General features: G+C 45.6%; 1 protein-coding gene across 1 annotated transcript; it reads left to right on the top strand.

The window, feature by feature from the left end:
- The first annotated feature begins 31,144 nt into the window (after positions 1-31,144).
- On the top strand, positions 31,145-37,672 carry LOC146188377 (uncharacterized). Its single transcript, XM_084605035.1, has 3 exons — positions 31,145-32,113; positions 32,932-33,112; positions 37,614-37,672. Exons 1-3 carry the CDS (start codon positions 31,271-31,273, stop codon positions 37,670-37,672), a joined length of 1,083 nt encoding a protein of 360 aa, XP_084461161.1. The 5' UTR covers positions 31,145-31,270.
- Positions 37,673-72,089: the final 34,417 nt, after the last annotated feature.

Here is a 72,089-nt window from a genome sequence, read left to right on the forward strand (position 1 = left end):
AGATTGCATTTCTGAAGTGATGTCTACACAGTCTGCCTGCCAAGGGATCTCCCCCTGGTGAGCTTCCATTCTACCTCAGGATTTACCACTGGAACTTTCCAACGCTCCGTAGTTCGAAGCATATCTGTAGCTGTGGTGCATAAGGATGGTGGCATCAAAATGACCAACCCTGGGACTGGTCGGGCTGCTCTTCAGGTAGCCTGTTTTCTGTATAAAACGATTACACAGGTAAGGCAGTTTCGACCGGCAGGATCAAGTGCCGATCACTCGACCATGATTGCTTTAAGCATCTCCGTAAATGTCTTCATTTAGGTCTCTTCAGGTGACCAGCTTTATCCCTTCTCATCATGATGTTTCGAAGAGAATGGTCCGAGGAGCAGACTCTTCTTTACTTCCGACTTAAACTCTGGAACTTCTCTCTTCGGCTGGTGTTGCAGTGTATAGCTTCAGCCGGGAGGTAAGCAATGCGCGGATGCTAACAGAGTCAGGGATTGCCAGATTTGCGGAAACTTCACCCCCATCAAAGGCAAAAGCATGGCATTTGATCTTTCGTGTTGCTCTTCCATCTAAGCCACTTCAGTGTACCAATTGCTGTCTACATGGTTAGAGTGCTCGTGGTTAAAATCTTACTTGCGTTGCAAATGCGGCGATGATCATGCTCGTCATTATGTCCGGAACAAAATGAGAAATGCAGGCTATGCGGGGAAGCCTATAGTGCGAATTTTTAGAATTGTTCATCTAGAATTAACGAATTACAAATTCTGGAAAAGATAGACAGGAAATGTTGTTCGCATCGTGAGGCTATAGCAAAAGTTAGAGAGATTACATGGCAACGCAGGTGTGTTAGCCCTAGCAGGTGTGCCACTAGACGTATCTATCTCAAAGGTAATATTGACTGGTGTAGAAACCTCTACGGCTAAATATTGGGCAGAATAGTTACTACTATCTCAAAGTGGTTTAATAACTATCTTTCTGTCCAGCTTACAGAAGTTTTCCTAACAGCAACTGCCCCTGCCTTGTTAAAATGCCTTCTGAAATGTCTCAGCCTCAGGAAAGACTACTGTTGCTTCTCGTTCTACCACGACTACTTCTCCAGATGAAGGTGGAATGATTAATGATGCAGGGATGAGGGAGTCAGATAACTGAATCTCAAAAAAGGAGGGGTCTCCTATGCCTAACCCTTCTTAGTGATTACAGACAAAATGAAATAAGCATCAACCTTGCTCTAAGCCCAAGAATAATATTTTGGGGCAGGCAGTTGCGGCTGCCCGTATATCGCACTCATAGGGTTGCTAAAAGATATCCAGTGGAAGTGTCAATCAGTCTATCAGCTTCAGCAGATTTAGTTTACGTTACTTCCCAGCATAATAAAGACATAATTACTTTGAAAGAAATTTAGCTAATCATTATTGAGCATTTTCATTTACAAATTATCGCTATTTTCGATTAGATTACCAATAAAAAGAAGATATAATTATTTTTATATCTTCTAAATTTTGTTAAAGGGCAAACATTCATTTGCAGATATCGTACCGAGATTATGCGTTTTCAGTTCTGTTGGCTGGTGACTTTAAATCACATCACGTGTTGTGGAGCTACGAGACAGATATCTGTGGCAATCTTATTTGGAATTGGGTAACATATATTAACCTTTCTTGTGGAAATTAAGGTTCGACCACTTTCATACGAACGCATTCTCACTCTGTGTTAGATCTAATGTTTACCACTGCCAGCCTTCCTGTGAAAAATAGGTCGACAACTGACTGTGGGAGTTGCAGTAGCCGCATGCCACTAGTTTTTTGTCAATATCCGATTAACGCCTGCGAATTCTCAGTTGAAGTCGCTTATTATCTGCAACAATTTTCAGCTAACTTTGCGCTCTACTCTTGAGTCAGTGATTAACATGGCAGAAGAACAAAAGTCAAAACGTTTATGCTCGTTGATTGAGTATTGCCATAGAAGCCTGAGTTCTTAGTGCAGAGTTCAAAAGGGAATAGAAGAGCTGTTTTTTGGAATGCTGATTGTTTTCTGAATAACAGATGAGAAAGGCAGCATGAAAGAAGCTCCTCCACAACCAGTTCTCGAAAAACTGGAGTGGAAATATATTCATTGCAGCTACTTTTACATGTGCAATGGCAAAAGCAAAGGACGAGTATGACGTCAAACATTTTAATTTAGTTTTTATATCTGGCAACCGAAGTGCTCTTTTCGGGTTCTATGGTTGCGGAAAAAGATATAGGCTTCACAAAATCTACCCTCTATTGTATTCGACTCCTCATGAAGCAATAAACACAATTGAAACAATTTCCAAAGGTCTGGAGAAGCGTTCCTTGTCTGAAATTCCTTCTTTATCAATGTCTGTAGTGTCGATAGATCCAGTCACCTATGACCCTCGAATATCCTTTCTGAGCTTTGTCCTGTAGTATTGAGACTGCCAGCTGCTGCTCCAGCTCCCACAGCGTAATTCGAAAATGATAAAGAATATTTTTGTAGACTCTCCTGGCCCATTATTAAAAGCACTAAATAATTCCCTCAAACACGTTTGCAGTTCTTCTGTATGAAAACTTGCCAAAGTGAATCCTTATTTTTAAGAACAATGGCGGTGAATATTCTGTAGATAATGTAGATCAATTGTATTACCATTAAATATTGTAAAATTATTTGAAAGGGTCATACTTATACGTACTTCAGACTTCGTGAGCCAAGAAAATATCCCGAGACCTCGGCAAGTGAGTGTATATCAAAAATGGTTCATCTGGAATACGTATGCCGACCTCGAGAGTCGAGATCTCCTTGCACGGCAGCAAAAATGCACTCTGCCTTGTTAACTTTAGATATACCCAAAGCTCATTTAAAGTGTAGTACACAGCCTTTTATTGCAAAAATTACATACTCTTCAGTTTCCACATTACTTACATGCGTGCGTACCTGCAGCACTGCAAAAATCAATTTTTCCTCTGTAATAAATGCAGCCTATTCTTGCAGATACAAGAAACCCAGAGAAGTTTCCCAAGGGGTAGTCCTCACATCTGCGTTTTTGATGTACTTCTAAGCTCAATTTCAAATACTCATGAAGTCCGCATTTGCGTATATTCAGATAATATTGCGTTTTTTGGAGCTACATCAGACATTACCTGAAGTTGCCTGAACCCTATCGTGATATTTTTATTGGCAACTTTATTGCGATGACAAGAAATATGCGCGAACACTGTTTGGACCGATAGCTATAAAAGCAAGTGGCCGGTTCAATACAAAAATTACTTGTAGTTCAGCCGCAGAGCGCCAAAGGCAGAAAAGGTCTGTCATAATGTGCACACTAGGACACGTTTACAAGGTACGCACTACAAAACCAAGAAGAATGTCGAAGACTAAGAATAAAACGAATGCATAATACTGTTAAGGTTTATTTACAAAGTGGTTCTGCACCTTAGGCTGATATGCTAACCAACAGGTGGTGAGCTTCCTTCTCCCCGCCGTTCTTCTCCGCCACCGGAAAACTAGCGCGTGCGGCCGATGGAGCTGCGGTCGCCAGGTCATCGGTTTTGTCAATTCCTCTATCGGTCGTTATGCTGAAGAACAGCTTGGTAGTGTTAGTGGATGGCGTTTGTGCTATGGCCTTAGTGGATACGGGTGTTACAGTTTTCGTGATGAGCTTAGATTTTAAGAACCGTCTCGGCCGCAAAATTGTTTGGTTGGATAGAACTGTCATATTTCGAGGTGTAGGTGGAGAATCGTTGGTTCCGCTTGTTATGTAAATGTAGCGATGGCTGGACACGAGTTTAGAACTGAATTTACGGTGCTCCCTCGCTCTACGCACGACGTTATTCTAGGAGTTGACTTTTTACAGTAGTGCGGGGCAACTCTACTTCAACAGTGGCGAGATATCAATAAGCCCCAGCCTTTGATCGGCCCTCATAGAAGAATCGCCGCGGGCTGTCCAAGTGTTTTCTGTCTTCGAGGATACCGTCGTTCAGGCGATGTCCGCCATCTTCGTCCTAGTTGTGTCTTCGGGCGTGGTTCCCAATACCTCCGACGCTCTGGTAAAACCCGGTTCCCTTTCTCGTGCTAAAAAGAGTGTGTTGGTGCCCCGCAGCGTTGTTCGAGTGAACGAGGGCCATGCCACGCTTTGGAGTGTCAACCATACCAATGAACCTGCCGTATTGCCGCGTGGTTTGAAACTTGCCTACTTTGAAGAACGCCGTTCTGTGCACATCGCCGCGTTCAGTGACGGCATCCCTCGTTCAGCTACACGTCCCGATCAAGCTGATTCCCAGTTTCAGTCCATGGTAAATGAATCGCTACGAACCAACGACTGCTGAATATTGATGGAGGTTCTTATGAAACATGCGGACGTGTTCGACTTTGCTCGAGATCAGCCACCACCGATTCCGCCTTCCCGCACCCATCACATGATCGACACTGGATCTTGTTGCTTTTTTCTGTTTTCTTGGCGGCTAGGGTTAACCTTGTGTGGCTCACTGCCCTATGTTACGCCATATTTGTTTATAGTCAGGGTATGGAGCTGGAATAGCCGGGACTTGTTTTCTAAGCTCCTGTTGTCCCCTTTTTGGGCTTCGGAGGGGGAGAGGGGAGGGGAGGGCTGCCATCCTGGCTAAATTAGCCACACAATCCCTATGGCTTGTTCCACAAATTCAACTAATCATCCGCCTTTGAAACAGGGAGCACTGAGGTAACTGGGAAGTTCTTTATCAAGACTAAAAATACCTTTCCGAAATACCACGGGATGCATACTGAACATGTCGAAAAACAATCAAGGCAAGCCTCACCGTTCATTGTCTCAAAGACTTTAACTGACACCGTAGGTTAAGGAGTACAGATATTGGCCTGTAACTACCTGGTTGGTTTGGATCTCCTTCTTTATATTTAGCTACTACTTTAGCAAGTTTAAGTATATCTGGGTAACAATTATCTTCTATGGAATGGTTGAACAAGGGACGTAAGTAAGGACCAAGGATATCAATGTTTTCTTTAATTACCCGTGTCTGTATGCTATCAAAACCAACTGCTTTATATAATGCCCTTTTACTGACAACAGACCTTATATCGTCAGTAGAAATATCCTGAATATAGAAGTTGTTACACACAGTTATAGGTACAAACGAAGCAAATGACTGAAATTGAAACTGCCCAGTAAGATTAGAACCAATGTTGATGAAGTAATCGTTAAAATCATTAGCAATACGTGGGGAGATATTGGTGGGGCTGATATTTTGTCGTTCAGCCCCATTTACATTTCTGACTCTTTTCGATAGTTGTTTTATGTCCTGCTTGTTTTCCGTAACTAGTTTTGCATAATGCAGTTTTTTATTCATTTTATAATCATTGCTACTGACTCATCCTGTAATACTTAAATTGCTCGCGGTAATGCTCATTTGTTTTATTTTTCTTAATATTTGATAGTATGCATCCTTACCCTTGAGAACAGCAAGTATGTCCCGAGTTATCCATGGGCAAATGGGGTCGTCATAGTTATGCTAAGGATATACACGCGTAGATAGGGTGATTGCATTTCTAATATAATCAACAAAATTTTTAAATTCAATATTTACGTTGTCATCAATCATGTTTTCAAAGTTAATACACTGAAGTATGTTTCTAACCCTCAGATGAACAATACGGGAATATAGCTTTGGGCGACTTCGACTAGGCTGTAACACGCAGGCTCTAGGCAGGAAAATAAACGTAGGGCAATGATCGGCAACAACAACATCGCACACATCAACTCGCAAATTCATGTCAAGGTTACACAAGATACGGTCTATGAAAGTTGCTGATTAACGCATTATCCGAGTCGGAGGGTTAATAACTTTTTTAGATTACATGATTGGAGCAGAAGGACATAGTCAATGCACTCGCCTGATTACAGATCAATTTTGAAATCGCCGCAGATTACAATGGGATTATTCCTAGTCGCATACGGCACCAGAATTGCTTCCATTTAAGAAATGAATTTCTGCACATTAGAGCTTGGAGATCGGTAAATCGCAGCAATAATCACCCAACAGTGAAGCCTAAATAAAAGGGCTTCAGTTTTATGACTGCTTTGTATTTCTTTACCATAGAGCTGCAGTAGCCACGTCCACTTTTACAAAAAAAAGCAACGCCACCACCACGTTTAAAACTGCTCCCAGGCAGCGATAGCATTTTGTATCCCTGTATAAAAACCAATTCGCCTTCTTTCAACCACGTTTCTGAGACAGCGATGAAGTCATATCGAGAAAAAAAATTGTGACAGGTCAGTTACAAGAACATCAGAAGTCTTGCGGATGTTTCGTACGTTACAATGCAGAATAGATAAGTCGTCAAAAGCAAGTTGGCTTGCTATATCACAGATATGGTATGCCATCAGATAAAAAACTCTGCTTAGGTCTTCTAAGCATGTTACGTGAAGTGCATTTCGTTTTTCTGCTTTCCGTATTAAAATTTTACCATCGGTCTCCCAGGTAAATTTGCAGCCTTTTTCTCGTTTTGCTGCCAAGGCCTTACCTAGAAGCAATTTATTCGCCGGACAAAGGTGCTCAATAATGAAAATAGGATCCTCTTTCTCCACGCCCAGTATAGATGTGTTTAGCTGGCTTTTCTCAGCTGTTTTCAAGACCTGATCTTGAACATTCAGGGAAGCAAATTTCACAATGATGTTTGATTTGCTCTTGTCTCTTGTTGGGGCACGGTGTATAGCTTTTATGTCTGCTTTTTTAACATCTAATTTAACATCCAACTAATTGTGTACTTTGCGACTCACGGTAATTGTGAACACGAATGTCGTAATTGTTTGGACCCTTTCAGCTCCAGTTTTTTAATTTTATTTTCAGATATTTCTCAATTCATTTTATTCTTGTTTAGGACATGAAGAGCATGTCCAAAAATTTTAACTTCATAACGTCAGTAGTTACAGAGTTACAAGTATGGTGTCAGGACCGTACACCAGGGCTCACTGGTTGCAAAGTGAAAGATGTAGCAGAGTTATTCAGAAGTACATAGGCCAATTCAAAATGGTCAAAGTTTTCAAAGGGATATCTTATACACGCACATGGAAAGCCCTGAAGCAATTTCGACTTTGTAAGGCACAAGTTAACCTTGCATTTCTCGCACATTATGCGAGTTCTTGCTGTGCAGCCTTCCATTTGCCCCTTCTTTCTCTGGTGTCATCGTGAAGTGGGAAATGTCCCAGTTGATCAAACCTTACATCCTGGGCAGGTCTGTTTTTTGCCATTCTTGGGAGTTTCGAAGCCTGCAATGGTGAAATTGAAGGTAATTAGCATTATTAATGATCGGTAAGTAACAAATATATAATTATAAATAATACCATGCATATAATAACAGGTAATAAATGAGGTAATTAGCATACTGCGTCACCATTCATTACAATATCGCGCCTCTAAAATGGGCGCCACAATCGACTCGGGCACCGCCATTTGCAACCATTGAGCCCTGCTAATGTCAAAATCGTATATGACAAAAGCATGCCGGTGCGAAAAAGCTGCATGCGCAAACAAAATCTGAACGCCTTTTCACTAATGTACTGCTAAGGCACAACATACAAAAAATTGGGCACATAATTCAAAGGAATCGCGTAGCTACAATAGCAGAAAATAATAACTCACCTGGCTCCTCGTTCACCATGATGTCTCCGCTGCTTCTTCTTCGTCGTGAATTCAGCGTTCGAGAAAATGCGACAACACTTATGTCCATAGCGGTAGGCAGGCCCCGACCTCACTTTGGGCGAAACATTGCCATTTCCAATAGCACATCCAGATATCAATTTGCAGAACCTCCTTCTTTTTCTGCGCTGAGCTGGTTGCTGTACAAAAGGCTCTTCGCTTTCTTTTCATTCCGACCTTCTACCTAAAGCCAAAATTGCCATCCGCACCGACGTCCTACAAGAAATACGTCTGCCCCGACGCGTCAGTCGCAGTCCAGAAATCTGCGAATATACATCGTCTGGCGGCTCGCATCTCGCAAACCATTCGAATTGAGTGGGTCACACGAGACCTACTCAGTTCGCAAACCTGTGCAGATTCTGCAACCCGCCAGGCGACTCTACCTTCATCAATGACACGCTTCCTCAAGAATGATGATGCCACTCTGCTTCTCACACGAAAGGAGCACCTCCGGCGCCGCACACGCGCTCTTGCCCCGCCGTGTTGCGGTAACCCTCCCCAGCGGTCTTACCCGCGCTGAGGAGTTTGCGCTACGGAGGATCCGGGTGTGGGTTGCCCTCACACCTGCTGTGACACGAACAAGGCCTCAATATCGATATTTATATCAACGTCCAGGATGTCCTGTCTGCAAGTCAGAAGATCGCGAAGCAGATATTCACCACTTGTGGGTTTGCCTGGCACTGAACCCGACGAGAATTGGGCACCTGACGGCAGTGGGCTCTCCGCCAAACAACTCATCTAGATACATTGCATTGACTCAAGGGCCTTATCATCGCTCTCTCTTGAACTATATTAAAAAGCCAACCTTTTTTCATTTATCTAATACCCCCTTTAATTTTTTTTGCTTTCATTATGCCCTGAGGCAATAAACAACGTTATGAAAAAAGAATTGCCAGTTCTTACTTCGTTGTCTTTGCGTAGCGGTAACATTTCTCGTGCGGTGTCAATTGACACCGCCAAGGCCGAAAGGGTAAATACAAAATGATACCATTAGTCTGTTTCTATTGTATCAGCAGCCTCTTTAGATAGGTATTTAAAATATCTAGGTGCCAATAATGACGATAATCTTACATTGAAGCTGCACATTAAGCATATTGCCACAAATGAAACTCGTATCGTGGGCCTGTTGCGCCGAAGGTTTCCTCGGTCTGGAATGCGAAGAGATGCACCATAATGCCTTATTTATTGTACGTTCGCGCAATTTTAGTTTACGTCAGTGTTGCTTTCTGGTTCGCTAGGTTGTAAAATTCTCCCGCTTCTTTGTTGGAGCAGGAAGCTATTGTTTTGTCTCTTAGCTTTCCTACATTTGTGGCCAACAATGTGTTTTACCTCGAATTGCGAGTGTCACTTTGCTATATAGATTATAATTTCTAACTGTGTCAACCTGCCTAAAGATGAATCTGAATTTCACCGATCCTGTTTTTTTCTGAAACCGACCTTTTCTGTTGCCCATTGGCTTCATTTCACACCCCGCATGTCATTCTAAACCAGAATTCGCTAGGTCTTTTAAATGTTTCCCTTCCTACCATTCTTCCAGATTCAACTAGCGGATAATCTGTCCAAATTATTTTCAAAAATAGTTTCCCTAACAAGCTAAATATTTACCATCATTTATTCCACAAGGAATATCAGAAGACCATTTTAAGAAGCCTTCCTACTAGTTTATTAAGAGCAACCGACGCATGTCCGTGTAATGAAAAGGCAAGGTGTGGGTATACATTGTCCGCATTTAGATAGTCTTTTTCTGTGCGTCTTCCGGACATCACCCCAATTTTTCAAGCGTAGTTTCTGGTGGTGGCACTTGCTTTACGGAAACTAGACTCTCCTTTGTCTGCAGTGGCTGCATTATTGACTCTATCCTTATGCTCGCTCCTCTTTTCGTCAGTGCTGCAATCCTCAAAACTTCCTCTCTCTGATGCTTCAACATGTAAGACTTGTACACATGGTATGGGTGCCAGGTTGCAGCAATGTGACTTTAAATGAATTTGGTGATGTTTTGGCGATAGGTTCTCTCAATGGTACTGTGCTATCGACAGCGTACATCACCGTAGAGGTTTCGGAGAAGCATTTCATTCAAGATGCAAACAGGACATTTTTTTAAGTTTTGATGATTACCTGCACCCGAAATAATCTTGGAGTAGAAAATTATGCCACTCACGGCAACTTGATATTTTTCTAAGAAGGCTGAGCTGCGGTATACCGCCTCAAATTTATATTATCACAGACCTAGTTTGGCATTTACTCAAGCCTTGCGCATGTTTCGGTGAACAGGAATCATTAGTACAGTTTTTATTACTTTGCCGCCGCTTGACTACGTTGAGATGACGGTTGATGTAAAAGCCATGCTAACAGCTTGGCCTCAGTTTAAGCAGCATGATTTTATTGCCATTTCCATCCAAAATGAAGTACAACCAACTCTACTTCCTACTGCTGTATTATTTTAGTGCCACCATCCATCAAATCCTTTGCGTTGCCAAATGTTTCTAACATGAATCTTTCTACGAATTCCAGTATTATACTTTTGTGTGCGTTATGACCTTTCATTTTAGAACGCAGCTTTTTGGCGCCCGTTACCGAGTTTCGCGTCGTCGTCGCAGTTGGCTTCGCAACTTGGTGACGTCAATGACCGTGATGTGATGACTAGATATGATGTCATCATGATGTCAAATCCGATCATGTCTAATCACACATCACATTCCGCCATGACATCATGACTGGTGATGACGTCACCAGGATATTTACGCATATACGAAGCGGACCCTGCTGGGCGTTCCATTCAGGCGTCCGTGCGGCGCCTATCATTTGGCGCTTCATCGAACGTCGCACCATGACTGAGTGAGTGAAAAACTTTATTAAGTATATTTAAGGGAGGGGGATGTGTAGGTGGGGTCCCTAGTCAGGGACTCCAGCGGCTGCCGCTGCTACCCGCGCACGTGTCACGAGGGCCCGTTGGGTCTCTAGTCCACAGACCATATAGAAATAGGCGCAGTACAGCGGGCGTCAGCGGCGTTTGAATATTGTTGACATCAAAGAAGAGGCACCGTATCTGTCGCAATACCGCGTGGACACCTAACCGAGGTGTAAAGAAAAGGCGAAAGGTGGCAGTGAAAAAAGAGAGAAAGAGGTGCCGAAATAGAAAGCTTCGGACGACCACAAAGCTTCCTTCATGACAGTCAATAACTTTTAGCGGAGGGTTTCTTGAAATAAACAAACGTTGTCTGTAATTATACATACATGTCTTACTCGACGTTTTTGGCTCAACCTATCGAAAAGGTGTTACAGCTCATGATTGGGGCTCAAAGTTTGCATTAGGAAGTAACGTAATTGTCGTCAAATTTTTATTTTATTTCTTTAATCTCTTCGTTGCTTTTTCTCGACCCTTTCATTCTATTTTCGACAAGTATACATCAATAACTTTCTCTGCTGCCCAACTATTAGCCAAACTCCCTTTGTGGCTATCTGTCATACGGCATTTTATAAACAACCAGTACGCGGGATAACGAGACACGGGTGGTGTAGTGGTAGAGGCGGAGGCTCGCGGAGGTTCGAAACGCCTCGGCTAGGAGCGCTCCTTTGGTCTCATGTTCTACATATCACAACACCATACACTTCCTGCTGTTCGTCGTATGCCCAGTATTCGGGGGGCTCGACGGCTACCCGGAAGTAGAGAGCTCGGGCTAGCTCATCGACAAATATAAATTTGGACGTAGGCTGGTACCCCCGTCAGGCGTTAGCCTAAATAATAAAGAAGCTGTCGCGTGGAGGCGGCTACAGAATAATACGATCATGAACCCTGTCTGGGTGCTTAAGGCACTACGGCGGGCGCGAGGGCGTGTTCTATGTCGATGCTGCGGGTCCTGAACAGGGAATGGCGGCCGTTGCGGTAGTACACCAAGATAAAACAGTGGATGGACTAATATTACACAGCCATGACACACTGGCTGCGGAGGAAGTGGCAATTGCCCTAGCTGCGACACACACTACCTCAGAATACATTCTTACAGATTCACAGACAGCATATCGCAATTACCTCAGGGGCAGGATTGCACCGCTAGCAGCTAAAATCCTGCAAGATAGTTACACCCGTGGCTACCAACCCATGGATAAACACTTAGTATGGGTACCAGGTCACCAGGGCATCCCAGGGAACGAGAGCGCACACGCCTCAGCCCGAGCATTTCTCCCCCGGGCACCCAATACGGATCTCGTGGAACCTCCTATCCCATTGCTAACTTACTCCGAAATACTTCAGCACTTAAGATTATCTCGCCGGGTCTACCCTCCACCGGCAAAGACACTAGACAAAGGGGAGGAGATACACCTCCGCAAGCTACAGACCAACACTTTTAACAATCCACGCAGACTACACGCAATAGATCCAGAGTCATTTGACTCACAATGCAAATTCTGCGGGGAGAAGGCGGACCTATACCATATGGTGTGGGCATGCCAGCGAAATCAGACTGTCACTATTAATAACCAGCCAACGCAGGAGGGGTGGGAGGCAGCTCTGACCAGCTCGGACGCAAGGGTTCAAAAAGAACTCATCGGAAGAGCGCGGACAGCAGCCTACGCCAATGGGGTTCCGGACTGAGGACTCCAACCGCCGCTACAACCTCCTAATCATTTTCATTAAAATATTTTTACCACCACGCGCTACCAGACCTTAGAGACAATGATCTATGCAAACACTGTGAGGCGAGAAGGACCCTCCTCACATAATTTGGGAGTGCCCACAATCTCCAGGGATAGGACAAAACATTACAAGTAGAGACGCCTGGGATACTTTGCTGCCAAGCGCGGACCCTGCCATCCAGCACCGCACCGTCCATCTGGCGGAAGAGGCCGCAACAAGCCAAGGGCTACCTGCCAGCCTCTAATCCGCGGGCGCACGGCTCCCCGTCTTCTCCAGCACGCGTGCCGGGGGCGGGGAAGAGAACGCCCATATCTGGTGGAAATAAAAGTTGTGCAATCAACCAACTTCCTGCTGTTCCAGAGCCTGTCCCGGTGGTCCAGTTACCAACGCGGTAATCACCTGCCACCTACATCTACCAGAGTGTCCCCCTCAAAACCACCGTTAACTCAACATCGAGTCTGCTAGCGCTCGACCGTGAAGTCTTCCGAAACCACCAGAGAGGACATCCTTTCGACCGTCGAACGCCATGATAATGCCGACGCAACGGCCTTCACCTAAGCACCGAGTGCAAAGCTTTGACTGTAAACATTGAACGCTTGCTACTCAAGCGAACACCTTCAATGGCTCATGCTAGATTTCACAATCGTGTCTGTCCGTTCTTCCGTAACGCTTTTAGTTTAATGACGTAATCAGCGGGGTAATATGTCGCTCCTTGAAATAAATGATTTCGTCATCAGTGGTGCAGTACGTCATGTCTTGAAATTAATGATGATGTTATCAAAGGTGCAATGTGGCATACATTCAAATTGATGAATGCGCCATCAGTGGTGTATTGGCTGCCTTAAAATAATAATGACGTCATAATTAGTTGACTATGTCGTACCTTTAAATAAACAATGATCTCATCAGTTTTGTTGTATGTCGTGCCTTGAAATTAATGATGACGTCATCAGTGGCTTAGTAAGTCGCACTTTGAAATTGATCATGACGTCATCACTAGTGTAGTATGTAATGCACTGAAATCAATGTTGACACCAGTAGTGTAGTATGTTGTACCTTGAAATGAATGATAACGTAATCAGTGGTTTAGTATAACCTTTCAGGCGCCGTGCCCCTGTATGGGTTACGAACTTTTTGCGGCCTGCTGTGGAAAATGTCAATAAGAAACACCAAATGTTTCAAAACGCGCGTTGAGTCACTTTATTGGGCAACTGACACCATTTTACTACAAGAGAAATCGTGGCTGTAAAGGGCGCCAGTAATGGACATGACAATATTCTACGGACCTAACAGTAATTTCTTCTTGTTTTTGTCATATTGGACGTTTAAGAACCTGCGCTAACAAAAATATTAGCATTTTTATAGGAGGAAGAGACGGTGACTACTAAATAATGACTATTAATTATCTTTGCTACGAGTGTACTCAGCCTTGCATGCACTTCAGGATGTCAGCGTCCGTTTTCGGGGGCAGGGCGCCTCAAAGCCACCTCTGCTGGCACACTCTATTTCTGAGTGTTTGGCGTCATTTGTTTACTTTATGCGCAGTGCGGTACAAAAAAGGCAATGAAAGCGACTTTTTGGATGTTTCAAAATACGGCAACTCACCAAATTCGACTTCGTTATTTCACTGTACCCTCTTAGGTCAGATAAACAGAAATTTACCGGTGAGATTAATTTCTGTCATTCTTGTGCGCTCTTCAAATGCTTGATAGAGAGTACATGTTAGACGCAAGTGCTCAGAAGCTTGCAAAATTTTTTTTTTGACATGACAGCCTTCCAAACTGACGTCGCGAACAGCCAAATCGCGTGCAGCATAACACCTCAAAATATCGCGGTCGGCCAAGTTGTGAGTACCCAGAGCCTGCACCGATGAAAGCTAGGCCATATTTTCTACTGAGAGCTACCATCAGGTACGACAGCTACAACCCGTGGCCGGAGCATGACACCCGCATACTGAACTCAATGTGCTGCCGCTATGAAGCGACACAGTGAACTGTCGGATTTGCTGCCGAAAGTGCCATATCTGTTTTCTTGCGAAAGCAATACTGCTCGTAGTTTGAGCCGTTAGCGTGGCCCGGCGGTGACCACCATTGACATTTGACCTTAAGAGGACCCCCGTAGACTACCCAAAGCTGGCAGGAGCTGCCAACTTGGGTCTCTCGTTTCAAATGGGACGGTTGTGTCAGAATCAGCCTGCCAGGACCCTGGTATTCACGTTGCTCCTAGAGCCCAATAAGCACGTTCATAAGGCTTGATTAAAGAGGGGTTTTATATGTGGGCTGGCAGAAGCTGCCAACTTGGGTCTCTCATTTCACATGGGACGCTTATGTTAGAATGTCGCCTGCCAGGACCTTGGCATTTCGTTACCCCTCTAGAACACGAAGGCACATTCATACGGCTTGGTTAAAGCGGGGCTTTATGTGTGGGCTGGGGAAGGAGAAGAAAAATTAGAACAATGCTCGGTCAACCGCAACTATTGCTTTCGCTAAATATTTGGTTCAGCAGCGTTCAACTCATCTAATTTTTTTTTTATACCTGCTTAGGCTAAGCAACTGCTTTTATCTTTCGAAGTAAAAACCTTCACTACGCTAGTCAATATCGCGCTTCGCGTTAGCCTGCGTATGTCGGAGCACGAGTGACGTCACGCATGACGCAGGTGGCCGCCACCGACGCGTAATTCCGTCGTCTCAACGGTAGGGTCCCGCAACTTCTTTCTCGTCACTAGTTGCCTCTGAGCGGGTTAAACGGCAATTGTTACTTAGAGGCGTGTCTGAACGCCTCTAAGTAACATGCGTAACGCGTGTCTGAAGGTAACATGCACTCATTAAAGGCAGGAAATTATTATGTTTAAATTATTAAATAGTGTAGCATTGTCATTCTGTTGTCTCGCGGCTGTGTTCACGGCAGGTTTTATGGCTATTAAGAATTAAAAACATCACATATGATGCAACCTAAAGGGGAACACCCCTCCAGAAAGATATTAGTAGCTTATTTTAATGTTGTAATTTAAAAAACAAATTTGGAAAAAAATTACGAACGCAGGATTTGAACATGCATTTTATTCGCTAAGTGCTCAGGTAAGTAATGTTAATCCATTGCGCCACTGAGGCATCGAGTACGGCCGGCTTTAAATGTGCACTTATTCATTTTTACAATATTTCCGCTACCTGTCGCTAGGTGACGCTGCTCAGACAACCCTACCGTTGAGAGAACGGAATCACGCGCCACCTACCTTGTCGCCTCACCTTTCGCCGCTGCCGCGCGTAACGTCGCTCGCGGTGCAGGTGGACGCTGCCGCGCGCTATGCGTCATCGTTTTGCGGTCCCCGCAAGCGGGTGTTTATCGCGGAGGTCTACTATGTAACCAATTGCTAGAGAGGCGTGCGCAGTAAACATGGAAGGAGAAGAGCGATGCTACCAATACAGAAGTGCTGCCACAGGAGTTGGCTGAAAAGGAGCGAAGAAATGAAATGCTGAAAGTTCAACGAGCGTCTGCGCCTTCGAACGACGAGAAGAACGTCTCGCTAAACGACGCAGTAAAGCCGCGTCTGAAACCGCCTAAAGCATAACCATTAGCTAGACCGTAAGGATATTCAAAAAGTAAACCATAAGCATATCCATAAGTTAAACCGTAAGCATATCTATAGCCGAAATCGTAAAGCACAACCATGAGCTAAACCGTAAGGATATCCATAGGCTAAATCATAAAGCAAACCATAGGATAAACCATAGGTATCACCAAAGCTTTTTGTTTCAAGATATCCAGGCTTAACCTTAGCTAAGCCACAGCCAAATTTTATCACTTTAATTATACTCCTGGCTTATTATTTACCTAATAAATCAAGCAATGATCAGTTAACCATATTTTCTGCCGGATGTCTTGCTAAGAACACGCGTAATTTCAGCTAGTATCATGCATTAGTTTTTCTGTATTTAGGCTTCCTATCCTCAAATGAGGACCTTGTAGAAGACAACGAAAAAATACATTTTTTCATTAATTTCCTCAGGAGAAGTTATCTGAGGCGTGCAGCACCAAAAAAGGCCCTCAATAAGGGAAGGGAAGAATAGGATAGTACACGTGCTGAGAAAAAGGAGCTGTGGATTGCTAGAAGTAACGTTGACCACCTTGGGATCTTTAACATACATTGACTTCTCAGAGCACTCGCACACCTTTGAAAACTTATTACGTTTCTTTTTGCAATCAATGAGGCGGAAAAAGACATAGCAATACATTTACCTGTAAAATAAAATACAATATAGTATTGCTGTGTGAAGCGAACGACACAGAACCAATGCAGTTTTTCTCGCCTCGGAAATATTATTTTCTTGGAATCAGATTGGCTTCGGTAAATCACTCACACCTACTGGGAGATATGGGAAAGAGCGAAGCAAGGGCATAAATTTTTTTCTCGCGTGAAGCTCAATATGCAGAGGTCAGAACATTTGATTAGCGCAGTGACATACGAACAATGCACGAGCGCTTATCGTATTTATCTGTTGGAAAAATTGAGAGCTTTGCTACACAGGTACTGCCCATTACATCAAAATCACCGTAAATGCATAAAAACATAATTGAGTGTTGTCATTCAGCTTGAAAAGTTTATATCACAGAAAGAAAGAAACGTTGAGCGTGATACCGTGCACTGCAGACAACGTTCTGCGCTAAAAGTTTCAGCCGCCTGTCACGGATCTAAGCAGAACGCTCCAGGCAAAAGACTGGACCGAGACGCGATCTGTACCCACAGAGAGGCTAATTTATATATACTACACCACAGACACTTGTTGCTTTTGTGACTGTAAGAAGAAGGAAAAGAAATAGCATAGGCCTGCTACTGGCTTTGTAGCTTTTGTTGCTGTTTTGTGGCTGTAGGAAGAAGCAAAGAAAATGCACGGGCGTGCTACTGGCTCTATAGCTGGGCCACCTCCGCTCCCTCGTGCTGAGAGAAGAGAATATAGAGAAGAAAGATAAGAGAGAGGCGGAGAAAGACGCGCGCCGGAACAACGGCCTACAACAGATAAAAATTTGGCGGCAGCGAGCCAGTACCAGGCCCGTGCATTTTCGTTTCCTTCTTCATTCACTTGTGAAGGGTGGCTGATCCTGGCCTTGATGGGACTGGGACAGGCAGGTCGCCTCCGCTTGCAGCGGGGGCTAGCCTGCCACCGATTTCTATCGGTTGTAGGCCGTCATTGCACCCCCACTGCTTCGATGGTGGACGACGGCTGTCGTTGCGGCGCACGGCTTTCTCTTCCTCTTGTTTTTCTTTCTTCTCTATTTTCTCTTCTGTCCACACGAGGCAGCGGAGATGGCTCAGCTACAGAGCCAATAGCAGGCCCGTGCATTTTCTTTTCCTTCCTCCTACAGCCACAACAGCAACAGGCATCTGGGTGTGCTTCTGTTTTCTGTGTGGTGCGGCGCTCGAGGAAGCGGCAAATTAAAGGTGCTCACGGACCCCGGTATCGGACGCATGGCGGGGTCAACTTCGTATATGCATGTGTGTGTGTGCGTGTGAGGAACTTTTATTTCCACCAGAATGGGAGGCCTCCTACTCCCCGCACCCGGCACGCAGGCCTAGGGGACATGGGATGGTGCCTCCGTAATTAGAGGCAGGCAAAGTGGTCTTGGTGTCTTGCGGCCTCTTCCGCCAGGCGGATAGCTTCCTCGCCCCACAGAAGGGTTTCCCAGGCTTCTCTACTGAGTAATTTTGTCTTAGCCCCTAGAGCTAGCGCATTCCCAAATTACGCGGTTAAGGGTCCCTCTCTCCTCACATTATCGTCGTGTCTTTCTCCTTTATGGATGTGATAGGCCCAGACCCGGCGGATGTAATTTCCTGCCTGTAGATGCCGCCATGCGGTCGCCTCTTTGTTGCTCAGAGGCTTATTTGATGGTGGCCCCAGCTTTCTGTTTTGACTATAATTTTAAACTATTTCTATGTAAATTAATAGGCGTTCGTCCGTATTCTGGCAGTCCGGCGGCTCCATGGTTACCCGGAAGTAGACAGCTCGGACTAACGCATGTGCCGCCTCGTTATAAGGCATAGTTCAGCGAACATTGTAGCGTTAAGACAGGACTAGACAGAAGAGGACAGGACAGAGCTACAAGTAGCTCTTTCCGGTCCTCGGTTCTCTAGTCCTATCTTAACGCTACGTTTTTTGCTGAACTATGTCTGATCAACTGGCCTCACAGTATACTCTGTTAACTTTGGCTACCGGGAACAGACGCGTGCGCTGGAGTCCATAATAAGCTGACTTTTCCATTCAGCTGTTTTCCGGTCAGGATTCTGACTTCTGGTACGATCCGGCCATTTGCGTAATTGTGATGGCTGTTTTGTTGTCACTAATTTTGAATTTTGCTTCCGGTCTTACGCAAGCGAGCGCTATCGCAACTTCTTCAGCTGTTTCGCAGTTGCGGCTGCCGATACTGGGACGCCTCGGACGTCGACTACCGAGGCTACTGCCGCACCCGACTTTCCACTCGCCTCATCAACGTATGCAACTTTCTGGATAAACCAGAGAAGTGATGCGAGCATAGAGAGACGACTGCAGGCAGCGGCAGACACAGTAGTGGACTACGAGGATAGTAGGGGGCTATCGTGCTCACCGCAGAAATTAGAACTACTAGTCTACAACCCGAAATCGTTGAGGTGCAAACAAATCGAAGAATTCGCTATCAAAATTGAAGGAATGTCCATACCAAAGATTCACCAAACACGAATCCTAGGGCTATATATTCAAGAGAACGAATACAACGATGGAATAATAAGAAACTGGAAGGCTACGTCACAAAAGGACTATGCATACGCAGGAGGATAACATTGAAGGGCCGAGGCTTAATAGAAAGGAGCTTGATCAGACTTATGCAAGCATATGTCATAAGCCGCATAAGCTACTCTACGCAATATTTAAACCTTAGACCAAAGGAAAAAAGAAAATTAAAAAAAACTCAGACGATGCATAGACGGCCCTAGACCTACCAATAAGTGCTTCCAACGAGAGGGTGCTCGCGTGGGAAGAAATATCAGAGGCAGTCAGAGTGTCCCAACTCGAAAGACTAAGCCAGACAATTACAGGAAGAGCCATTTTAAATATGATAGGCCTACAGACAGACAGAGGGATGCAACAAACATCGAGCGTCCCACAAATAAAATATAAGCTAACCAGTGTTGCAGCGCGCGTCTTTCTCCTCGTCTTCATTTTCTTCTTCATTATCTCTGCTGTCTGCACGAGGCAGCGGAGGTGGCTCAGCTACAGATCCAGTAGCAGGCCCGCGCGTTTTCATTTCTTTTTTCCTACAGCCACAGCAACAACAGCAACGCCCCTTTTCCGCCACACATGCACCCCATATACAACGCGGAAAAGAGGCAAAAGAGAGCAAAAGCTTTCAAAAAGCACTTTGAGCGACTCGTATATGCATGAATAGCTTTGAGACGTCATGACCTGTCACGACGGTACATCACGTGCCCATTGTCGAACCCAATCTGCATTTCATAGAACGCATCGAAGTTAACCGGCGTTCTATAATTCGTTTACAAAAAAGGAGAGGCGCCGTATATGTCGCTCGCAACCATCCCGCTATCATCCTCAATATAGACAAGCGGAATTATGAAGTGGGTTTCACTGTCTGGGGCGTGGCGCACGTGCTACAGCCAGGTAATCAAGAAAAAAAACAGGGCCTGGAGCAGCGGTAAAGCGCTCGGATGGGGATCCAAGAGATGGAGGTTCAATTCCCGGTGCAGATAAGGTTTATTAAATTGTTTTTTATCTCTTGCTCATGTTCTTGGTCTTGCGCGATTCGACGGCCCTCTTGTTCGTTGCCGGCTCCTTGTCTGCGTCGGCCGCAGTTTCTTCGGCCTTGTTGTTGCCGCTCGGGCTGGATCTTTGCTGTTCGACGTTGCGGAGGGCGTTGCGGATCTACGCGATTTCCTTGGTGAGGTTGTTGATGATGGCTTGCAGGGTCGCCTTCTCCTTTTTTAGGGCCTCGTTGATCTCTCGTTCCTTGGTTGAAGCGTTGTCTTCTGTCATGGCGTTGTCGCTCGGATTGGTCTTCATGATACCTCGTGCGGCGTTGCCCCAACCGACTCTCTCGCGCGACGGTGATCCTTGGGTTGTCGTTTTTCGCGCGTCTCTGCTCTGGCTCCTGCAGCTGCTATTTCTCGACTGCGCGCGGTCTCTCGATGACGTTCTTGACTTACGGGCAGCTGCCTTGTCAAGTGGCGGGAAATCGCTCTCCAAAGGCAGCTGATGGTTGACCTTTCGGCGCTCCCACTGACGCTTGCGAACGGCGTAGGGAACCTTGTGTCTGGCTTTAAATTCTCTGTCGGTGGTCGGGTGAGCGCCGCCGCTAAGTTTGCATTTGGGTGTACATTTGCGGTCTTCTTTGGGGTTCGCTTGGCCACAGCACCTGCAGATTCGGTTGGTTGGCGTCGGGCACACGTCCTTGCGATGCCCGACCCGACCACACTGGTGGCAGACGTCAACTTGCTTTCTGTACAGGTGGCACGGTATGAGCGTGACACCATATCGGACAGAGTTCGGTCGATTCTTTTGGCGCCTACGGCCAGTGGGTTTCTGTCGTTTACAATGTTGCTGTCGAGATCTTCCGCTTTCTCGTCGACAGGGATGACTCGGATAATGCCCTTCACGGTGTCGTACGGCGCCGTGCGGTACGCGCTGACTTGTCTTGTCTTGACTGTATACAGCTTGAATTTTTGCGTAGCGGACAGCGTTTTCTTCCTTGGGCGTGCTGATTACCATTATATTTTGTTGCGCGTTCGGGCAGATCGTGTCCGATGCGTTCTCTTCGTTCGTGATCTTGGCCGCGGCGAGAATGGCCGCAGCGACGGTCGTAGTGCCGATCTAAGTGATGAGTCCCCCTCGCTGTCTGATTACGATCTTGTTTTCCTCCAGCGGCATGGCTGGCATTCTCGCTGCCTTGATGGCCGAGGCTCTAACGTTCTTATTTCTTTTCGCTTTCTTGCTTATTTGGTTCTCGGTGCCGGCGACCTTCGCGTCGAGGTCTCGTTGACGGAGTCTTGACATGCGTTCCCCCGCGAGCGTCCATCCATGGCCGCGGTGGAATTCCTCGGGTGAAATTTCTTCGCCTTGAACTTGAACGGTCATTGGAGGGTCGGAGATCGTTGCCAGAACGGACGTTTCCTCCATCTCAGGGCTGAGTGGCTGCCACCGAGACGGCGAGCCGCGGCAGCCGCGACAGCGACGAGGCCTATCGCTCGTGGAACACACCTAGCGGAACGCCCCCCGCACGGCGGTGATCAAAACTGTCCGGTAAATCGAAGAAAAGGCGTACTTTGGGAACTTTCAATATCCGCCGGTGCTTTTCGACTTCACGAACACATCGAGGTAGAGAAAACTTTGGTTCGCGCAAATTAGCACTGCGAAATTAATCATAAATGACGTAGCCGACGTGAACGCGTCCGTTCGCTTCAGCGATCGCAGCGCCCTGCAGCACCGACAGCAGCAACAACAACGTCGAGGCCAAACTCAACAGCCTCGAGGATATGATCAAATTGATGAAGCAAGCCATCGAAGCCTTCCAAACGGAGAACGTCAATAGACTCAACAATCTGGAAAGAAGCGTGCAAACTAATACTAAGCAACCCAGCGTTCGCGCCAGTACAGCATCAAGTCAACCAAGCGCAGCAACACGGAGAATTTCGAATAGGACAATCATGGCCTCCAACTCCACAGGCATAACAGTGTGGCAGTGAAACTGCCGCGGATTAGTCAAGAAGAGGGCAGTCGTCCAGCAGTACATCGAGCACGCGGCTCGCAAGCCCGACGTGCTCCCCCTCCAAGAAACACTAAAGGACAAGCCGTCCCTCCCCGGCTACAGGGTACACGCGGGCCTGCCCGACGGCAGAGGCCTATGCACCCTGGTCAGGAAGGGACTCACCTTCATCGAACACCGGCTAAGCAATGTCAGGATTGAGCACACGCTCACCGAACTCATACCGATCAAGGAAAGAAAAAACAGCATCGTCATTTTGAACATCTACAGTAACCCATCGCGGACACTCCAGAGGTTCAAAGCCATTCTTAACAAGGCAAGCACGACGGCCGGCCAGAGCGCGCTGATGGCATGCGGCGACTTTAATGCGATGGATCCGGCGTGGGGCTACGTCAAGAGCAATGCGAAAGGCAGAAACCTATCCCAAGACGCGGCGGAACTCGACTATACCCTCATAACCGACCCGGCTTACCCAACGAGAATTGGCAACTCCGTGTCCCGAGATACCAGCCCCGACCTCACGTTCGTCAAGAACAACGAACCGATCACGATCACGTGGAGGAACACGTGGATGGACCTCGGTAGCGACCACATGATATTGGAAATCGTCATACCGGAGCAGAGCAGTACCAACGTCAGGAAACATACGCGGATCGATTGGTCCGCTTTCAGAGATAACAGAAAACAGGAAGCGGAAGAGACCGAATTCGATCCGCCAAGGTGTTCGAAACTCAACCATGGACATAGTGACATACCTCGAAACGAACAGAATGAATAGCCGGCGGGCCCACCTTATCGAGGCCAAGCAGTCCATTCTCAACAGATGGAAACAACAACGCCTTAATCGTAGGCTACGAAAGAAAGTCGCAGAACTCAACAGAGCAATCGAGGACCACTGTCGCACGCTATGTGCGCCACAGTGGAACGAGATATGCAACGCTGCCGGCGACCAGATGCACAACGGGAAAACACGGAACTTGCTGAAGCATCTGCTCGACGAAACCAAGACTAAATCACACCAAAGGGACCGACTGGCGAAACTCATCCATCTAGAAGTCACTAAACACGGCGCCGATAAGGTGACGAAACGCATCAGCGACAGATACCTGCCGACTACGCCCACGGAGTGCCATGGGCCGTACGGGGGACTGCCCAACGCCCGTCTCGACAGAGATATAGACGTAGAAGAAGTTCGCACGGCACTGCAGGACCTCTACAGCAGGTCGGCGGCCGGGCTGGACCGCATCACCAACAACGCGCTTAGGAACTTCGACGACAAATCCATAGAAAGCCTCACAAGCAATTAGAACAAATGCTAGAAAACGGGAACGCTGCCGACACATTGGAAGAAGGCCAAGATCATACTGATCCCCAAGCCGGGCAAGCCATCCGGCACGGATAACCTCCGACCCATATCGCTCACATCTTGCGTGGGCAAGGTGTTGGAGCACGTCCTGCTCAACAGGTGGCAAGATCACCTCGAGAAAGAAGATCTCTACCCGGAAACGATCATTGGCTTCAGGGAGCAGCTAAGTACCCAAGACGCCATGATACAACTCAAGCACCAGATCATCGACGGCAACACTGGCGACAACAAAGCAGTACTGGGACTCGACCTGCAGAGCGCCTTCGACAAGGTGAAGCACTCAGCGATCCTATCCCAAGTCTCGAAACTCAACATGGGAGAGAGATGATACAATTACATCAAAGACTTCCTCACGGACAGAACGGCCGAGCTCAGAGCGGGGGACTTCCAAGCACAGGAGAAGAAGCTGGGAAGCACAGGCACACCTCAGGGATCGGTCATCTCGCCGGTGTTTTTCAATCTCGTGATGATAGGAGTGGCTGAAAGGATCAGGAACATCAAGGAAGTCCGACATACGATATATGCGGACGACATAACGCTGTGGGTGGAAGGGGGCAGCGATGCCCACATCGAATCCACCCTACAGGCGGCCGTTGGTGCGATCGACGACCAACTCGACAGAACGGGGCTCAGATGCTTGCCGAGCAGGTCGGAGCTCCTCGTCTACCCGCCCGTCAAGCACCGCAAACCCAACAGCAGCCCGAGAGAGTACGAGGCAATCAAAGTCAAGACCAGAGAGGGAAACGCGATCGCAAGAGTCAACAAGACCAGAGTGTTGGGGATGACGATCGAGACGCACGGCAGAAACGGCGAGACCGTCACCAGGCTCATTGCGAAAGCGGCGAACGCCACGAACTACTCAAACGAGTCACGAACAAGAAAAGTGGAATGAGAGAAGAGAGCCTGATCAGACTGATACACTCGTTCGTCATATGTCACGTAGCGTACGTGGCGGCCTACCACAAGTGGAAGAAGAGCGAGAGAAACAAGATAGATATACTCATCCGCAGAGCCTACAAGACGGCAGTGGGACTGTTCGAAACAACGAGCACCAAACGCCTCCTGCAGCTAGGGGTGCACTCAACGTGCCGCACAGCTCGAAAGACTGTCTACGACCAAGGCCGGCCGGAAAATCCTGGACAACCTGGGAATTGGATATCAAGGCAGCGAGCAGACACAGTTCCCCATCCCCGATGAGATCAGGCGCAACATCAGAGTGGACTCGGTACCGAGGAACATGCACCAGGAGTATACCAAAGAAGGAGAACAGCGAGAGGCAAGGCGCTTATAGACCAGCACGCGGCCGACACACACGCGCGCTACTTTGAAGCGGCTGAGTACACCAAGATACACGGGTTCACGACGGTCGTCGTCGACGCGACCGGCACCGTTCACACGACCGCCAGCACGAGATGCACCAAGGCAGAGCAGGTGGAGGAGGTGGCCATCGCCCTAGCCATCGCCGACCGAGACTGCCACACAGTGCTATGCGACCCGTGGCAGGCGGTGAGAAATTACGCCAAACGCAGGATTGCGAAAGAAGCTGTGCGCATACTGCAGGCAACCAAGAACGACGATGGCAGCAGACAAGTGAGAATAAAGTGGTTCCCGGCGCACGCGGGCGAGGCGTCAGACCGCAACGCCAACCACAACGAGACGGCGCACGCCGAGGCGCGCGCGCTAACGGACAGCTCCTCGGTCGACTGGCCGCTGTGGTTCATCACCGAAGACCGAATGACCGACTACAACGAAATAACCAAGGTGTTCCGTCTAGCTCGCATAACTCTTCCACCCCCTTGCTCGGGGCTCAGTCGAGAGCAAGCCGTTTTATTCAGACAGCTACAGACGGGCTCACTCCTCAGCCCGTCGCTGCATAGAATGTATCCCGAGACGCACCCGATAGACAAATGCAGAGTCTACCGAACGGCGACGGCCGGCTTCGCACACATGCTGCGGAATTGTAGCAAGTACCAGGAAGAACCTAAGTCTGGGAGGATCCCGCCACGACTGGAAGCAGCCGCAGGGAGCTACAATCAAGAGGAACAACTCTGGGCCGTCCAGCAGGTCATCAAGGCGCTGGCCCGGCAGGGAACCAGCGAGCCGGCCATGGCGAGCGGGGACCCAGGCCGCGCGGCCGGTGCCCAGAGGACGACGTAGGCCCCGTGCGGAGCGCGCCTTCTACTGCAGGCCCCGAATAAACGTTTTACCATTCCAATAGCTTCGCTCTTAAAAGCGTGACACCTCTGCTGACTACATTCTGCTGACAGCCTTATGTCGAGTCGACAATCTGCTGTCGACAACGATGACACATTATAGGCTTTCGCCTTGAAACTAAAGTGCAAGCTCTAACACCCAGCAGCTGCGTTTCGATGGAGGCGAAACCTTTCCATTAATTTCCTTAAATAAAGAGAGTCGACAAGCGCGATTATTCAAGAAAATATTTTGCGCCAAATGATGTCTGGTAGAAGCGTTATCGGCAGCCCATACATTAAGACTCAGATTATATCCTGCGCTCCGCAAAGCTACCGTAACTGAAAAGGAATGCTGTTACAAGTGTTTTCGAGTATAGCAAAGCTACATGCTGCCACAATAGCCAGAAAAAGACGTTATAACCACTGTGGGAAAATTCAAAAACACACCAAGAAAAGGCATCCAGATTACCAAGTGGTCGTGGTGAATCTGCAGATATACCCATTGGGTAATATGGATATTTAGTTTCTACCATTCTCTTCACCAGTTGGATGAATCCAGTCAATGTTATTAGCTTGCTGTCAGGGGTTGGTCTAGAATCTTCCCAAATTCGAAACTTGTGACCATTAAGAAAGCTCATAAAAAAGGGCTACGTGCAACCATCTAGCTTAACCATCTCTGTTCAACTCGGCCCTTTTAGTTTGCCCCAGCTGGATACCATCCCATCGCAAACACACTAGCTGCTGTGTTCGACAACTTAATTAGGCCAGTTTTATTCAATGTCTGTGCGACTGTAACGAACACGGCAGTACACCGCAAGAAGCCCGCCTTCAATGGCTGCACAGGAAAGTAATTCGCGGTAAAAATAAAGAAAATATGAAAATGTAATGTCAAAGGTCATGAATCTGATTGTTTGTTAATGATGTCCGATTCATCATCAAATGTTTATGTCTTTCCGCCAAGCTCTAGCTTCGGTGCAATAAACCCGCCCTTTTGCTTGCAGAGAATGAGACTGTCTCGAACTGGCTTCAGTACCATCCATACATGAAGCAAAAAAAAAAAAAACTCGTTGAAAACATCACAAAATCTCGTACCTCTTCGACGACAATTCATGCTTATCCGGGCATACCAGCTTCAACTGCTAAGTGAGGCTTCGCACGCTACATGAGACCTTCTTGGACAAGTACCAAGTCTATCACTCCTTTGGCGCATTTTTAGTTTGCTAAATGGCAGGGCACGTGGGACCCGACATCTCGCCGAGCTCCTTTTCAATGGTAAGCCGGCAGAAACTTTTAGCACTAGGTTTTTTAGAAACTTCAAAGAAACTAAGTGTTTTAAGGACGTTAGATTGAGTGCCATCTGAAGGTATTCTAATTGGCTCATTGAAATCGGCGCATGAAGCATTTGGCACAAAATGGGGAACTTTTCACAATATTGCAGGAGTGTTAGTGATGTCACAATACTCACTGACGCGCCAGATATCATAGGCTAATCGGCTAAAGTGCAACGCAGCGGTATGTTCTGAGTCAGCTCTTATTCTTGCTATACATTTATGACTTCCCTTCTAAAGTTTTTTCAATTTTTTTTTGCTACTGACTGTCTATTATTCCAGTATCCAATTACTTTAGCACAACGTTAAGAATATTAGCGAAGGGCGCAGTAAATGGTGCATGCTGGTAAACATTAGAAAATAAACATTAATGAGGGTATTTCGCACTAAATTACAGTTCACACATATATGCCTAAAAACACCTCGATAAAGCTTGTATTACTGACGTTTTACCATGGTAGTCAAAAGTCAATGGCATCATTTCCAAAGCTAATCGTACATTTGGATACATTCGTCGTAAAGTTTCGCTTGCACCATCTTTACTGAAATGTATTATGTATACCGCCTACACCAGTTAGAAACTCGAATACACATCATGTGTCTGCTATCCTTGTGAATTTAACCTCATACAGTCTCTTAAAGCAGCAAACAGTCGCTCAGCGCGATTGATTGTGAACAACTACCATTTGACAACCGGTGTAACCAAATGAAATCATACATCTCTCGCTTCTATCGACTAGAAGACGTTAACCCGTTACTATTGCTATTTCATAAAATATTCACAAAAATTTATCATTGAACTTCATATAGATTCAACAAACATCGTATATCTAACATCGCCGTATCCACATTAAACAGGTACATTTCCATACTCAAACACATATACCTACCCCTTCCTGATACCTGATGAATAAAATTGTAAATCGGTGTAACAAAACGTTTTTCTGGATAGAGTTGCTCAATTTCTTGCATGTTTCTTTTTATGTTTATTACGTACTATGTTCTTTTTTAAATTTAGTGTTTTGATTAATATTTTCAGCACAATTGCTGTCTTCTTTAAAAGCAAACAATTTTCACTTTTCTGGTTTCGTATTGTATTGCACGACAATATCCACACTGTTCTAAAACTGTGGCTCTTCCTGCCCCGTCAACTCGATTACAAATAAATTAAAACAGCATTTTTACTTATGTTAGATTCCACAGCTGAGTCCACAGCAAGACAGAGGCCACTTATTTATCCCTCTCAAATTGAATCTTCCACTTTTCTACTAGTGAGGTGTGCACTTTTGCAATACTTTAATGCTTCTTTCGTTATAATATTTCGACTTCCCAAGCTGGAAAAACTGCGAGAAGATACTTTCTTGCACTACGAAAGCTTCTTGACGCTAGTTTTCTTTCCTCGCTCCGGTAATATATGGAGATGAATTACCTTATTGTGAAGCACGTCAACACATGTGCGCAAGGAATATCTGACGAGACATGCTGGTGGTGTTAGCGTTTTTCTGCGTGAGAGTATTGTGATATGTATGTATCACAGTTTTACCTACCTTTATAACAGCGAGCATGCTACATCTTTTACAGTAAAGGTATTTTTATTTCCAAGTGGTGCAGTGTTACTCTTCTAAGGGAAGCTCCAGTGTTGCCAGCTTCCCCGTAGATTATGTTGGCACTTCTTTAGTACATCAGAAGTCATATTATCCAATGCGTATTCGTCAAAACATACGGACGCTTGTCATCTGCACCCGGTAAGTGCTCTTGTTTTGTAGTACTCCTTTAACAGATAACACCGGAACCTATGAAATTTTGACTGAGTCAGTTTATTTTTTTTAGTCGCCTGATCCCACTTTGAGCCAAAGCGCTCGCGGCACACAGCGTCTGTTTTTTCTTTAACCGATACTATTGAACTCTAGAGTGACGGCTATTAGAGTTTATTAAACATGCTCTGGATCGAAATTTGACGGCATCATGTTTTTGTGCAATATTTCCTTGCAAGTAACGAAGTTAGCAGATCGTATATTTTGCTTTAGCGACTTCAAGGCAAAATATATGCAATTTCAGCCGTCTATACAATAATATTGCGGGAATAAACTTTACAACATCTCGGTCAAAGGCAAATCAACGACGCCTTTAAGTAAATATTCTGTGAAGACAGTGGTCAAGAGGAAGCACAGTTAAGTCTACTGAAACCCGTTTAGTGGGCAATATAGATCTTAGAAAGGCTCCCTAGTGGTTCTTTAGTGTTGCACAGAGATGTATAAATTATGAATGTAGATGCATTGGTGTGGAGCACAGTTCATATTGAGGATGAATTTTTCTCTTTGTAAAATATAGTGTTTCTGGTATTTGAGACATTTAAAATAATACACGAGGTAGGGGTGATCGAAAACTCACAGCAAATCACTTTTAAATGCCCAGGATATTTGTATACGGCCCAGTTATGGTATTTCAAGTTTTAACGGAACCTATTAAAAATACCCGTCTTAGACTGAACTGTTAAGGGTAAATGTACTATCAGTAGTTAGTAAAGAAATTAAAGTAGCTTGGCTGAAATCTCAGCATTCGCTACTGATACAAGTTTAAATAGAAGTTTCTCTATAGGCTGAAACTCAGTAGTCCTGGTCAAGAAGAAGGACGGCACTCCCCGATTTTGCGTCGACTATCCGAAATTGAATAATGTGACAAAGAAAGATGTGTACCCGTTTCCGTGCGTCGATGACTTATTGAACAGATTGCGACGTGCTAAGTATTTTTCATCTATTGATTTGAAAAGCGGCATTTAGAAACTATATGTAGACGAAAGAGACTGAGACAAACCGCATTTGTCACTCCAGATGGGCTATATGCATTCAAACTACTCTCATTTGGATTGTGCTCTGCCCCAGCTACATTAAAATGGATAATGGACACCGTCCTCACGGGCCTCAAGTAGCAGATCTGTCTTTTGTACTTGGACGAGGTAGTGATTTTTCCGAAACATTTGACCAACACCTCGAACTGATCTCGAGCCGGGCATCCTGAAGAGTGAAGTTGAATGGGCTTTAGCCAGCTTTCCTAAGAACAAAGCTAGCGGAATTGATGGCATTCCAGCTGAGTTGCTTCAACACCTCAACCATGACGACACTGTTAATGTTCTGTATACATTATGTCAGCAAATTTGGACAACCCTGCAGTGGGCACAGGATTGAAGGTCAGTTTACATCCCCATTCCAAAAAAAGGCAGTGCCAAAGACTCTTCCAACTACCGCACGATCGCGATTATTTCGCATGCTAGCAAGGTGATGTTGAAACTCCTCTAAGGTAGGCTGCAGCAGTATGTGGATCGGAAGCTTCCGGACGTGCAAGCTGGATTTCGCAAGGGCACAGGAACTAGAGACCAGATTGCCAACCTTCGCTGGATCATGCAAAAAGCAAGAGAGTTCCAGAAACCCATCTACTTATGCGTTATTGGTTATGCGAAAGCGTTTACTGCGTAGATCACAGCCGATTTGGGCAAGCTCTCCAAGAAATGGGAGTTTCAATTCACCGCAGCTGTCTCCTCAGGAACCTGTATGAAGAGCAAGAGGCCACAGTCAGAACTTGGCATGGTCTTACTGATTGGTTTCCTATTGAGAAAGGAGTGAGACAAGGCAGAAAAGGTTGCGTACTGTCGCCCTGCCTGTTTAACCTATAAGTTGAGTGCATCATGAGGAAGGCCGTCTGTACTAGTCTTCAGCTGGAGGGAAGATTGCTGGGAAATGTATCACCAACCTTAGATATGCGGATGATACCACATTAATGGCAGAAAGTGAAGTGGAACTCAAGAGACTTATGATGGGCATACAAGACGAGAGTGAAAAGTTTGGGCTTAAACTGAATATTAAAAAGACAAAGATCATGGCGTCTTGCCCTATCAAGTCCTGGAGCATCAAGGGATAAGAAATGGAAGCTGTGGCAGATTTTCTATTCTTAGGCTCCAAGATTACCCCGGAAGGAGACTGCAGCCATGAAATTATATCGGCGCAACGCTTATCAAGCTTGCTGCTGTCTTGCTACTGTGTGCCGCTTGGTTACTGTGTGCCGCTATCTGATGTACGCAGTCATGGTTCGCGTGTGCGACCGTAGCGCTAGCCAATAGCATGCCTCGGTTGCACCCAGGCTTCCTTTATAAACCGAAGCCACTGAATCCTTGTTGCTTGTATGTTGGTGTTGCTGTCCGAATAAAGTCTTGCCTTCTCGGCGTCTCGGAATAACATGGCGACGAGAATGGGATCGTTCAGGAAGAGGCAGTGACCAAGCCTCCTGAAGAAACGACGACGACGCCACGGCAAGCGGGAACATCAGTGATGAACACCACTCTGGGATCGTTGGGCGAGTTTTGCCCGGACTCTGGCAATTTCGACATCTACGAGGAAAGGTTTGACCTGTACGCAACAGCCAACGGAATAGACACAAGTAAGAAGCTGCAAGTCTTCTTAACTGTCCTTGGTGAAAAAGCTTACGTGACTCTGCGTAGCCTTCTGCTGCCGAAGAAGCCCACGGAAGTCAAGTACGAAGAAGCTACAGATGTTCTCCGACAGCACTATTCACCAAAGCGGTCAGTGGTTACCGAACGGTATCACTTCTACCAGCGAAAGCAAGAGTGGCACGAAAGCCTGGCACAGTTCATTGTCGAGCTGAAGAGACTGGCTGCCACGTGCTCGTTTGGAAGTTTTCTGGAAAAAGCGCTCCGGGATCGACTGATTTCTGGAATGCGAGCGGATTCTATCCGATGCCGTCTTCTTGCCCTGTCTGATGATGAAGTCACCTGGGAGCGAGTTTGCAAAATTGCTACCGCCTTGGAGACTGCTCAGAAAGACACCAGAGAAATGCTACCTGAGGGGTCAACCACCAGTCCGGCGGACATCTGCTGGCATCGGGATTCCACCCCGCAAGGCCAGCGACACGCGACAAAGGAGGAGGCCCCTAGCAACGAGCAGCGTGCCCCGCAAAACGGCCCAAGGAAGCAACGTGGGAAAGGCACTGTTCGCGTCTGTCATAGACGCGGCGGACTGCATACGCCTGTGAGTTGTCCTTTCCTCAAAAGTATGTGTTTCAAATGCTCGAAGCCGGGTCATGTAGCAAAAATGTGCAAAGCAAAGGTGGTGCACAAAGTTGAGGAGCCCTTGGCGGAAACTGACTTGCTTACAGTGTGTACGACGAACGAAGTTCACGGCTCACTGCCTATTGTGCTTAAAGTAAAAGTAAATGGCAAGAAGATACCGATGGAACTAGACACGGGAGCCGCTGTGACAATAATGTCTGAAAGAGACTTTGATGAAAATTTTCCAAACTGTCCATGTTCGAAAGACGACATACGTCTAGGCGTGTATAACGGTACTTCACTCAAAGTGAAAGGCGTAGCAAACGTCAAGGTGTCTTATCAGAACCGAAGCTACGATCTGCCTCTGATAATAGCAAAGCAAGAAAATGGAGCTCGCATGCCGACGCTTTTAGGTCGCGGCACTAAACGGCACTAAATATTGACTTGCACAATGCTGTTCAGCAGTTGCAACGTGACGTTGATAACGTGCAGGATGGCAGGCAGATGGTAGCAGCGGAAGCCGAGAACAAGTTAAAACGGCTGTACAGTGATGTGTCTGAGCCAGGTTATGGTTCTATTCAGGAATTCACTGGTAGCATCAAAATGAAAAACGATGCGCAGCCAGTTTTTTGTAAGGCGAGACCAGTACCATATGCATTGCGCGAACAGGTGTAGAATGAATTGCTTGAACTTGAGAAGGCTGGTGTGGTGTACAGAGTGAGGCACAGTGCGTGGGCTACACCGTTAGTGATCGTCCCAAAGAAAGCAGAAAAGCAGATTAGGATATGTGGGGATTACAGAGTGACTGTAAATCGGGGTATTGAACTCGACCACTATCCACTGCCTCTGCCAGATGACATATTCGCATCATTGGTTGGAGGGACCGTGTTCAGTTTACTGCATTTGTCTAAGGCTTACCTGCAGCTTAAGCTGGATGAGCAGGCACAAGAATTGCTGACGGTGAACACGCACATGGGACTGTTCAGGTTCCGGCGACTGCCATACGGAGTGGCAAGCGCCCCTGCAATGTTTCGGGCCGTGATGGACCAGGTGTTACGAAACATACCTGGAACTGCCTGTTACCTGGACGATGTGTTAATAGCAGGTAAAGACCTGACGGAGTGCTATCACCGTTCCGAGCAAGTGTTACAAACGCTCAGTAAACATGGCATCCGGGTAAACCCAGGGAAATGCAAATTTTTCCAAGAAAATGTTTGTCGCTTGGGACATGAGCTAGACAAGCATGGCGTACACCCAACACCAGAAAAATTAAAGGCGATTCGAGAAGCGCCTCAACCAACTAACGTGACTCAACTAAAGGCATTTTTGGGTCTAGTAAACTACTACGCCAAATTTTTGCCTGACCTAGCAAACTTGCTAGAACCTCTTCATCAACTGCTGCGCAAAGGCAGCACATGGAAGTGGTCGAGCCAGTGTGACGCATGTTTCAGACGGTGTAAAAACTTGATCAGTGAAGACATGGTTTTGGAACTGTATGATGTAAAGAAAGCAATACAACTGACATGTGACGCTTCTGCTTACGGCTTAGGCGCGGTGCTGTCGCACGTGGTTGAGGGCGTAGAGCGACCGATTGCGTTCGCATCTCGATCAATGACTCCTGCCGAGCGTAATTACGCGCAGGTGGAAAAAGAAGCTCTTGCTGTTGTTTTTGCAGTAAAGAAGTTTCATAAATATCTGTATGGGCGTAAGTTCAACGTGATCACCGATCACCAGTCGCTCACCGGTATTTTTGAGGCGAAGCACCACACAAATGCAGTCGCTGCAGCTCGCGTGCATCGCTGGGGAATTTTCCTTGCAAACTACAACTTTCGCATGTTGCACAGAGCAGGAACAAAGTTAGCCAATGCAGATGGCTTATCACGCCTTCCACTGCCTGAAGCCGGTGACGAGGCAGAAGAAATATTTTACTTTTCGCCCGTTAGTAAACTCCCCTTAACTGGGAAAGATATCGAGCGGGAAACTGAAAGATCCAGTTCTTAGTACTGTTCGTGAAATGGTATGGCACGGATGGCCGCGTGCTGTGGACACACTTTATCAGCCTTTCTTCGTTAGGCGGTTTGAGCTTTCAGTCGATTGCGGCTGTTTGGTGTGGAACAACAGAGTCGTTGTACCACAGTCGCTTCAAAGTGAAGTTATGTGCTTGTTATATGAACAACACATCGGTATCACAAAGATGAAAGCACTTGCGAGGTCAATGGTTTGATGGCCACAGATAGACAACTGCCTCGAACGAGCAGTGAAGCAGTGTGAAATTTGTCAAAGCACCGAATCCGTGGGGCCACTAGCGCCGCTTTCAGCTTGGAAGTGGTGCACAAGCAGTTGGGAGAGGGTACATCTAGACTTTGCTGAAAAGGAAAAAAAGATGTTTCTTCTAGCTGTAGATTCCTATTCCAAATGGTTGGAAATAAAAATCATGACGTCAACGACGGCGCAAAGCACGATCGAAACTGTGCGCTCGTTGTTGCAAGTCATGGCCTGCCGATAGAGGTAGTCACAGATAACGGGCCGCAGTTTCGTGTAAAAGAATTCGAGGAGTTTCTTTTGACAAACGGGGTCAAGCACACGCTTACTCCGCCATATCATCCTCAGTCGAACGGCTCGGCAGAACGTGCGGTCCAAACAGTAAAACAGTCGCTGTTGAAGCAATTGCTGGAAGACCAGAAGAACAAAAGTTCCAGATCACTGCAGCACAGGATAGATAACTTTCTGTTCGCTTACAGAACAACGCCGCACACATTCACCGGCCAATCGCCAGATGAACTGTTCTTGAGGAGGAAGTTGCGCACAAGGTTATCTTTGTTGAAACCGAATCTGCAAGATGCAATAAATGCCAGATCTGAGAGGAATGTTCGCAGTGCAAACAAACGAAGGAGTTCCCCTAGATCATTTGTTGTTGGTGACAGTGTGTTTGTGCGTTCAGTGCGTGGGGAACAGGTGAAGTGGCGTCCAGGCAGGGTCGTGGATGTGAAATCGGCAATGACATACCTTGTGGCGTTAGACGGACAGACGCGATTTGTGCATGCTGATCATTTGCGACGTTCTTTTGTGAAGCCAGCTGTTGTGAACGAAAGTGATACAGATTTGCCCCTTGCAAGTGACTTGCTCGAAGGTGAACGGTCTCCTACATCTGCCTCGAGCCAGCCAGTGTTGGATCAGAGTGATTGTGTTCCACTCGCAAGTCACGCCCAAAGTGCACCAACGTCGGAAAAAACTGATGCTGGGTTACGTATGCTACCAAGGTGCAGCGCTCGTGACAAGCGGAAGCCAGATTGTCTGACGTATGATAGATTCCGATTTTGTTGGAGGGGAAGTGTTATATCGGCGCGACGCTTATCAAGCTTGCTGCTGTCTTGCTACTGTGTGCCGCTTGGTTACTGTGTGCCGCTATCTGATGTACGCAGTCATGGTTCGCGTGTGCGACCGTAGCGCTAGCCAATAGCATGCCTCGGTTGCACCCAGGCTTCCTTTATAAACCGAAGCCACTGAATCCTTGTTGCTTGTATGTTGGTGTTGCTGTCCGAATAAAGTCTTGCCTTCTCGGCGTCTCGGAATAACAGGAGACGCCTGCTTCTGGGAGAGAGAGCCATGGCTAGCCTTGACCGCCTAGTAAAGAGCAGAGACATTACACTGCCAACCAAGATCGTATAACTCGTGCTATGGTTTTTCCAGTTGTGATGTATGGATGCCAGAGTTGGACTGTGAAGAAGGCCGACAGCTGAAGAATTGACGAGTTTGAGTTGTGGTGCAGGCGGGGAATCTTGAGAGTTCCTTGGATGGCCAGAAGATCAAATCAGCCGATATTATTGACCATAAAACCTGCTGCTCATTGGAGGGTCAAATTCTAAAGTTGAAGCTCAGCTACTTTGGTCATCTGATGAGGAGAAGAGTCGCTGGAGAAAGATTTGATGTTGGGAAAGGTTGAGGCTCACTGGAGAAGGGGTAGGCAGCAAACGCGACGGTTAGATGGCATCCTCGAGGCGCTGCAGATGAAGTTATGTGATCTTAGGAAGATAGTGAGAGACCGGAAAGCGTGGCGTGATATGGTCCATAGGGTCGCAAAGAGTTGGACACGACTGAACGACTGAACTGAACTGAACTGAAATAACGCCCTCGAGTTGTCCTGGAAGCCCTGCGTTCTTCTGATCTCAAACTGAAGCCCCAGAAATGCCACTTCGGGGATACAGAACTCACGTTCCTTGGCCGTGTTGTAAGCGCTGATGGGGTGCGCTCGGATCCCGATAAGACTGCTGCCGTCGCACGGTTTCCCGTTCCAGCTAATAAGAGAGCTGTTCACCGCTTTCTCGGCCTGTGCGCATATTATCGGCGGTTCATGGCGGACTTTTCTCAGATCGCGTAACCTCTGACGCACCTCACAAGGAAGGACACCTCCTTTGTGTGGAACTCTGAGCAGCAGACAGCGTTCTCTTTGCTTCGCGAGCGCCTTGAAGCTTCCCCTGTTCTGGCGCACTTCCATTAGGCGGCTGACACTGATGTGCACACTGACGCCAGTAGTATCGGTCTTGGCGCGTTCCTTGTCCAGCATCAAGAAGGGATTGGTCGAGTAATAACTTATGCTATTACTCAGCTATATCTAGCCGCACACTATCTCGTGCCGAAACGAACTACTCCACCTCAGAAAAGGAATGCCTGGTGGTCGTGTGGGCCACTATGAAGTTTCGCCCCTATATCTACGGCAGACCATTTAAAGTCGTCACGGACCATCATTGTTTGTGCTGGCTGGCAAATCTGCGAGACCCATCTGGATGACTTGCACGCTGGAGTTTACGGCTTCAGGAGTTTGACATAACTACTGTTTATAAGTGAGGCCGCAAACACGAAGACGCCGACACGCTGTCACGAGCATCCGTTGACACTGGCGATGCTACAGCCGATGACGATAGCGGCTTTCTAGAAGCTCTCATCGCACCTGAGCTCAGGGATCGCCAAAGAGCTTATCCAAAAATCCTTCCACTCATCGATTATCTGGAAGGGCGTGATACAACTCTCCCTCGATCGACACCTATATCGGTACCTTCGTTCCTTCTGTATGCGACATGGCGTCTTGTATAAAAGAAACTCCCAGGGCCAAGACAGAGCTTACCTTCTGGTAGTGCCATGCGAGCTCCGTGCGGATATTCTCCTTGCTTGCCACGATGAACCGACGTCTGGTCATTTGGGTTGCTCACGGACGCTCTTTCGAGTGCGCAACACATATTACTGGCCAGGACTCTCCATAGCTGTGAAACGCCATGTACGAAGCTGTGGCGAATGCCAGTGCCGTAAAACACAGCCCCTGAAGCTTACCGGATTTCCCAAGCCAGTTAAAGCACCACGTATTCCGTTAGACCAAATCGGCATGGATCTCCTTGACCCTTTCCGTTTGTCACAGGCGGGAAGCAAATGCATAGTAGTCGCTACTGGCTACCTGACTCGGTACGCTGAGACAAAGGCAATCCCTCATGCCACAACTTCCGAAGTAGCAGTTTTTCATGCACAACATAGCCTTGCGGCATGGCACACCTTTATACGTCATTACCGACAGAGGGACAGCTTTCACTTCGCAGCTCATCGACCGCATGTTTTAGCTGAGTGGCACGACCCATCGCCCGACACGACACGACACGACCCGACACCGCCAGGTTGAGTACAAACCTGGTGACCAAGTCCGGGTATGGACACCAGTTCGCCGTCTTGGCTTGTCAGAGAAGCTCCTTTCCCGCTACTTCGGGCCGTACATTGTGTTGCGTCGTCTGAGTGACCTCAGTTATGAAGTTATTCCAGACGGTGCCGCACAACCAAAACGTCGAAAGCCCAGCCTGGACATTGTGCAAATTGTGCAGCTGAAGTCGTACTAACAACGATAACGTATGGCCACCCGCTGTGACCCCTCTCTTGCTTTTTTCACACCTTTCTTACCGGCCGTCCTCACTTTTTTTGAAGGGGGGGGGGGAGGGTAAGTGTCGCTTGCGCGTTTGTCTCTGTGCTGCTTGCTTCCGTTGTGTCTGGGCTACACCGCTGCTTTCCTTGGCATCCTTAATCGCCGTGTACATGACAATTAATTTATATATATATATATATATATATATATATATATATGCACCGCAGCTTGCTTTACAAGCGCGATTCAAGTCCAGTGGCGCAAAAAAACGGCAAAGAGCCCGCACTGCCTGTACACCCTTTCCCTTGTCCTGCCAAGCTCCCAGCAGCAGTTCCTCCGTTAGAGGCCTCTTGTTGAAATGCTTCAAGGAAGCGGCAAGCACAGTCCTTTCGCCCGCATACACTGGGCAATCCAATAATATATGGTCCACAGTCTCTGGGATGCCACAAGTTGAACATTCCGGCGAGTTCACTTTCCAAATAAAAGTAAGTAGATGCGCGTGAAAGCCACGTTTATGCGAAGTCTGTATACCCAGCATGCCTGATGACGCTGAATATTACGCAGATTATAAAATTGCAATGTTCGATCGACCTTTTTAGACGAATATTTCGGGCGTCTGCCTGGACCCAGTAAGCTGCTGTAGCATTTTTAATACAGTTCGTAAAAAGGCACGTCGTATCCGCTCTTGATAAAGGCACAGCTGTTTGGAGGCCATTGCCGAGTGCATGTTTGGCTTCAACCTCTACCTGTTAATTTCTATGGAGCCCGCAGTGGGCAGGGATCCTTTGATGTATTTTCCCGTGGCCTGGCAGTTGGGTAGAAGTGAGGAGCTTAATAATGTTCAGTGCCAAGGACTGGTTGGCAGTGTGGCGTAAGACATTTTCCAAAATTTTCAATGCAGTCTTTGAATCCGTGAATATACACCATGTTTGAGTTGGCTCCCCACATACGTAGCTGATAGATTCCCGAATGGCTATAAGGTCAGTAGCGGTTGATGTAGAAATATGTCCCAAAAGGAAATGTAGAGTCGTCTTCTGAGCTGGTATGGCCACAGCTTCAGCGGATGCCTGTGTTGACACAGATCCGTCGTGTATACGTGAATATAATGACGATATTCTGACGAGATGTGCGCCAAAGTAAGTTGTTTGAGACCACTAAGTTTCACCATTGATTTCTTTACTATTCCGGGAACCCGAAGGTGCACCAATGGTTTATCATCACCCATGGTTGGACAGAACGATATGGGATGGCATATCCTGTTGGTACTTGCGACTGATGGCGGCGGAGTGCCTTTGTAAAACTGCAGTCCTGCTGCTCGTCCAGAATCTTGCTCAGTGAGTGAAAACGGTGTCTTGTAAGTGCTCGTAAATATACGCGAAGTGGTTCGTGTGACAAGATATGAATATTGATTGAGCATGTGCCACTTCAATTGTGCCTTTGTTAGAGGTGCATCTGGGCAGTCCAAGGCATATTTTCAGTTCCTGCAGTTGCACGCTCACTAAAGTCCGCAAGCAGGAAGCGCTTATATATTAGAGAGTACTGGGAAACTACCGGATGTAACCAACAGTTTCCTAAAGTCGTAGTAAGGAGCGTTCAGTTCGACCCCATTTGATGCCAGCTATGAAACGAAGTTACAGTAATATAATTAGCCTTTTTTTCATCACATTAAAATGTTACGACCAAGATAGTCGGTTGTCAATAATTGCTCCCGAGAATCTGTGCCTGGAGTCGTACAGTATTACGACTCCATGAAGAATAATCGGGTAGCGGCTGATGCATTTTCCCGTAGTCACTAAGCAGTCCTAAATAGCTATTAATCATGACTATGTAGTCGTGAGTAATGATAATGAGTGGCTATGACATCATCGTATGGTGAGTAATCGGATGAGATGTTATCATGACGCCACATCAGGCCATGTTTAATAAGCATAATCGATGTTACAATGACTTCACATCCGTTCATGACGTAACCAGGTGATTAAAGCACATACGAAGTACTTTTTTAGTGCTTCTGCTTTCTTTTGTCTCCTTTCCTCGTTGTATATGGGGTGCATGGTCGCGGAGGTCCCGGTCCCCGTCCCCCAGGCCTGCGTGCCGGAGGCGGGGAGTAGGGGCCCTCCGTTTTGGTGGAAATAAAAGTTGATCACACGCACACGCACACGCGCACATACGCACACACGCACACGCACACGCGCGCACACACGCACACACACACACAACGCACATATGAGGTTGACCACGCAGGGCGGTCAATCTAGGCGTACGAACGTCGCACTACACAGCATACAAAAGCAGACTGTGCACCAGGCATCAGCGGCGTTTCAAATTGGTTTCCGGGAAGAAAAGGCGCAGTATCTGTCACAATTCTCCGTGTACATCTTAACCGGTTCGTAAGGAAAAGGAGGAACGTGGTAGTGAAAGTCGAGAGAGAAACGTGCATTAGGGCAGCGCTTCAGACCACCAAGTCACAGTCGTTTTAGCCTCATCGTACTTTAGTGGTCAAAAGTGTCCCGATGGCATAAATAAATCTGCAGAGCATAATCATAAGTTAATACCAATATAACCAAGCTGAACTATTAGCTTTCGCTGCGTATATCCTGCATACCTGAGCTACGCCGCAGGAAATGTTTTGTGACTAGCCGATATCAGAATAAAAAACAAAACTGCGTGAAGGACATGGCGGAGCAGGAAGGCAAACATGACAACGCAGAGCTAGTTTTTTCAAACAGCGCCTAATTACTTACTCAAGAAAAATGCCCTTTCACAGCATGGTAAGGATCTCTCAGTGATATAAAGCGAAACAAGCTCAGCCCTTTGTTGCAAAGCTTTTCGTTATAGATTTACACAGATTTTACTTTGACTTTGAAGGTCGGACGTTCAGAAGCATAGGCTGAAGGAGCCAACTGATAACGATTGGAGTAAACCTTGCCGCAGGTAAAATATGAAGCATGACTTGAGGCAATACTAATGTTACTGCGGTTTCACTTTGAAGGTGTGGCCTTGAGGTACATATGAATTAGTGCCAAACCTACGTTGCCTTGACCCTAATGTCAGCAGAGCAACATATCGTCTGCATGAACCACGCTGTTCATCGGTATTATTTAGAGCGATTGCTAAAACTTCCTTGCACCAAGACACCAATAACCTACGAGAAATACATGTCGCTCAAGCTGCGCCATATCTACTGGCATGTCGGGGCAAAAAATGTGTATAAAAAGGCCCAGTCTATATTGTCTATAGCATCTGTATGCTCACGGTATGAGCTTTGAAAAAGCGTATGGTTTGTTATTGCTTGAGTGCGCATGTCGCACGGATGTTTCAAAGATATACGTAGTTGACCGCGTTTAAAGAGCTCAACATCTGAAAGAGACTCAATTTAGGACGACGTCGCTGTGGAAGGTGGTGTAAAATGTTTAACTATTGCAGTTTTTACCTTGCAATGAAACTTCGCTATTTACGGACGCATGCATTTTCGCTTACACTAAAGAGCGGCAGTTGCGGTCGGGATCTGATCCCACGAGCTTATGTTCATTGTGTAGCGCCGCAAATACTGTCTAACCGGCGCAGGTTACATATTTTTACAAATAAAGAAAGATTGTGAAAGGAGAATTCAGTGTAGGACGAGGAAGGAGGTGTGAATTGAAGTTCCGGCTAGCTTGACTTGCTAACACTATGTTATGTAGGAACATCAAGAATGCTACATTTTGTATCAGAGTGCGATTTTGACCCCACGGCATCGCCATCGACACCATTGGAGCATCGCCGTAGTCGCCGACTAGCTAGTCTGACGGCACTGCTCGTTACCATGCCACCGCAAACAGAAGGCAGCTTTGTGCTTCTCGCCAATTTATCATGCGACTTCCGGCCTTTATTCGTCATAACGACAGACCCACTCTTTGGTTAGTGCAGCGGGAGAAGATGTTGAGGACTGGCTCCGCCACTACCAACGGGTGAGTCGCTACAATCGATGCGACGGCTCCACTCAGCTCGATAACGTCGTAGTCTTTCTTACCAACGCTGCCCTTATCTGGTTTGAAAACCACGAATATCCGCTGCCGACGTGGTAGCGCTTTGTAACTGAAGTTAAACGTTGTTTATCCGACTTGTTAGCGCACAGGAAACAGGCTGAGCAGTCTCTCGCCTATTGTACCCAACTACCCGGCGAGACCTGCACCACCTACATCGAAGCTGTCCTGAAATCCTGCAAGACCATTGACTCTCGCATGTCGAATGAGGACAAAGTTGGGCATATTTTGAAGGGCATTGCAGATGATGTCTACAACCTTCTCATTGCTAAAGATAATTTCTCGATTATGTCTGCTGTCCCCCATGAGATCCGCATATTCGAGTCTCTAAATATCCGTAGAAACACTCCTAAGGTTTAAGAGCTGGCCAATATTACCGCCATCGCCAGCATTGATAACCATCGCCAGCATCGCCAGCATGTATCCGCAGACCTTGCCCCGACTACCCGGCATATCATTCATAAAGAGCTCCTCTGGCTCGATTTACGCAACCGACACAGTTCACCAGTGTCCGTTCGCCCATCGCTTGCGTGCGAAACCACCTACAGACTTCAACCGTAGCCTGAGGTTTCTCTTACACAGCACAGCCTGCCTCTTCCAGCGAATGGTCGCGGTAGCATTTCGCAAGCGCTGTTTGTTCAAGGCATTTTGATCTGCGTAAAGACCTTCACCGCCAAGACTTAGGTGACAATCCAGGTTTGCAGATCAGCGCGACCCTGCCTGTTATCAACACCCTGAAATCGAGTCCTTTCATGATCAATCCCTTCTACGCCCTATTCCCTCTATTACTGATGATATATCCCAGGTCATATTTCAAGACAATGCCGCCGTCATCCACTATATCGATAACACTTATCAATGTACCCAGATGCGACCACACAGTTGAATCCACTCGGTACTGGCCGCCTCATCCACACGGCCAATTTCACCACTCTGGCGTACGCAACCACTCCCCGGCTTCCGCCCGGAGCCTGAGTCAACTACCTGATTTTGGTGTGCGCTGTACGCCATCCCTACGTGGTTGCCCCCTGTCACTACCCCCGAAAACTACGAGCAGCGGCAGGTTAAGAATGGTCACAACAAGCATAAATACCTCCCTGCGTGACTATGCTGAAATTTGGACCACTGTGTACGTGGACGGTATTTTCACAATGGCGTTAGTGGATGCATGTACAACAATTTCGTATACAAGTTTTTCTTCTAAAAACTTGCTTGGACCCGCAGTAATATTCGGTTGGGACGGTTTGCACATTTTCATAGCGTTAGTTACGATTTTTTGTATCCTGTTGGAGCGTGTAGTGCCAAGGATTATATTGGGGAACTATGTTTTCGACGGATTTTGCCATTATGACATACTCTACGCATTATGTAATTGATGGTATTCATTTTCTTAGCATGTGTGGCACGACCGTAGTCTATCAAACAGGCGAGATCCGTGTTGCAGACTGCCTTCCGCCTGAGTTTTTCGAGGAACCACTTGATTGCGATGATATGCTTTGCGTGTACAAGGATAATAATGTGCCTCCCATGCCAGAGCAACGTGTTCTGGTTTCGTGTTCTCGTCGTGTGGCCGAAACACTGGATACGCCAGTGACGCCTAACTATTCAAAATGCGCGAATATATATATTCTGGACCCTCATTGTTAGGTGTCGGGAACCTAGCGCTGCACTAATTTGTAGACCATTATTTTTTCCACGTAGCCAGCTCTTTTAAGCTGAAATGAAGCTGGCATCTTGAAGTGAAGACGTGAGAATATCAGTGGTTTCGCTTACTAATGTACCAGAGCAGCATGCCGCAGCATCCACAGTAAATGCTCACCTGCGTGGTTTGATTAGTGTGTCCCTTAATGCCACAGTGCGTCATGCTCTGGAAGATCTGCTCTCAAAGTATTCAACCGTTTTTGACTTCTTGAAGGCCACTAGTTCGTGCTCGTTTCCCAGGCGACGTACCAATAATCGCATTTACACCGGATATGCGCATCGAGTTTGCCAAAACAGTACCGCGTGGTGCCGTCCGAGCGCAACGCCATAAATGGTCAAATGCGTGAAATGATGAAACAGGATGTCATTCAATAAAATTGTGCGGTCCTTGGGTAGGCCTAGTAATTCCTTGTGGAAATGTAAGGTGGCACATGAAGATGTTTTATACATTACCGCCACGTGAATTCAGTCACTAAAAAGGACGTCTACCCACTTCCCTGCATTGATGGCCTCATTGACTGCTTGCAGTTGGCATCATACGTTTCATCGGTCGGCCTGCAGTTGGGGTAATGGTAGATCCAAATTCCCCCACCAAAAAAGGAGTCCGTCTTCAGCGCTCCCGATGAACTGTTCGAATATATTGTTATGCCTTCAGGCTTTTGAAATGCGCCCGCATAATAAGCTAGATTCACGAATTCTATACTACGTGGAAAGAAATGGGAGGTCTGTATGCGCTATCTGAACGACGTGGACATATTTCGCAGGACATGCAAAGAGCACAATGACCGCCTAGTGCTCGTGCTCAACTCTTAGAACCAAGATGATCTTCTTCCGCATTTTAACACGTCTCGTTTTTGTGAGCGACAAGCTTCAGTGCTTCGTCACCTCATTGATTGTGACAGCGTTCTGCCTGATACTGAGAAGACCTTAGCCGTTTTCGTGTTTCAGCAACCTCAGAGTGCTGAGGACTCTGTAGTTTATTGGGCCTTAGCTCACATCTCCCACGTTTTTATATTTTCCATATTTCCCTCATCCCTCGTTTTACAGAAGTCGCCTGCTACATAAAGACGCTCCGTTCCAGTGGACATCGAAATACGACATCTTTCCGATCACTGAAGTTCCTCCCAGCATCGCATCCTATATTACGGCACTTCAACCCTTCTGCTCCATCGGGAGTGCATATGTACGCAAGTGGTATAAGCATAGGTGCTGTCCTCTTTCAATGCTATAATTGCCGCGAACATGTAATCACTTACGACTGATGGGCTCTCAGCAAAACTGAACGCAACTGCTTCGTCACCCAGCAGGAGTCTCTCCCTGTTTTTTTTTGCCATGCATCGGCTTCGCTGCTACATGTGCTGACGGCCCTTCGTGCTAGTAATCGATCACCATTCCTTATTCTCTTTACTCAATCTCTGTGATCAATCTTGTCGCCTGGCAAGCTGGACAGTTCGCTTGCAAGACTACGACTCGCGTTTCATACGACAGTGGCTGACGGCACGCCGATGCGGATTGTCTCTCCCAGTTGCCAATCGCCACTACGGCATGTGATGCGGACACCTTCTACCATTCCATTGCTGCTTTCTCTACGGGATTTCCCTATACTTGTGACTTTCGAACGAAGCAAATCAAAGACAAGCACCTAGAGACATTATTGGCTCTTGCTCAGTAACCAACCTCGAGTAGCCAGCTTGGATACATGATGGCCTGCTATACACCAAAATTTACTCATACACCGGCTATCGGTTCCTGCTAATAGCACCTGAAAGCATCCAACTTTCTGATTTACGTTTCTTGCAAGATGATCCAGCTTCGGGATACGTGTCATCCGCGATAACTATACCTCACATAGGAGCGATTTTACTGGCCGCGGATGCCCCACACAACACAATAGTATGTGATCTACAGTCCTTAGTGCCAGCATCACAAAGGCACTACTGGTGTTACCACCGGATTGTTTCACGGTGTTGCACCTCACAAGGTTATTTTTGAGTAAGAAGGAGTCGACCTTTTGGGTCCTTTCTCAAAGGCGCAAGGAGACATTCTTTCGATTCTTGTTGCGTGGATCATCTTTTTCGCTCCTTTGAGACCGCAGCTCTTCCCGTGGCTACAGCTTAAAGTTTCTCTTTTTGTGGTGCATTCAGTCATCTTGCGACATTGTCCCCCGAGAGTTGTGATGTCTTATGCCGCTAGTGTAATACCTAAATAATTGAAGTCCTTTTTAACTTATGTGCATCTGATTGCTGATATTCGACAACTTACCGCCACAAAACAAATGGTTGCACAGAACGCATCAAAATAACACTCATCAATATGCTTGCAATGTATGTCGCTTCGGACCATAAAGCTCAGGCTGTGTTCACTCGTTCATGATATATGCCTTCATAGCCAGTCATGAGACCACATGATGCCGTCCGTTCTTGATGTTGTATGCCCGCTCACCGCGACTCACCTTCAACGTCATCCTACCATTTTCACTGATGATGATCCGTGCTTAGGGAAACTCGTTGCTTGATTGAAGCCGCACAGTGGATAGCCCGACTGAGGGCTTTGGCATCAAGAGGCCGATCAAAAGCTTGCTAAACGACCATCATCGCCAAATCGACTACCTCTCCGGTGACATATACTGACGTTGGAAACCTCTGAGAAAGCGTGGCGTACACCAGAAAATGCTGGCACGCTACACCGGCCCATATATGATCCTAGAACTTCTCGGTATCTTAGGTACCAGATTTCAGGCCTTATAGCCAGTGAACGACTTTGAGCAAAAACTGAGGTGATGCATGTCTCCCCCTTGACAAATTCCCGTTCTCGCGACACTTGACTCGCCCGAAAGGCTTCGTTTGCGAAAGGGGGCAAGTGTTACAAACCAGATAGATGATAAAAATGAGGAACTTGTTGTAGGAGGCGATGCAAAAGGAGGTGTAAGTTGAAGTGCCGTCTGACTCAGTAAGCCTGCCCTTGGACTTGCTGATGTCGCGTTAAGTGGGGACGTCAAGAGTGTTGTAATACGTTTAAATAGGCTGATAGGTTATCCATATTAATTGCGTTCAATTCTTACTGGCATATGATGTAATGAACACTTCATTATTTTTTTTACTTGGGGCGAGTACATATCATAAGTTTCAAAAACTAAAATATGAACTCTTTTTGACCAACATGTTTTGCATTATTACATATCAGCGAATGATGTTAAAGTCTTATTTCTGTTAATACCTCGACAGTCTTTATTCTTCCCCTGTTATAAACACTGCGTCAACTTAGCTTCTCCTATTTGCAATAAGCTCCAACATCCTTGTTGCCCATTTCTTCACTCTCGCTGAAACCGCCCACATCATATTTTAAGAAGAATGTATTGGTCTTTCTCTCACTTATTTTTAGTACACTGTTTTTGTCAGATTTGTCTGTCTAGAATTTTTCATCTGCCACCGTTACCAAAGAAGGCATAATAAAAAAAAATCATTTCATCGCTACTCCCATCCTAGCCTCGCACGAGTCAAATTATTATTTAGTAACAGGACACACGAGCGATGCGCTTGAATCGAGGGTAGCAAGCTGCCCCTATTTGTAAATAAATTCTATAAATGCTTTGGCGGTTGAAAGCAGTGATTCAAGCTCTGCAGCGCTAGGAAAGCTGTTCCTTCCCTTGTTCATTGAAACGCAGGAGGTCATGCAACGTTCGTAAACGCCGTTCAGAAATCGTTTTGAAGAAACGTTTTCAAATACGCAAAATGCCTTTTCGATCCGCTCGCATACTATGTTCTGCGCATAGAAAACAGCATATACAAAAATGACAATGACCGAATGTGAAAGTTTAATGCTGCTGTACCGCTGTATAATGAAGAAGGAGATACAATCAGAACTATTCCAACATATCTCTAGCAGAGGTTGTCTTCGTAGTGCATTCTGAATGATCCATGTATGGTCTGTCGGTTTCATTTGCAGAACAAACAGGTTATGTCACAGTGCAGGATAATAAAAAAATTGACTTTCTTTTAAAAACTGAAATCGCGTAATCTATTTAGTAGAAACCTTTTTGCCCTCGGTTACCGCCTAGAACAAATTTTTTTAGGCAGTCTTTTAAATATTGTACCTTTAGACACGGATGTATGTACAGATATTTACAAAGGGGTAGCTGACCAGACGAACGACTTCATGCCAGCGACGCCCAGCACGAATCACACACACTCCGTCTTTCGCCACCTTCCACACGTGAGCACAGCACTTTGTCGTCGTCGTCCCTTTACAATATTTGTCGTCGTCGTCCCTTTACAATATTTCCGTTACCTATAGCCTCCGTGGTCATGATTGTTAAGTTTAATTGACTGGCTGCATTTCGGCACTATTATCTCTGCCGTTTAGTGTTGCACACAAAACACTTGTTCTTCACATAGAACTTGAAGGTACCGACGCTGTATTGCACCTAATGGTAAAAGTCATGGAAACGTTCTTCAACAAATTCTCCATCCTCCTTACTATATACGTTGCACAGACTACTCAGGCATATATTTTGTGTTTCGATTGTCTGCTATCGAAGGCTAATCGAGTTTTTTATTCTTTATGTAACATTCCGGGTTCTAGCAGAATACGCATCTTATGAAATAATCTATTGAAGGTAATAATGCGTAAAAGTTGTACCGAGATTCATGAATAAAGGCAGGAGACTGCCTGATGAGTTCACATCATCTTATGGCCAGGAGCGGGCAGCTTGAAAATTTAAGAGACGGCACAAATATTTTACAAATCTAGCTATAATACTCCAGTCTTTGTAATTCAGCTATGAAGGTAAGATACCTCTGGCTCGACAAAGATCTGTTTTGAGTGCAGAGATGTGTGGACTCCCAAATAAAGTTTCAAGGAATGTAATACTAACGAATTTTTTATTTAGGGCCTTTTTTATACTAACACCTCAAAGATTATATATAGACGTGCAGGCACTCCTGTACCTTTAGAGCGGAGTACCACATACTTTGTCTTATTTACGGAAAGTTTGAGGCAGTGACACTCTTGGCATGACGTCAAATCCACCGTGCAATTGTCATATTTACGCAACGTAAAAAAATCCGCTTATGAAAAGAAAACAGTATTATCCGCATAAAAATCTAAATCGGATGAATCCTGTACTTTAACAATATTGTTAAGGTATGTTAAAAATAAAACTTGCTGAGAATCAACCCTTGTAGCACTACATGGGATACAATATTTGTTTCAAAACATACACCATTGATTTGTGTATATTGTGCGCGGGAACTTAAATAACTCTTAAGGAGCGTGAAAGCATAATATTGTTGTGGCAAATGTTTTATAAGTATGTAATTCTGCACGCAGTTGAACTGTTTTCTAAAATCAAGGTAAATACCCACAGTGATTTGTTAATTTTCAATTTTTAGCAGAATTGCTTCGTTTACTCCCAGTAGTGCCGCTTGTGGCTAATTTGCTTTTCTGAAAGCCAAATTTCTGCCCTATTATTATATTTTGCTCATTGAGAAATGAAATGCGTCCGTTTACGATAATAATGACTATTCTGGATAATATCAGAAGCGCAGTGATCGGCATATAATTATTTAGGACATCAAATGAGCCACTTTTACTTGTAGCGGAGACAAGATCAAGTTTCATTCTGGCTGGCAAAACTCCTTCAAAGATATTAAAATTGAAGATGAGTGCAATGGGAGTGCTCTCTATTTGACTCATGACCTTCAGTGGGTTTTGTTTGACGTCATCACTCGAAGAAGTATACATTCCGTTAGCAGATGACTACATCAGGCAGACCGCTATTGTTTGTGTGGTAGAAATAGATTGTATTCGAATTGCCTGAATGTATTCAATGCTCGCAAGGTATGTACATCAGAAGACGTATGCGTCGCGTCATTATGATGATCACCTTTGGCACAAAAATATCCATTAAAGAAGTTTACCAGCTGTACTTAAAACAGGAAAGCATAATGAAATTTCACTTCCTTTTTCAGAATTTATATAGATTATTTCTGTCATTTGTGCTCAGTAAACAAGTCAAATTCCGTCCAAAGTTCCACAACAGCCGGTTTTTATTTAGTGGATACCGGGACAAATCTATTTATAATTCTTTGAAGGTCGCCCATTATCTCGCGTTCTAAACTATGAACGGCTTCCTTAAATCTTGCAATTAGCTTAGTTTTAAGAGCTATAAATCGCAGTAACATGCAGAACATTTCTGAATACTACCGGCAACTTGAGCTTAAACTCCAAGCATATTATTGCAACCAAATAATTACGTGTTTTGTGGCAGTGCGGACGCATTTACTTCTGCTGCAGAAAGTTAGGAAAACTAATGTGTATAATCCTCGCGTAGCGCTGTTAAAATGCATGTGGGCGTCATATCCGTTTTTTTATTTAGTAGTTCATGCGACCAGAAGGCCTTGACGTACTCCTGTTTTGTTTCTCTACCCGTGCTTAAGAATGCAGGCGTGACATTTCTCTTCCGCGGAAGGCTTATTGTAGTCACTATCAATGGCTCTTTTTATTGTGTGAGGCTGGAGCTCCCAAAAACTCCAAACAGCTAGATTTTCATTCCATATACAACGCCGCTAAACTGGGGAAGGGGCTGTTTTTGTGTATTTAATTTTTATGGCTCTGTAAGGACCGACGGACTGCAGGTAAGAGATAAATGTACAAGGCGGCGGCCTGGAAAAAAAACAAAACTAGTTTAACGCCAAAAGTTAGATTAAAACTATCAAACGAGAAAATAAAATGTCACGCGCGACGAATAAAGATAGCGGTCTAAAAAAGAAAGGTCCCCTAAAATTTTAGTGTCTTTCTGGATGGTAGTGCATCCGGCTGAGATGTGTGGCTTAGCGTCGGTGGAGTCGGTGGCTCTGACTTCGGGCGGACTGAAGGTCTCGGGTCGGTGGAAGCGTCTGCAGCCTCTTCGCTGCAGCCTGGATACGTCACTTACGCAACTCGTTCGCATATCTCAGATGGTCGGAGCAGCGCCTTGTGGAGACGTGGACAGATTGCCTTCGGTCATCCATGTAGTGGCCACGTCATCACAGCTGCAATCTACGGGAGGTCTGAGAATGGCTGCTCCTGAGTCTAGCAGCTCAAGTCGATGAGCCTGAATGATGGGCGGTCAGAGTCTGGAGGCCCGGAAGTCTGTGGCACAGGCCCAAGCCTGGTAATTTGGGTCGCCAGCAGGCCCAGGCAGAATAATGTTTCCTGATGGCTCTCTTCCTCTTCTCTGTTGACACGCTCTGTAGCGCTTCTCCACATGGCACGTTCTCCATGCGCAACGCATTCGTTTTTCCTGCTCCTTTCTTTCCCGCTCGTTTTTCCCGCTACCCCTAGAAGAGTTTTTTACACAGCAAAATGTTTCACCTTGGGCAGCTGCACACTAAGTAGAAGCGGGAAGGTACGACGTATAGTTGTTGGCCTCTGCACACTCTGTCCTGCACGCACCACAACATGAAAAAAATTCACTCACAATAAACAAAACGGCCTATTTGCAGCATTATTGTACTACAAACAATAGTCAACCACACATCGAAAATTCATAAGAAAACGGTACTAAAAATAAATTTAAATAAATTCCAATGACTGCGTGTACAGTACATAAGATTCCGCCGAACTTGAACATAAAATTGCCAGCACCAATACGGTCATAGAAACTGAATAATAAAGCTATATATAAAAGAAAAATATAAAAACAGGTTCTTGTAGAAGTAGCTGATGAGCCCTAACGGTTTATTATTTGCTTATTTTACAGCTCGATTTACCGTCTGTAACAACGTAAACGTCTACTAAACCAATTCAAAAAATCACCCGACACATAAACATGTCATCTCTCTCAGGAACCCTTCCATACACATGCACGAGCAGGCAGTACTCCAAATACATGTGTGAACACAAAGACGATCACGTCCCATAAGCTACCTCACCAGTGTGATTCTTTTTTTCAGCCGGGAGTTTCCACCTGATACAAGAAGTAGACTATCATGTCGCTAGGCTACTGCTGTAAATTGCACGCAACTGTTTTTTTTTTTTTCAAAGAACTAATCCGGGGCTTTCCCTGCAGTCCTGAAATCTTAGATGAACGCGGCACACTTTGGCTCTCTCATATGGCTGCGACAAAGTATATTTGGGACCTTTCCGAGGAGCAGTATTTCTAGCTGCATTTCTGAAGTCCATGGCTCGAGACTCAATTTGTGTGTCGCTAAGACCGGATAGGTTCGCGCTAACTGCACGGTCTGTCCACTGTTTTGATGACAGCCTGTATTTGGAAACTAAAATTCAGTAAGTACCTTCTGAATTGTCCGTCGAATGCACGGATGGCTGAAGAGGGCACTATCATTCACAATCGTAATAACTAAATTGCGGAAACGTTTTGGCACCCTGTCTTGCACCCTGTCTCCCGGACTCGATCGGAAAGCTCGGAACAGATCCATCTCCGAGATAAAATTACTAGGCGATGCCTAGCTTGCCGTGATAAGTCTTACTAACTTTATTTCTGCATCCATCCAAAGTTGCGTCCTCTTTTCATTTTTGAAACGCTGATTTAGTCCCTTGTAAAACATTCATAGCCGTTTTACCGCACGTCGTTGAAAATTTCATTAATCCTCAACATTACAATGCCATCAACCTTCTCCTGACCAGAAGGGACAGCCCGATGCCTATGTTGCTGCATCCGGTTGATCGAGAATTGGTCTTGGGCGCATGGTATGTAAAACTTCACTTCGTGTAATCACGTCGTCTAGCACCGAGCGGCGGACTTGCCCGTAAAATATAGCTACGACATTACCATCTCCGCTCTAGGGTATTCACACTAACGCCATCCCCCAGAACCACAGTAGCTCTTTCTCCCAAAAAAAACGGCTTCAGGAAATAGGTCTTTTCGAACAAATTGTTGTTATCGGTATCGCTCGAAGAGAAAATGGTTGTCCAAACAGCTCTCATTGGTTTTCCGGCATGATGACGCTGATGTTGGTTACATGGCAACCAATGGTCTCGAATCTGGCCAAATCGGGCCGCCTTCAACAAGGGGACTGGCAGGGACCATACCGTATGCTGAAGTGTCATGGTCTTCAGGGTTCCTCCGCCGGCAAGATTGTGCGTCGTACCTCTGCTTTCGGCACAAAAAGAAATAAGGTTGCTTTGGCAGGTTGACAGTCTAACGCTTTTATTCTATCCTTGACACAAAGAAAATATTACACCTGAGGTTTCGATCCGGGAGAACTGTCCATTGATTTGGGGACATTCAGTTTTTATTTCAAAAACTCAATTTGATAGTGTGCTCTGGGCTTCGAGAAAATGATCTGCGGCAACTGCGATCACGTCAATTGTCTTGCAGTTGAGCCCGTAAATGAATATCCCTTGCCGCGCATGACAGATTTCAAGATCTCTTTGGCGACAATCATGCTGCAGCCATCTTGGGATTTTTTCAATCTCCCCTCATTTCAATTCAGCGATGTATCATCATCATCATCATCATCATCAGCCTGATTATACCCACTGCCGGGCGAAGGCCTCTCCCATATTTCTCCACTTAACCCGGTTCTGTGCTAGCTGCATCCACTTGACCCCTGCGAACTTCTTAATCTCATCCGCCCACCTAACTTTCTGCCGCCCCCTGCTACGCTTTTCTTCCCTTGGAATCCAGTTTGTTACCCTCAGCGACCATCGGTTATCCTCTCTTCGCACTACATGTCCTGCCCATGTCCATTTCTTCTTCTTAATTTCTACTAGAATGTCGGTAACTTGAGTTATTTCTCTTACCCACTCTGCACGCTTACCAATCTCTTAATGTTACCCCTACCATTTTTCGTTCCATAGCCCTCTGGGTTGTCCTCAACTTAAGTATAACTCTTTTGGTTAGCCTCCACGTTTCAGCCCCATAGGTGAGTACAGGTAAGATGCAACTGTTGTATACTTTCCTCTTGAGCGATACCGGTAAACTGCTAGTCATAATCTGCGAGTGCTTGCCAAATGCGCTCCATCCCAATCGTATTCTTCTTGTTATTTCCTTTTCGTGGTCAGGGTCTGCGGTTACTACCTGTCCTAAGTAGACATATTCGCCTACTACTTCCAGTATTTCGCTACCTAATGTAAACTGCTGTTCCTTCCCGAGGCTGTTGAACATTACCTTAGTCTTCTGCATATTGATTTTCAAGCCTACCTTTCTACTTTTCCTGTCTAGGTCATCAATCATTATTTGCAGTTCATCCCCCGAGTAGCTTAGCAAGGCGATGTCATCAGCAAATCGCAGATTACAGAGGTATTCTCCATCTACCCTTATCCCTAACTGCTCCCATTCCAAGTCTCTGAATACTTCCTCTAAACAAGCTGTGAATAGTACTGGGGAGATTGTGTCTCCTTGCCTAACACCTCTCTTTATGGGAATTTTGTTACTTTCTTTATGCAGAACTATGGTTGCTGTGCAGCCGCTATATATATCTTCCAGCACTTTCACGTATGGCTCGTCTACCCCCTGATTTCGCAATGCCTGCATCACCGCCGAGGTTTCAACTGAGTCAAATGCTTTTTCGTAATCAATGAATGCTATGTATAAGGGCTGGTTATATTCCGAGCATTTTTCTATCGCCTGATTGATGGTATGGATATGATCGATAGTAGAGTACCGTTTCCGAAACCCTGCTTGATCCTTTGCTTGATTGCAGTCTAAGGTTTTCCTGATTCTATTAGCGATTACCTTAGTAAATACCTTATACGTAACAGACAGTAAGCTGATTGGTCTGTAATTTTTAAGGTCCTTAGAGTCCCCTTTCTTGTGAATGAGGACAATGTTTGCATTCTTCCATGGTTCCGGTACCGTCGATGACACCAGGCACTGCGTATACAGGGTAGCCAGGATTTCTAGCACGATATCCCCTCCGTCCTTCAGCAAATCTGTAGTTATCTGATCCTCTCCAGCTGATTTCCCCCTTTTCATAGTTTCTAGTGCTTTCTTGACCTCGTTCTTCGTCACTGGTGGAACTTCTGACTGTTTTTCCCTACCGCCAATCTCATTACGGTCCTGACTACTTTGGCTACTGTAGAGATCTGTATGTAATCTACTCGCAAATGTAAAAGCAAAAATATTGTGGGGTTCTCTATGGGGCTGCGACTCTGCTCTCAGAGCCAAACGCCACACCGATATCTCAGACAACACGGGGGGCCCCAATGAACAACACCAATATCGAGGACGAAATATATTACAACCGTTTACTAGACGGGCTCCCCGTTGGTCTTCCTTTGCCGAGCGATCATGCAAGAAAAGTTACCTCAGTCCCTACAGCTGTTGACGCGACCGCCCGCTTCGCTCATTCAGCCCGGACTCAACTACTCGGTGCGCACAGGCTCACTCACGTATTCACTGCCTCAACCTGCGCGTCGGAGTATGCAAGGGAAGGGGAGGGAGGCTGTCCACGTGATCTTGAGCCGAGATGCCACGTGCTTCTCCTACGCCGACGCGGCGGCGAAGCCAGTTGGGAAATGGCCTTGGCGGCATTCCGGTGAGACCGATAATATACGGTTTCCCACAATTAGAAAGATTGAGGCATTTCGCTAGAAACCATACCTAGAAAAAAGAGGACCTGAATAAATTACACTGTACTTTAATGAGGTACACACATCCTGAGTTAAGGGTTCCCAGTAGGAAAAAACTACAGAAAATTTTCTGTTGTTAGGACAGAATTTCTGTGGGGTTTTTGACGGCAAACCTGTTGTGACAACAGAACATTCTGTAGTGACATCAGAAATGTCTGTAGTTGTAAGAGAAAAGTACTGCAGAATCACAAACAGAAATATATCACAGAAAAACTACAGAACTACAGAAAAGTACTACAGAACTACAGAAAAATCTGATGTTTACGACAGAACTACATAACAGTTATCGTATTTTTGACAAATTTCTGTAATGCTTTTCGAGTGGGTTGTTTGTAAGCAGAATTAGCATTTCTCCTCGGTGATTTGTCCGGATGCGAGGTACAACTCAACGGTCATAGTCACGTATGTTATATACTTCGATTCGTTTTGTTGATGAGGCTAGGTCTTTTAGATTTGTGTCACTCTTCAATACCGCAGTGTCGTAAGATGGTGCAAGAATAGAATTATGCAAGGTGGGAATACGTAGAATCTATATTTGACAAAAAAATAATCTTGTATGAGCCTGAAATATACAGGTGATAGTTATTCGCATTGTTTCTTTCTGTAACCTAACACGAGAGTTAAGGTCAGGTTTCTTGGTGGTACTTCGAATTAGGAAACAGAAGCTGACAGTCTTAAATACCAATTCAATATAAATAGAAATTTGATGAAGAGGACTCTGTTGAAGAATACTAGTGATGGTTAGCGCTTCTTTTGGGTGGTATTTTAACACAGGGCACTTCATTGAGCATGTACATCTTGTTCATGTATCAGTACTATATAGCTTAGTTGCCAAATTATGCAATAATATTCCTAGTAAGAACATTATAACACATTTACTAAAAGGGCTTTCTAAAATTTGTAATTTCGAACTACTAAAGTGACGACTGCACACACATCAACTTTAGGCATCGCGAATGCGCGAATTTCTTAAGATAACACCTATCTTAAGGTGTGTCAGTCTTTGATTGCAGATTCTAAAGCTTGCATCGAGATTTTGTAGTGCGTAGATATTGTTTAAATGAAAGCTTGCTTTGGCTGCCTTTTAACCCTCAAGTACAGAAAGTGGGTTTGATGAAGTAGTCATAAGTAGACATATGTAACACCTTTACCTGTCCAAAATCGGTGCGAGAACATTTCACTGAAGTTAGTCACCTCAGAAGAGCTGAAAACAAGATAACGAAAAATAATTCCTACACTGGAAGAAGGCTATCACTCGGTGGTATCAGGAAAAAGCTCAATACTTTGGTTTGATTTCACAAACCGCTTTACATTGCAAAATATATTTTGTTGTTTATTCATATGAACTTCCAATTAGAAAAATGTTTATACACTGTCTAATGTGATTTACCTGTTGCATTTGATGTCATATGCCTGGAACAATCCACTGCAATACAGTCTAGAGACTGCCTTCCTCTATTTCGTTAGTTTAGACCCGAACATGTAGGATGTCGCAACTAGAGAGGGTTGGTGTAAGGTCGTCAAAAGTGCATGTTTACTCGGGTTTTCCTGCCCTTTCGGAGAGCCGGCCCGCGAGGCGCCCGGGTGGAGCGGCGCCCGTACCCAGGGAGGGGGGAATTTTTTCTTGCTTTTATTTAGAGTGGGAAGTACCCTGCGTGTGCGCGTTGTCTTTTTTATGACTTTCTTGAGGGGCGGGGGGTTTCGCGCATTGAAAGGCGCTCGGCCCTTCTGTGTTTGGCCTGGTGGTTAGCGCGCGAGGCTCCGAACGCCGTCGGCGGACCCCGTCGAGCGCCCGTTGGGTGTTGTTTATTTTCTCTGGTATGTGTAACTAACAGGCAACCGTAAATCTCGTACGCGTCCTCGAGAGTGGAATGCCAGTGGTGGAAAGGCAAGGGTCGGGACGCTTCGGCGTACTGGACCTCGGCTACGATTTTCCACGAATCTGTGTGAACGGGGGGGACACCAAGGACGTTTTCACGGAAACGTGGGACCGCGCGAAAACGACGAGGTGTGAGGGGTAGCCCGGGAGTTGCGGCCCGAGCGAAAGAGAAGCCGGACGTCCTCCTGTACGCTCGCTTGGGACGACGGACTGTCCTAAGCTGGAGGGCGACAAAACTCAGTGTCTTGTTTGTTCTTTCTTTAGACTGTGGTTTGTTTGTTCATCCATCCTACCTATTACTTTAATTAAATTATTTTGTTAATAATTTAGCCCACTGCAAATATTTTGTCGACGCACGGAGTAACATAACAAGACGAAGAAAAAAAAAAGGAACATCAAGAAAACATCAAAAAGAAGTTTACTGTTAGTTTGGTTATGGGGTTAATAAATTCGTAATGGAGGGCTCCTGAAATTTTGACCATCTTTGTTTTCAACGTCCACTGACACCGGACAGCACACGGTTGCATTGATTTTTGCCTCCTTTGAAAAGTGGCCGTAGCAGCCGGCATTCGACCCCGCATGCTTGGGCACAGAAATTGAACACCCTAACCACACACTACCGCGGCGAGGCACATTTAGAGAGTGATATAAATAAACTTCTAATGTAAATGACGGCAAGATGCAAGAACCAAAAAGAGTGTCGGTAAAAGCGTCAGCAGCAAATAATTAGTCATGAGGTGAGCTTGCCAAAGCTCCTACAAAACTGAAGGAATTTTAGCAGTACAATCATTCAGATACAATATTGAAGGAAATCTTCAAATTCAAAACGTTGCCTTCATTTAAGAGTCTTGTTAGCGTCAACATTTTATGCGCGAGAGGTCACCAGTGAAAATGAAATGCTTTGCAGACCAAATTTCGATCATCCAGCATTAGAGGTTGAAACAATTTTATATCCACGGTTAGCGATCATCATGCGCAAAATTGGATAATTTTGATGTGTAGTATGCTCTTAATCGTTCATGATTTCTGTAGATTTCCTAAAAACATTTTTATTTCGTTTTTATTTAACATAATAAGATGAGACAACTTCGTCAAGGATGTGAAGGCTACATTTGATTCGATCTGAAATGCAGGCATACAAAAGGGTGTTGCATGATTGTTAAAAAAAATCGTCAAGAAAATCGCCAACTATTAGAGACACGTAACCTAAAATGGTCTACTTAGAAAGGGGCATCTTTGTTGTAACCCGTCTGAATTTGGCACAATCTTTTTCTAGATCTGTAAATAGCGTTACCAAGATGCAACTGTTTCATGTACTGTTCATAATCCTGTCCGGAGCGACCACTTCGATGGATTGTAAGTAGTTGCATCTTTTTTATTTACCCTCAAGATGCTTTGCCCAATAATAGTTTATACGTGGCTTGTATAGTTGTTAGATTTGAGGCGTAATAAAGACACAAAAACATTGGAAAAATGCACTGATTTCTTCCTCTGCGCGCAAACAATGAAAACCCTTTAGGAGCAACTTATATGCGTTGCGCGCAATAGGCCAAAAGGTTCATTTCACAATTATGACAATTATATCTACCTATTTGCCTTCCTGTGGGCCTAGTGTCATAGAGCTATTCGTGCTGCTAACAAAATTCCCCTCTGCTTTATCAATGTTTTACAAACGTTTTAAATTGTTTCAGGAATTTATCTCGAAATGAAAATTTAGTTACAAGCAAATCAAATGTTTTAACAATATTATATCTCTAACACAATCGTGATTTATGGAATGCTAACTTTGGACTTCTTGCCTTCTAATATGTTTGTCGTGTAAAGCTGTCAGAAACGGGGTAGGAGTATTTTTACATCGTTCAGTTAACATCTTGCAAGCAGTGGAAAAGTAAGGTTCAAAAGATTCAGCATGTTAATGACAGCGCTACAGTGGACATTACCAGTTAACAAGAGAAGAATATAGACCTTCTTCACTCCGGCTACGTCAATAAGATGCGGTGGCGCTGTCATCGGCAGTGACATTCGTGTGGTAGGGAATATAACTTCTCAATCACTTTTGCATACCCTGATTGTGGGATGGTTTGCTGCCACTGGAAAACATATAGCACCATGTCTTTTAGTAGCCTTGCCATGAAATGAGCTGCAAGGCATAGGAAGCGAAGTCAAGTAAGCTTGCACAGATTCTAACCGAATAAAGCAGCCGTAAAGAGCGGTCGGCCGTGGTAAAGCCAGAAGGCTGGATACTGACGCCGGCTAATTGAATGTACGGCAAACACATCGTCACGGATAAGCTGGAGCATATGCACCTTTACGCCGGAGAAGCCTACATTCGAGTTTAGTCTTAACTGACCTTGTCAAAATGGAACCTCGTAATGGAACCTTGGTACTGTCTTGGCGCGGATGCGGCCGCAAGTAAGATATGAAGATGTGGCAGCCAATATATTGATTCCTTGTTGGAGAATGTGTAGATGTGTTTACCTATCTGAACAATTATCTAAATACGTTTTCTTTCTTTTGCTAACTATACGCGCCCGTAATAAGCTGATGCACGAGCAATATTTGTTGAACTCTTCTCTATGCATTGTTATGTTGCATGGCTAACCTTCGCTGTGTTGACCTAAAATTATTTTAATCTATTTCGTGATGAAGATCGCCCCTAAGAGTTGAGAGCGGCTGAATGGCTCAACTCGAGCTGCATTTTTTATACCAACGGTTTCAGTTGTATTAATAGCAGTTGATTGTGAATGCGAGTTGTGGAGTTGAATATAGCCGAGCGACTTATATGAGCTCGTGAATAAGACTCTCTGAGGATCACTACACCAATTACGTACGACATGGAACACTGCCGAATTATGAGCTTATTCTAACCTGAAAATTGGCCATGGTGGCCGGAACTGAACTGGGTCGCCCTAAGAACGGTACCACCGCTGCCACTGCAGCTTGTAATTGTAATGCAAGCTAAAAGAATGAATACCTGTGATGAAATTGCGAACATTAATGCCGACAGCGACCACGAACGGAGCAGATACTTGAGGCGTGCAGAGCGATGATTTCAATGAATAACTAAAGGGCAAGCGAATTTGTGTGGTGCCAAGGCGAAAGTGACATTGTTACTGTTGTATTTGCTTAGGAGCTTAGTGCTTACCCACAACACTCATTTGCCGCTCGGTGTGAAGAATCATCCTAGGATACAATGATATTTCGAGCTGAATACTTTGTACGTCGTTTGTACAAGCTGTTAGGGAGAGACAAACGTTGCTGTCTACTTCTTCGATTGAAATTAATTTTAAGCATCCAAAGCTTTATAATTCTTGACAGGTTGCGCGGAAAATTTCCTTCATGAAAACGGCAAATATATAATAACGTTACTCATTTTTCCTGGCGGGCAGCAGCTCTTCGCTTGTGCGTCTTGAACATACTATCCGTCTGGACGTGAAATTTTTTCATGTATCGCTTTTGTTCTCGCCGCTGAGGCTCACAAAATATGCAGATAAAATTGATAGACTGAATCTCGAGTCGATTATTTGAGAGGAAAGACCAGTTTTAAATGGAAATACCGGGATTAGTTGTTTGCTATTTTTCAGGATGAAAGAAAGATTCTTTTTTCCTCCGCGCTTTGCCCTTTTCTTACAATAGGGTATCCGTCTCGACGCTTGTCGGGTTCATGTAAAGTTCCTGAGCACATTTTGTTTCCTCTACAAAAGAGGCGCCTGTACCTCACAATAACACGCTCTTGACAAGCCGATCCCGTGCTTTTTACCTACCATGGCATCGCAGACGACTGCAGCGCCACCTCGGTCGCCTTGTTTGTAAACATGGATGTCAATAGGCGTACAATAGCAAAATGAATAATATATAGGCACTTATTTTAACTCTTCTTCCATTTCAAGCCATCAGATATCCGGCTTCAACACTAATGATGCAACTTTGGCGATATTTTCTTCATTCCTTTTTGGGTTTGTGCTCTCTTTTGAGTGATTAAAAATATTTGGTTTACAGTGCGAGCTTTGCTTCAGGGTCTCATTTAGCGGACGTGTTTCTCGGAGCTTGCAAGAGAGGGCATCAAAAGGCTTAAAGTACCAGAGAATGGCATTTGCATAGGGGCTGAAAAAATTATGGAAACACTCAAGCTTTTTCTTACTAGTAAATGTCGTGTAGAACGAGAGGAAGAAGATGACTTCTACGGTATGAAAGAGCCCTAAACAATAGTAGAGGGGGGATGCCTCAGTTCGCAGGTTGAGCCAATGTTTCAACAAGCGGACATGTCTTAGGTTGCTTGTCGGAAAGTTTGCTCGACGACCTGCTAAATGAGCCTTCCCGCATCTACCCTTTTTCACTCCTATTTCTTATTGTAAACGCCATGACACCTTTGAACATCATTTAGTTTCTTCGAAAATTTATATTTTCTTTAGCCTTTTTAGTTTTAGGAAAGGAAGGTGCGCTGCTCACGCTTTGTCTGAGGCGTGCAACAAAGAAATTTTGAACGATTTTTGAAGACTTTCACGAGATGCACGCATTAGAATATAGGAAACTTGTAGATTAAGCTCGGGCTGCGATTTTTGTGCTGCATTTAGAAATGTCATATAGTCAACTATAAAACCTCCGACATTTTTCCGGCTTCTCCTCACAGTAGAGAAGCAACTCGTAGAAACGTCATTATAGTTGACGTTTGATATTTGGACTGGTTTCATCACGTATGTTTTGTGTGTCGCGCGATGACTCCGAACAGCACCTCGCGGCATTTACATTCGTTTGCGTTCGTGCGTCGGAAATGTATCGCCTGCGATGGTGACGTCATTGTCCGTGTACCTACTATCCTTCTTGTGATGAGGAGAACCCTGATTGTCGAAACAGATTTATTCGACGAATACGTAGTCAATTTAAACGGTAGCGCAAAACGACTTCGCATGATTTGTCATCAGCCTTCACAGATTCAACTGCTTTATTATAGTTGTTTTTAAACGCCTCAGATGCCCTTTTTTGTGAACTTGCTCAGAAAAAATAAACACGCAGTAACTGTCACTGCTTTTGATGGACATCTGAACCGCTCCGTAGTGAAACAAACAATGGCTCAAATACAAGCATATGTTTTTCCTACTATAATCCGCAAACATCCAACAGGACCCGAGCCGTTAATGTGCCAAGGTGGCGGCTTTTCAATCGAATCAGCTACATACGCTTCACTTGAATTGTTCGATATCCGTTAATTTCTTCCTGCCGTTGTTAACCCTCGGCTTCAGCTTACTTCCCCGGAAAATCTGAAACACCAGATTAAGTAACTCGCTCGCATCAATCATTGCGTGTAAGGAATGTCATGCTGCCTAACTCAGATAAAAAAATAGCCTCTATCTATGCTCAGCTGTTACAATAAAAACTACTATGGTTTGATTTATGGTGTTTAACGTTTCAAAATAAGTCAGGCGGTGAGAGAGGTCTTTAGTGGAGGGATCGCAAAATTTCCACCGCCTCAATATTTTAACGTGCACTGACATCGCACAGTACACGGGCGCCTTGTTTTTCGTCTCCATCAGAAAGCTGCCTTCACGGCTTGTGTCGGTCCTGCATTCTAGAATGCAGCAGTTGAGCCCCCTACCCATTGCGGCATCAGGATGAAACAATAAGCTAAACAGAACCAAAAGAAATGGTAATAAATCCAGAGCTGGATTTGGCCGAAAAAGGTCAATATCGGACATTCTATATCATAAAACGTACGTTACACGGCAATTCCATACCTTCTAAACAATAGGTGAAGCTTTCTGTTAGACGACTGCTCTTTTCTTCGCAAGTAATTGTGTGATATATCGCAATCTAAACCCTGGCAACGAAACAAATATTAATGTATATTTTCAAGACGTGTGTATTTCTCTTATTGTTTATTCCAAGAGGACAAATAAAAATACTTAGCAGGTTAGGTTGGCATAATGAGATGAAATGAATATATTTATTTTGCTATCAAAGCTCTAAAATATATTCGGCTGCCCCATGGGCAATCGCTGAGAAGTGCTGAAGTGGTAGCTGACAATGCGGTACTTGCGGTAAATAAAAGAGGCATTTGACGTCCACTTTTTCTACACATTTTTTTTCTACTGGGCTCAGTGCGTAACGCGAATTTACAACAAACAAATGAAAAGAAACACACTCTGAGAACCCACTTCTGGGCTAGTTGGTGCAGTGCATAAAGATAGCATGCATTTTTAGTTTTTGTTTTGTTTTTACTTTATACTTACCCATGCCTTAGTTTATAATCGTTTTCCCTTATTAATATTACCAGTATTGTTATTGTGCGCGGTGCTCCCGACAGTTTCTTTGTTCTTGTTTGGCAGATCGAACTACGAAAAATATACAAAGTATAAAATGTATAGCAAATTTTTTACTGATATTTCAGCATCGTTTCTGCTGTACAAATTGCAGCTCTCGCTCCACACAAAGTAACTCGCCACAACTTCTTTCACGTAACTGCAGTCATGTCAAGCCAGCTATAATTTTCTTGTACGAACTCCTTCATGGCCATATAATACGTCCCGAGATTGAGTGACCCTGTTGCGGAGTTCCGCGGAATAGCATGAGAAAATGAGGAGCATGAACATTGGGCGAATTCTCGGCAGGCAACAGTCTGCATCATAGCTATTGTTGCCTCTGCAGGAGGTGCTGTAAGTGTAACAGCAGCCGAGGCCTCGATTTCCTGTGGACGATGGTAGTCAGATTATTCTGACTGGAAGGCTGCTGCAAAGTGGACAGATCGTCACATGAGGATGTAGTAGTCATGTTGGGAAGGCGCTCAAACCGATGGATGATGCGACGCTGCTTCGCCTGTTTGAAACGGTGACACGATTGTAGGACTGAGGCCACCGTAGAGCAATTTTTGCCGAGAAGTATGTTGAATGCGTCTTCGGCGATACTCTTAAGTACATGGCCCACTTTATCATCGTCAGTCATGGAGGTCTTCACCTTTCGACACAGGGCGAGGACGTCCTGTATGTAAGAGAGGTATAATTCAGTTGACAATTGCGCGCGAATAGCCAGGTTTTTTTGGCTGCTAGAGCTCGCCCTATTGGCATGCCGAACAAGTCCTGAAGTTTTTGTTTGCAGATGTCCCAAGTAGGCATCTCCTGTTCGTGGTTGGTAAACAAGATCGTCGCCGTTCCCGCTAGGTAGAAGATGATATTTGCAAGCATTATGCTGCATCCCTTCGGTTATTCTTGCTGCACCTTTAGTAATCATCAAGCCAATCTTCAACATCCTTCTTGTCTTCGAGGTTTAAAATAGGCGGATGGCTGATTTTGGTTATGACCATGGGGGCAGCTGGAGTTTTCGTAGCGGGAGATGCGTCCTGGGATGCCCTACTTAAAATTGCAGTCGGTGGGATGAGCTAGAGGTGATGACATCCACTGCGCAAATCCAGGTTTCTGGTGCGAAAATACGAGGAGCTGTGGCCACGGTGATCGAAAGCGCCTCCACCAAGGTGTTACGGTGTAGTTCCGCTTGGGATTGCAGAGAGCGGATACGGAAGACAAAGCTTTCAAGGAACAGGCGTTTTCTGCAGGCACCAGCCGACACTGCTCGAACGTCGTCATGTCCGAAACTCACGAGCTTCTTCTTGTTACTTCCTTATGCGCATATCAGTGCGTGCACCGCCTAATGTAACAATGTGTTGTATATTTAGAAGATTGTTGAATAAAAGATTGGCAGAGATAAGCTCAGTAGCCTATCTCATCAATCAGCTTTAGCTGGTTCGCATCTGCAGTAACATTTGTAATGGTAAAATAATTCTGAATTATGCTAGGAGTGTGATGTAGGATTTCCTTTCTTAAACCTCTCTTCCAACAGCAAAGACATAGAGCAGTCGTGAATTTGTTAGTGCCTATAGCGCTCGCACAGCTGCCGACGTAGGTTGAAATTTCGGCGTTCATGCGCTAGTGACTATGTGGTCATGCTTCGAGAACGAATATATAGCGGTCGAATGGCAGTTGATGAACGCGATGTAGAGGGTGTGATCACATAGATTGTCAAACTGCGGCGATGGTTTCGGTGCGCAAGGCTTTTCCAGGAAAGCTGAACTGCGCGTATTGTTTATGAGTTCGAATATTTTTTTTTTTTTTAAATTATGTTATTTTAAAAAGAAATGCCTTTAGCTCTCATTTGTCGGTGGCCTTAAGATGACATCGATTTAGAACAGAGATATAACACTCGGACTCGAATATGCAGTCTTCATGGCATCTTTTTTGCAACTCATCTTTCAAATATAAAGAAACAAACTCGGAGAACCCGCTTTTGGGCTATAGTTGGTGCACTGCATGAGGATAGCATGCGTCAGGGAAAACGGCGCACACGGGAAAAACACAAAAGAGCAGTATTTTTTCTGTCTTCTTCAGTACTGTTTTCTTCTGTGCGTCGTTTTGACTGGTTAAACCTATCCTCAATCTCGGATGGGCCCTGCGGAGGTGGCGCAGTGGTTAGGGCGCTCGACTACTGTGCCCAAGGACGTGGGATGGAATCCCGGCCCCGGCGGCTGCCTTTCGGTATAGGCAAAAAGCTAGTCGCACATGTAGTGTGTGATGTCAGTGCACGTTAGAGAACTCCAAATGGTAGACATTTTCGGAGTCCTCCTTTACGGGGTCTCTCATAGCTTCAGTCGATTTGGGACGTTTAACCCCAAGATCAAATCGAATCAAATCATATTCGGACGGAGGCGTAACAGTGAAGTAGGAGCCAGCATAAACGGTGAAGCAAATAATGTCATTACAATGGGACTGGAGTATTGGAGTCTCTAAAAGCCTTACCTCATCATATATTTATATTTTAAAGGACTGAGAAAAATACCAGCCTACAATTGGCGTTACTTCCGAACTTTTTCATGCTGCTATAATTACTGACCAAACTGTTTGCAGCACTGGTGTACAAACTTGACCCAAAAATGCCCACTGCAGTCCAAATCAGCAGTATTCCAGCTGGCGCTCAGGAGAAACACCATACCAGGTTGGATGCAGACAGGCAGAGAGAACGGGAAGTTGTTGACGAAATCGCTGCGCCAGGAAAAGAGCTTTTAATTTGATGTGAACAATGGGCTTTAGCTTTGCACAATTCACAAATCTGAAGCGCGCATTAACTCTTGAAAATCTCATTGCTATGTGTTGTCCGAAAGCTGCGTTTTTGCCGTGCCTAGGCAGTCACAGCCATGTCAACGTTTGCAGACGAGAGCAGCAGCTCATTTGAATAAACGCGGAAGGACCATTTCCAATTAGAGTAATTTTGGGCTGCGGGCTCACCAATGAATAACAAATTAGGTACATAATTATTGCTTGCTTAGTAGCTCTGTTTTGGAGAGTGTGGGCAGAAAACTTGACAAGATTCTTCTCTGGAACCTTCCAGGCTGTAAGAAAAATGAAAAAGCCTTTCGATGTGGATCTTTGGGAATGCTATTGGAAGAGGTTTGCCAGGATGTACAGCGGGACAGCTGCACCCAGTACACCATCCGCTGTAGATGTGCCGACGGCATGTCAAGAAACAAGAGGGGTGACTGCGTACCAAAAAACCAGTGCCGTACGTATGCTCATTTTTATGTGCGAAGACAGTACAAATAGGCACTTAAGAATATCAATCTTTTGCATGTAAGCCAAAGTAACCGGATGCCCATAATTATCGCTCGCATTTTCGACACGTGGCTCTGCAGTTTTTCAGCTCAGATCGCGAGAACTGCTTTGTGCCGTCTCTCTCCGCTGTAAACAGAGTTTAGAAATGATGAGCGACACAACTGCGCTGACGAAACCTGATCATGCGTTCAAATTATAGAAAAACGTGGCACAGAGTACACAGAAGACGCTATTCCACATATTTCTACTAATGCGTTTTGAAGACATATCTGTCGCTTCGCACTCTTTATAAAATGAAAATTGCGCAGCTAATATGAACAAGAAGCGGTGCAACTCCGATCGAGCTTTCATCCATCCCTTAGATGGACTATTTCGAGTTGGTCATTGCTCAAAATAGTAGCGGCGAAAATTGACGCAGCACAAAAAGGACTTCAACTGCAGCTGACTCGAAGGTATACGTGAACAATGACCACAACGGCTTGTGGATCTGCCTACTTTCATTTCAAATATGCCAGGCGTGCATGCGATATCAGTTATTTTGAGGCCCTACATCTCGTATTATTTCGCCACCCATATTCACATTTATGTTACCTCTCACTGTTAGCTCCACATTTCTTTCTCTCGTCTCTTTTCAGGTGAAGTGAGATTTTGACAGCAAACGCTAGTTATTTTCTATGCAATTGACGTCCCTGCCCATATGAATGAAATTCTGATAACAACGCCTTTTAGACAGTTAAAAAAAGTAGTTTTCGCTTGAGCAAAGTAGATGCTGTACTTGCGAAAGCACATGAAAACTCGCAGGCATGATGGAGTTGCTAGCTGCTTTTCCATGTAATATAATACCCAATAATTCAGGAAGGACGGCGTTGGATAGGAGTTCGACGAGGTCTTGCAGAAGGCCTGCAGGCCCTCAACAAATCGTCGCAAAAATAAAGATTTCAAACAAGCCTTCTACAACGGAGGCAATAATTGTTTGTGGCTTAATATGGCGGCAAGAAGAAAGGATGTGCTTGTCGCGTCTTGAGTCAAGGTATTTTGTTTACTGGGTTTGTTTTTTCATACTATTACAAAGACGAAATATGGTTCTAAAAAATATAAATTATCCAAAAAAGGTAGTTAGAATGTAATTATATTATATTTCAATTATATTTAGCAAAATAATTATAAATGTTTTTTTAATTTCCTTTTTAAAAGTAATTTTTGTTTATGCATACTCTAAAACAACCCTTGTGTGGTGCTGTCTCCTTATAACCATGCAGGGTACTAACGTCGCTTTGAGTGCTACTTCTGCAACAATTGAAACGATACTTATTGTTGTGTCATAAATCTAACAATAAATATTCTGAACCCAATTAAAGGTTGTGGGCTATAAAGCAAAAGCGTCTATAAAGGAGACATCAATGTCTTAACTACATGAAGAGCTAATCGATTGAACATGAGGGTTCACTTTCTGATGTCTTACTAGCCGAGGAATCCAGAAAGCAATCATGAAGCCAAACTCGTGCCCTGGTGACGAATCTGCCCTAAGAACTCATAGCGAAGATAAAATTGCAGTAGATACATTCAAGGAACGCATGTTACTTGAGGTCTTTACTTCAGATATCCAAAAATATTTTCTATGCGACTCTGAAATTCGATGGTGACGTGTTGCGAGGTACAGGCTATGAACGCAGTGAAAGATGTTTAAATTATCATTATTTAGACCGCACGGCTTAAAAGAGATGGAAAGGGCTCCTGGCACTATAGATACAGCGGGCTTCCAGAGCAGTCGTTCTCGTCCGCTGCGATGGAAGACTCTCTCAACCGCATGAAAAGGAAGCGTACCTGCAAAAACACGAGGGAGGAAGAGCCAATACACATCAATTCTCGTCTTTGCGCTGGTAAGCTGACTTTTCCTAGCACGTCGTGACAACTCTCCGATGAGTCTGCGTGAGTACACTTTATATCTTAACCGTTATCGGCCATACTTTGCACCCGGTGGACAAGACACCCAGCTTCGAGCTTCAGGAAACGATGGTCCTTTAGCGGTCGATCTGAGGTCACCACTGTGTTTCAATGTGGGGAAAGCGAAGATGAGATACGCCCATCACGGCCCTCATAAACCTGTCAAACTCGGGCAAGGCGCGTCTCTTTCCGAATGACAGTATCGCGCTCTTGCTGGCGCCGCACGGCGCGTATGGTCAGCTATCGCGCCAGTAGCGAAACTGTTTCAAGACTTCCTGAGCTCATAGCCAAAACCACCTCGGAACATAACACAATCCTCCCAAGGAAGAAGTCCTTAGCAAAGGCTCCTTTGCCGCACGCACGGTCGAGAGAAGGCGAACACAAGACGCAAAACTTGGGCTCGCTTTCCACGTACACACAAACTTTCCACGTACACACAACCACAAAAGCTTTCCTTCCTGTATTTTACGTCAAAGCCGTACTTGATCATGTTTTGCAGATGTAGTCGGGCAGGGACGAGGGCGAGGTTGCGCAGCATGATGGCCGGGATTGCGCAATAGGCCGCGCCTAGGTCGTAAAACCGCTTGGTAGTTTAATCTGCACCGCTGTTTGCTGCGTGCGTGCCGAAGCCTTAAAAAATGGACCACCGCGGCCTTAAAAGCCCGTATATAGGACTATTTCTTTGCCTTTTTGCCAAGCCAAGCCGAATACTTACAAACGTCCGTGGCTTTACGTTCATTTCCACACAGTCTACATGCATTTACTTTTTACGGACACATTGTGGCATGAAGGACATTCACAGTAGAACACAGTTCTAGTCACCAATGACCTCATGCATGTTTCTTATGCTCAGCCACTGCACACACAAGTACACACAGCGTGGGAAACTTTCGAGACAGGTTCCAGTCCCGAATTTCTGCAAGCGTCATACGTAACGATGGTCTTGTCCGGAAATAGTTCTTTGACCACTCCGCTCGCCACTCCCTTCGCCCAAGCACACACACACTTTCATGCACAGGCGAGAGGGACAGCTCACGCCCGCCGGCGGCAAGCTGCTAAGGCTCAGGTGGACAATTACTTTTGTCTCGACGCACGATAGAGCTAGGAAGTTGCGTCGTATCGGGTGTATCGTGTAAGTTGGCACGCATGCTGTCAATAGCGCGCTCAGCTTTAAACATAGCGTTGGTCGCGTCTCAGAGTGTCTCGAGGTTCTCAACACTCGCTCTAATCTCCGTGCCTATTCCCGCTGAGACTTTGGTATTTCCGACAGCTGCCGTGATTGCTGTCCCACAAACCACAGCTGCTACGGGTCAACGCATTACCCCTAATGTTGGCTCTCTATCGCTGGTGTTCACGGTCACCGAATCATCAGGTGTTGCGCTTTGTTCTTTGTCTTCGATCGTCCCTAGTGTCAATGCTCCGCCAGTGTTCTTAGCATTGACGCGACATGATCGATTTGTTCACACGCCACAGCTTTAATTTCTACGATCACTTTTCCTGCTCGATGCCTTCTGCGTGCATGGGGCTACATCGCATTCGACTCTGACAGCCTTGGCAGACTTAGCGCATGCGGGCACTAGCACTTCTAGAGCTTGCCTTGTGCTCTCCGCGTCGTACGATATTGCGGCAGGCTCCGTTTCGTTCACGCCTACTGACGCACAGTACTAGCTCCGGCGAAGGTCGTCTCCGCCGACTCAGTGCTCGCGGTAGCGTTGGACGGCGCGGTTTCTTCGTCAACCATCGCGCTGCTTACAAACAGTGATAGGGGCCGCTTTTTTAAAGCGTTAACGTTAGTTTCTTCTGCTTTAATACCGGTTTGAGGTGGCGTCCACGAAGCACTTTACAACTTCAGATTGTACACTTGGAGCTTTTGCTTGAACTAATTCTTTTTGAATATCGAGTTCGTGCTTTCTCAATTCGATCCTTCTCATTTCTATCTCGCGTTTTATCTCCATTGTTCTAATTTCTACTTTTGTTCTTGCTCTTCTTTTTCGCATTTCTTGCCTCCAAGCCTCACTTTCAGCTTCTCTCTCGGAGCTTTTCTAGGTCTTTATTTTTCGTCTTTGCTGGATTCTTCTTTCGTCTCATTGCCAATTTGGGGAATCTTAGGAACACAGTGGTCTAGCCAGAAAACAAATGCCATAGCCACGTAAACGGATGGACGCAAGCAATCACGCTGCCCTGAGCAAAGTTTGCGCCTTCCTCACTGCGTCGATCTTCTCTTTGGGGCACTTCTACTCGTCGCTGCTTTTGACCGTCACCTAGCTATCGCGTCATAGAGTCCTTGCAAGCGTCGATGAAGCTTCTGCCCCGAACGACCGGGAAAGCTGGGCACCTCAACATCGGTTGCTCCTTCGTCGTCACTTCGTTCCTCACTGGTGGACACTTCAACTGCTCGCTGCTCTGACCGCCACCTCTTAGAATCTCTAGGTCCTTGCACGCGGCGATGTTCTCTCACCTTGAACGGCCAAAGTGTTCAGTGAGCGCCGATTAAGTTGCGGCGGTTAAAGTAACGGGTTGGGCTTGCGGAGTGCTTCGATTGCCACATCCTACTGTTGGCTGCTCCTAAAAATCAGGTTCATTGTTTTCCTTAAATACTTCCACACCTCTTCAAGGTGCTTGTCGACTTGGAGGACATTGTGTAGTGCACACACACAATGAGAGATGAAGAATGATGAGCGTGCCGTGACATGAGGAAACTACACTTTAAGCAAAAAAATACACAAAGTACAGAAACCGTATTTACAAGCGACAGGAAGGAGATTCACTTCACAACAGAGACTCACTCACTCTATACTCCGCTACGCGAACAGGCGCGTTAACATGAGCTCTTAGGTCGTGACCTGCCTGCTACAGCTACCACGCCTTGGTCCAGAACAAGAATTGGCGATCGCCGCGCGGCGCGCTTTCAAATAAAAGCCGCTGGATGTTCGCGACGCGGAGGAGCGCAAAGAGTGTAGTGCTGCCAAAGCTATGCTCCTCTCCTCCGACACGCTAAAAAAGTTATTTACTTTCTGCAAGCCATAAGCAGAGCACATAGGTTTCTCAAGGGCACGAAGTGAGCAGGACCTGTTCAGCGTGGTGGGATGCATACTTGGGCCAGTGTGCTTTTTCTCCCATGTAAAGGGCGCAGGGAGACGCAGAATGGTGACCGGATTGCACAGTCTGACGTGTCTCAGTCGGGAAACCGCTCGGTCCTTCTATTTGCGCCGCTCTGTCCAGTGTGCGCACCGAAGCAATAGAAAATCGCCCACTGCGGCGTTACAGTCATGTAGACTTTTTTCCTTTCCAGGTTGTTTCATTAGGTTAATATGACACAAGGTCCTTTCATCTCCTGCCCGGAAATTTTGCAGAGTATTTAACCTCGGAGATGCAATCAAAAACTTTAATGGGTCCATCCCAATGCGCTTGAAGCTAATACTGTCCGTCAGGCTGCAATGTCATCACATTGACACCAACACCGAATA

Source organism: Amblyomma maculatum, chromosome 5 (genome assembly GCF_055883805.1).
Source record: "Amblyomma maculatum isolate TAMU_Amacu chromosome 5, ASM5588380v1, whole genome shotgun sequence".
NCBI classification, from domain to species: Eukaryota; Metazoa; Arthropoda; class Arachnida; order Ixodida; family Ixodidae; genus Amblyomma; species Amblyomma maculatum.

Bases quoted from the DNA above. Each gene is read 5' to 3' on its own strand.
- LOC146188377 (XM_084605035.1), top strand. From the start codon at position 31,271: ATGAACACCACTCTGGGATCGTTGGGCGAGTTTTGCCCGGACTCTGGC. The intron at 32,114-32,931 runs GTGTGTACGACG...GCTTACCTGCAG, and splicing joins CGGAAACTGACTTGCTTACA to CTTAAGCTGGATGAGCAGGC. The intron at 33,113-37,613 runs GTAAAGACCTGA...CGCATGTTTTAG, and splicing joins GGACGATGTGTTAATAGCAG to CTGAGTGGCACGACCCATCG.